Below are 72,089 nucleotides of genomic sequence, written 5' to 3' on the forward strand. Positions count from 1 at the left end.
CGATTCCATCGACTCACCCTTATTTTTTTTCTAATACGGCTTTTCTTATCTGTTATTATAACTAAATTAATTTATTTAATTTTTAGGATGAAATGCTGCCAAATTGGTCCCTTCATCCCTATTAATTGGCCTACAAAAATTAGAACAAACATAAGTTCATTTACACCAATCATAAGTAGCACAGTTAATAAATTTGTAACAACTTAAAACATCATCAAAAATAGAAAATTAAACAATAGTCCATATCCATTATGAGGAAATAACTTAGCCTAATTATCTTGTCCTAAAACTCCTAATTTTGAAAACTTTCACGATTTGTCATTTGAATAGACATAGATCTTTTTTAAAGGACACTTTTCCAAAACAAAGTTTGAGGGGCTCGAAAGTGAATTTCCTAAAAATAGGACCATTTTAGAAATGTACCGGCAATAAATGTTTCCAAACTGCTAATATATCAAAACATAATGTTTCTAAAGATAAAATTATTAAAATAATAAAAGAAGTATGAAAGTTTCATGAAATAGAAAGTTTTTTCAATAACAATTAAATTCATTTAACCAACTTCTTCTTTACATATTTTAATTTCATGAATTTCATGAATCTAACTTAAAATGTATAGAAATAAAGTGTTTGGCAAAAGGATTGAGTTTGAATTTCATTTGAACCACCTTGCTTTTAATGACTGGTCCACTAAATAAAACAACTTATTGTGAATCACTTGTTGAATTTTCATGATTTTAACATAAAAAAAATTTAATGGTTCACATCATTTTTGTTTTTGAAAAAAAAAACAAAAACTATATATGTTTTCTAAAATAAAATGAAGCTTTAGTGTTTTCAATTTTGTAGCGAATACTCTATAATCGATTATTTTATTGATTGAGAAAAAAAATTCTAAATATGCAATACCCTTTTAGAGTAGCACATGATGCTTCTTTATCTTAAGTTCTAGCAGATTATAAGTACTTAAATTATAAAATAGTCATTTTATTTGTTTTAAATTAAATTTTAGTCATTTATATTTGAAATATTATGTCTTAGTCATTTACATTATCATTTTGTTACAAAGTGGTCACTCTATCGTTAAGTTCCGTTACCTCCCTAACGGCGATCCTACGTGGCAATCTAAATGGGTTTTAAATGCCAACTTAGATGTCTTACGTGACAATCTAAATCAAATTTATTTAATTAAGAACTTATTTTCATCCCAACAACTAGACATCCAAGTTGGCATTTAAAACATATTTGAACTGTCATGTAGGACTATTGTTAGAGAAGTAACGGAGTTTAACGGTAGAGTGATCACTTCGTAATAATACGATAAAGTAAGTGACTAAAACTTAACAATTCAAACATAAGTAACTAAAATGTAATATGAGACAAACAAAAGTGATTATTTTTACAATTTACCCTTCTTTTAAATAGTTTATATAAACTATTATTAGATATAAATACGTTTATAATAATATTTTTATTTTTAAAAAATGATATTTTAGATTTTTCCCAATTAAATTGATGTATTATTGATTCACCGCTTATATATATTAAATTATCTCAAATCCTTTATGTAAGTGAAACAAAATATATATATATATAAAAACAATTTTTTTTATAATTTTATCTTTAAAATTGAAAGGAGAAATTTCTTTTAAAGTAGTGGTTAAGATTTTTGTACTTTAATTAAGGTTTAAATTATTCATATCCTTTCCATTTTTAAATATGAGAATAAATATATTTTAGTACATTTGAATTTATTTTTTATATTTATTTTTGTTAAAAATTATTTTAAATATTTTATAATTAAATTAGTGTTGATATAGTTTAATAAGAATTCATATAGAGAGTATTGATACATAAATTAGTATAAATAGTTTGGAGGGTATAGAAGACGGTGTAGGTTGGGACACTGGCGGCTTGACTCAAAAGCCCGCCAAACCCGTGCTAAAATAGCTCTGAATAAAATTTAAATGCACTTTATGAGATTATTTTAATAAAAGCTAAATTTTCAATACAACTTTTTGTCACAATAGTATTTGTTTTTCAATAATTATTATTATTTAAAAATACCAAAATTTAATTTTGACTAAGCGCAGATCAAATTTGAATTATTTATTGAATCATAATACTATAATAAAAGCTAAAGAACTTTAGTAGTCTTTCCTATGACTATACTGATTAAGACAAGTCTTTAATTATATTATTACTATTAGTAAAATAAATATGAAAGACTTTAAAGTATTATGGAAATTGGAAAATAGAATGTATTTAAATAAAATTGTTAGTGCATGTCGCATTGAAAACTTAAGATATTATTTGTCTTGATTTTGTTTTTAGGGTTGGATGAGAGTTTAAGGTATTTTTAAATAATTGAAGAATAAAATTATTATTATTGAAAAGTGTTCTATTTTTAAAATTTTATTTTTAAAACTAGATTGTATGTGAATGTATGGTTATTCACCAAAAGGTAACACGAGTGTCTCACTTTTGATGAAATTCGAACACCTGACTAATATCATAGATATTAATTATACATCTTCTTCGGATAATTAATATAATCATAGATAGATATATGTATGTTTTGGATGAAAATACATATAAAGCCCTTTACAACAGATATATACTTGATGATCATCAATTCACATCGGGTCAATCCATGAAATCATTGGAAACAAACAAAAAATCCGCTGGAAACTAGCTAGTGTTCCATTGCAGCAGCTAGAGCATATCATATGCTGATGCCTGATGCTGAATTGGCTGGGTTTTGACAAAACGAGACAGCTACAGGTTTTCAACATTTTCTTTAGAAGCTTTTGGGCTGATTTGCTTGTAACTTTGATGTTGTATGAATAAGGTTTTCAACAATATTAGTTCATCATGGTCTCTGCTTTACAAAATCTACCTCCATGTTATAACCAAACCAAAGCTAAGCAAATAGTTCAGAAGCCTGCCATCCAGTCAAAGTACCTTTTGTCATATACCCTATTACAGTCCATTTATTTTAAAGGGTGAACCATATCCAAGCTTCTGCCATCCAGTCAAAGTACCTTTTGTCATATACCCTATTACAGTAAACCATATCTTACGTTTTAATTACTTTATTTCAAAAAGTAAAATAAATTGTCATTGAACTATTTGAAAGTTTTTATTAAAGTTGATAGATTGTTAATTATTTTAAAAAAATTCGACTAATAAGTTCCAAGTGATGGTTTGATGATCAGTATAGTGGATTAGTATCTATCGACGAATAGTAGAAAATAACCTAGATTTATGTCAATCTACAGTTAGTGTCGGAGATCGAAAAAAAAAATTGTTTGGATATTTGTTTACAGATTTAAAGCTGTTCCATGAAAAAAAAGTTGAACTATAAAAGAAAAGAGGAATGAGAGTTTTCTATTCGTGCAAACGATGCAAAGAAAGAAGGCTATATAGTGATTTTAACAACTCAATGACTTTAATAAAAAATTTTAAATAAGTCAATGACTATTTTGTAACTTTTTAAAATTTAATGACCAAAACATAAACTTACTAATAATTTAATAATTTTGGTGCACTTTACCCTTTGTTTTAATTGCAGCAGTGACAAACCATGCAGGGTAGATTTCTTTGCTAAAAATATTTGCCATAACTTCAATTAGGACCAGCCCATTTCCTTTACAGTCCAGCTCCAAGCCTCAGCCCTTTGGAAGCCGAACGTAACTATGATATAAAAAGATCATTAGCTAGCCAACCGAGAGCTGCTGAGGCTCAGTACCTACAGCCTATAAGCCCACCGGGCAGCGGCTGCCGCCTTGCCTTGGGTCCTCAGGACGTACGTCCCTCACCTTTTTTTTAGATATCTATTTTACTAATCATATTTGGAACTTGTGTATGTTCTTTTTAATATTATTATTTTTGGAGTTTGAGTATATATATTTTTAAAATGTGATATATTTTATTATTACATCCAATTATTTATAGTTTTTTTATAAGTCGAAACTAATTTTAATGAGTTAGCTAAATGTATATAAATGGAGTATAAAGTAACAATAATGATTCCAAATTACCAAGTAGAAATATCTATGCAAGTCACAATAATAATGATTCCAACTTACTACATAAGAGTATAAAGTAAGCAAAAGTTTATTATACGCCGTGACATATCAATAAAAATAAAAGGAATAACGCAAATCTTTTGCTGGTGGGGGTTAGGGAATTTGTATCAATTCAGTTTCACAATCATAGCCCTTTTTCTTTCTCCATTATGAATCCCATCAAATAACCACCATCCTTGAAGGGCTTCATTTTGCCTAGGTGGACCACACCGATCCACCATAGCATTGGTCCTTAAGATTTCATTTGAATTAGGTTAAATTTGCTCTTTGTTCCTTCACTTTATAAAAGTTGTAGATTTAGTCCTTATACTTTAATTTGGTCATTTTAGTCTCTTCACTTTTCAAATTTTTAAAATTTCAATCATCACCAAATGATAATTGTTAAATTCATTAAGTTTTGTAGTTTCCAAATTTTGATGGGGCAAACATATTATCACATGTTTAATCCCATAATAGCTTTTTATTTTCACATATTACTTACTAAAAATTCAGTTAATAAATTAACTACTATCATTTGCGCCAAACCAAAATTTAAAATTCGAAAAGTACAGGGACTAATAGTAAAATTTAACCTTTAAATTATAGAGTTTAAGGTTATTTACATGTTTTCATAATATTTTATGAGAGATATTTAGTGTTTTGTTAGAGCATAAATTTCTTGCATCGTCACTTAATAATAACAAGATAAATTATAAAACCCGTAACTCAAAAAACAAAAAATAAAAAGAAAAGTAATAAATAGATACTAATAATAAGTATAAATTATACATCCGAAACTTGAAGCTTAATATAAATTTTAAATCTTAAATTTTAAACCATCAAATCGTAAACTCTAAATTTAAAACTTGAAATTAAAAAATCAAATTATGTTGTTATTAGTTGAATAATTTCTCTTTAGTCAGTTTAATATTCTATTATTTAAATTCTGTGCATATGGATAGTTATATATATCTCTCCCTAGGCATTGTCACGGATGTTCACGTCAAAATAGCAGATAAACTTCGATGCTGTATATCAGTCATGTATCGATAGCAGGAAAAAGGAATGATTGGATAAAATCCGAAGTCCACATTCAATATATAAACCAAGTGGGGGGAGCCCCACATCTATTAGTGGTCACAAGGCCAAAAGCAAAAAAGAAAGTGGGGGCAATGAGATAGCAGGTCAGACCAAGTTGCTGAATAGCTTTAGTGCTAAGTTAGTCGTTTGTATTTGTTTAGTATTAACATTATAGCCATTAAACCAACAAGCAGGCTATCAGGCACTCCACTTATTCCCACAAGAAAATAAGTACAGTTTTTTCTTTTATACTGCATGGAAACTTGGGTGTGGAACAGACAAAATGAGCCAACCCTTGTGACTTAATATCCGAGTCATGGATTCAGGCACCTCGTGATCTTTGATTTTTGTACATATATTTTTCAATTATTTTGACCTTATTTAGGAATTAGGATAGAGTTAGCTAGGTAGAGTAAAGCTCAAAAAGAGACGAATAAAACAAGAGGTTGACTGATGAACCGCCTCCAAAAATGGCCAATGAGCAATGATTTTGCCTTCGGCATTGGCTTAGAAAACATTAGATGATTATTATGTGAATGAGAAGCAAATACTTTCCGCCCATGTGAGTGTTTACCTGCCTTTTAGACTTACAGGATAACAATGGAAACATCCTACGTACCTTTTTATGCTTAAATAAAAACTAAAATATTATCTGTATAATTATGTTTTTGGTCCTTTAAATTTGATTACGTGATATTTTAATATTCAAAAATTTTTAAATTTAACATAAAAGAGAACAAAAACATCATAGTCCAAATCTTGTCCAGTCAACAAATTTATTCCATGGCTCTATTTTCTTTCTTTGTTTTTGTTTTTTTTTTTTCAAACATAACATAAACATCATAGTCGTTTTTTTTTTCCCTCATTTATTTATTATTTATTGGGAGACATGTTGATCAATGTCTGTATTTATAATTTAGTAATGCAAATAATAACATGGAATAGTTGGTATTGTCTATGTTTCGTTTCAGCTTCCGACGGTGAAAAAGGATTCAGGGTTTGGTGAGCAATGTGGGGATCTTTGATTTGGATTTTTTTTAAAAAGTGATTTGGATATTATTAACAAAAGCAAAATGGGGAGGGGTTAGTGTTAGGTGATATGTAAATAACACGTTACCTGCTGCTTATGAGCTCAGCTATGGCTCAACAGTGGTGGTGGGATTGGGGGGGCTCTGGGGTTGTCTTCATTTCAAAATTACTAATTGCTAATATTACAAAATTCTTTTCGGGTCCTTATCCCAAAACTTTTCCTAGTTAAAGCTAGGATATAATTATATAAATAATTGATGAATGTGTTTACTTCTTTTTATTCCGATAGAAATTTATTAGAGTAAACTATTAAAATAGTTATTTTTATTTATTTTAAGTTACATTAGTTACTTATGTTAAAGTGTTGTAACAATTTAGTCACTGCGTAGTTAATTGTCGTTAATGGTGTAATAGTAAGCTGACGTGGCTTATTAAATTGTCATTTCAAACAAAAATTTTAGGTTAAATTATACAATTAGTATTCTAATTTTTTTCTTTTATGTTCTTTTAATTTACTTTTTTTTTTCATTCTCTCCTGCTTCTCCCTCTATTTTTCTACCTTTTCCATCTCTTTTAACATAAAAGAAAAAATTAAATTGCTCAAAATAAAAAAAATATAGGGACCAATTGTATAATTTAACCTAAAATTTTTATTTGAAATGATGATTTAACGTGCCACATCAACTTATCGTTACACTGTTAACGATAATTAACGCTCAGTGATTAAAATGTTACAATATGATAACGCAAGTAACTTTCAAACATAAGTAATGAAAATATAACCTAAAACAAATAAAAGTAACTATTTTAATAATTTACCCAATTTATTATATATTATATGTTTATATTTAAACTAATGAGTATACCGTGCATATTATATGTAAGTTTCTACTATAGCGATTATCATTAAAAGCAAGTAACATAATGATTAAAAACGTAAAATAAGCTTGTAAAAGTAAAGAGGTAATTATAGTTATAACTTATATAAAAGAATTAAGAGTGAAGAATGAAAATTTGAGTCATATGACGCACATTTTAATGTATTGACATTTAATTTAAAAAAGTCAATTTAAAATTTTATAAGCAAATAAAGAAGGTCTGCTATACTAGAAAGTCTTGTTTTTTTAGGGTTTTGTCTTTTGTTTAAGTTTGGTATGCGGCGGTGGTCCTGGTATTGATTGGTTTATTTCTTTCAAATTTGTGGTGATAGAAATGGAAATTGATTTGGCGAGCCTTACTTTGGAAGATGAGGAGGAGGAGATTTTACAAGTTCAAAAAGGGATTGATCCTGCGAAGGATATCTATGATCTGTGATTGGTCAATTATTTTTTAATTTCAAGTGTAATCTATTTCTCGGTAATGAGAAGTACAATGGCTAATCTGTGGCATCCAATGAGAGGAGTCCAAACTTCATATCTAGGAGAAAAACATTTTCTATTTTGGTTTTTCCATAAAATGGATCTTAATCGAGTACTGAATGGTGCTCCATGGACTTTTAAGAATTATCTCTTGGTGATTCATTGCATGGAGAATGGAGAGAATCCACTTAAAGTTCTATTAACTCATGTGAGTTTTTGGGTGCAAGTCCATGAATTGTTGCCTGGTTTTTTCTTTGCCCATATAACAAAACAATTAGGCGATTTTGTGGGGGAGTTTTTGGAGTACGGCACTAAAAATCTAGAGAGGGGTTTGAATAATTATATACGAATTCAGGTTTGGCTGGATGTTAGGCATCCGCTGAGGAGGAAGAAGAGGCTAATGTTTGCTCTGGGTAAGTGTTCGTATGTAGTTTCAGATTTGAAAGGTTGACTTGTTTTGTTTTTTCTGCGGTTGTTTGGGACATAGTGATTCCTTTTGTCAGGTTAGAATGGCAAAAGGAGTAGAAATAACATAGATGGGATGGGATCTATAGATTTGTGCTCAATCTAGAAGGGTTATGACAATGAGTAACATACGGTTAAGGGGAGAAGGAGAAGGAGGGAGTAAAGACGTTGGCTTAGAATGATTTGAACCAATGTTGGGGATAAATTTGGAGGGGGGACTCAGAACATATGGGTATTATAAGAGGGAATATCGCTTCGCAAGGCTCGGAGTTTCGCACATCACGGGTGAACTCAGCAACATCGTATGTCGTATCTAATAGAAGCCCTCATTTCCCAAGTCCTAACTTCATCTAACCCACCAATAGTTTCCCCGCGACATGTATACATTACTCAAACATTTCATACAATTTATCATTATATATACATCACACCAGTTAACCAAACATTTATTAGGTACCATTAAACAATCAACAGTACACAACTAACAAGCTCACACAGTACTATACACATACATAACCTTAGGCAATCTCTGTACATAAACAACATGATACATGCAAGTCATAAGACATCATCTATCATCTAGAAGGTAAGGGACAAAGACTCATCTCGCTTCTCTATCATTGACTGCATAGCTTGTTCGAACACCAGAACCTCTTTTGTCCTGATAACTAACCAATATGACAACCATTTATTATAGTAAAATTATTAATTATTAAGAAAAAAAGAAGAAGCAAAAAGTAATATTGACAAGGACGGAGTATTAATTTACAATGTCAAAAAATATTTGTACAATATAAATGTTTTAATAAAAACTAGAAATAATTTAAAATATCAAAAAACTTATATTTTTAATTATGCTTATTAATTATTATTTTGAATAATATGTTTTATGTAATTTTCTAAAATAAAATTGTTGTGTTTAACATATAAAAAGTTTAACCAATAATTTCTTTAATTTTAAATTTTTATTTAATATGTAAAAGATATCTCATTCACAAGTGTTGTAAATATAATTATCAAAGTAAGTTCATTTATTCAAAATTTTTCAATGAAAAAGAATATGTAAAATGACAAATTTATAATATAATGAATAATATACGGTAATTTAGTCGATTCAGATTGTTTTTTTTTTCTTTAAATTTGTGCTTATATATATATTATAAGTAAAAGAAAAATATTTTATAATTCATTGTACAATTTACATATCATCACAAAAGGTCCTCCGTAATTAATTAATCAAGAAGCAAATCTTTGAGCATTGTGAAATAAGAATAGATAAATTAATTATCGTGTAAATAATTGTAAACCTATTAATTTACAACCCTGATATTCTCTTGTCGACCCACTCTTCAAATCACGTCGGTCTTCTGAGGTGGAAAGAGAAAAAGGGTCACACATCAATTTATATTTCGATTTGAGATTATAGTTATTGATGTACCTTTATAATAACTGCTTCGACATTTTTCTTACTTCAATTTATATTAAAAAAATTGGACGACTAAAATAAATCCTTATGCGTAATGATAATGGTATCCATCATATCATGGTGGTTATTATCCACGTATCACATTAGTACCGACTAATTTTAAATAAATATTACATTATTTAAATTTCGTTCTAAAATAATTTTTTATGTATTTTAATTATTTTAGTATGTATCGGCCCATTGATAAAATATTTTGATATTTTAAAAATCAATTTTGTATTTTATATTTTAATTATTTTTATATAATCATTAAATAAGTTATTTAGCATAATTAATAATTTTAAATTTTATATTCGTATATAAACATATATAAACAATAACTTAAAAACACTACATCGAAACACACCAATATTAATACAAATATCAAAACTCATTTTCACATGTTTCTCTTCTCCATTAATCTTTTCACCATCTTATAATATATATATAACCTTTTCTTCTTTGTTTTCCATAAACCTTAAGATTTTTTTAGGTTATAACAGCTAGCAGAAAATGACTATTTAATTTATTCTAAATTAGTTAAGTAAAAGACATATCCAACTGTTTTAATTTAATAAAAAGTGGTTTTGTCACATTCAAATTCCAAGTTGGTTCACTTGCGTTTTCATACCCTAAAGTGCAGTACTTTTAGACCCTTTCGACTGCTGCTTGCTTAACTCTTCCATATCTTTCATCCTAACCTTCTTTTTGGCCCTTCATTTTTTAATTGCACTTTGATAATGACCATTGTTCTGGTCCTCTTTTAAGTCCTCCATTGATGGAATTTCGACAATAATCATGTGATACATTAACAACCTCTCGTCCTAATTAATCAGTAGGTCTAACAAATTCAGACTAATCTAATTACGTCACGTAGTAATTTTTTAAGAGTTGATATTCAATAAATTTGAGAATTAAATTCCAGTCTTTCTTTCTTTAATTTTAAGCTATGAATTAAACTTTTATGATGTATATCATTTCTTCGGCTGAAATTTTATATTAATAAATTACCTTTTTTTTTTTCAAAAACTAGAAGGGTCTAATAAGGTTAGGAAAATTAGCTAAGGATTAAAATAGTGATCAAGGACCACAGCAATCACATGGGGGGGTTAAGGCCATGTTCTGCCTACCTTACCTTATTATACCCTCTAATCTTAGCTTCAAGACGGTGAAATCCATGCATGGCACCATATAGAATCATCATCCTAATGAATGTCCCATTGTCATTACATAACGTCCCTCCTACCAATCAAATCATGCAATATGATAATCTTCCATCGAATCAATTGAGTCACACACACATATAATATATATACATGCTTATCGTGATTGAAATGTAAAGAGAGATCAAATCATTATTGATATCCCAAATATTCTTAAGTTGGCCACGGAATTCCGAGAATTACATTTAAATTGTTATTTGTCTTTGGCTTTGTTTGATGATCGAGTTCGAGCAATAAAAAATTTTGGAATCTCATGTTTAAATCATTAAATTTATTTTAATTTTAAATTTTATTATGGGTCCTATCTAATCTACTATATTTTAGGTTAAATTTGGTGTGTATATATGTTATCATATGTAATAAACAAATAATAATAATACTTCTTTTTCCTTTTTCCTGTGAATTCAATAAAAATAAATGTTATATTTATATTTGAATCTTAAATTAATTTAAATTAAATTATTATATGATGTAATTAGTAGTGAAGTATAAATATAATAATTAAATTAAATTAAAATATTATATAATGTAATTAGATTAAGGGTCTGTTCGTGGTGCTTAAAAAACACTTACGGCTCTAAAAATATTTTTGAAAAAAAGTTGTGCTAAATAAGTTGTTTTTGTTGAAATTAAGCACTTCTGAAAAAAGGAAACTAAAATTTTAACTTTTCTCTCCCAAAAGCACTTTTAGTGCTTAATTACTTTTTCGCCCCTCAAATAACATAGTATTTTCTCTTCTTTTTTTGGTGCTTAATTACAAATGTATTAAAATCATTAAATAAAAAAAATATTTTAAAAATACTAATTACAAATATTTAATGGTTATATTTAAATATTTAAAATATAATTTATATATTCTAATTAAATTTTATAAATAATTAATATTTATTGCTTAAAAATATTTAAAATTTATATTTCATATATTAAAATATTAATAGCAAGTTATAATAATTTTTTATAGTTTTACTAAAATATAATAATATTAACTAATTTAAATATTATTTAAATTCATATTTGTTACTTGATAATAACATGTCTAAAATGAAAATTTTATTTCTCAAAATCATTTTTGACAACAATGCTTAAATTTTAAACTAAACTTTTCAAAAGCATTTCTCAAAAGTATTTTTCCACAACAATTTTTAAAAATATTGCCAAACTAACCCTAAGTTAACAGTGAGTCCTATAATTATAGATTAATAATTAAAGAAATATTTTGAAACTCAAACATTCCTCCTAAAATTTAATTTTTTTATATGTACTATTAATAGTTCCTCTCAACTTTTAAATAAGAAAATAATTCGCTTCAACACTCTCGAACGTATAACCTCTTGCACTTAAAATAATATCGATACAGATTAAATTAAGATTCAATCTACACTCCCTAACTTCTTTTATATAATATATATTTTTTATCACGGTATTATATTAAGGAATCAAGAACCGACACTTCTTATGGGCAAAAGGAAACAAAAAAGAATAAAAGAATAAAACAAGGATAAAAAAAAAACCAATTATAGGAATCAAATTTATAGATCTCCCACCCAAACCCAGAAATGATTAATTATTGCATATGGCAATTACTTTCTTTTTCTATGGGAAAACACATCCAAATGCCTATATTGACCAAATTAGCAAAAAAAAAAAAAAAAACTGTTTTTCACTTGTCAGTTCAATTCTGTGTAAAAGTCATCATACATATACACTATAAACCAAAATAAACACAACTGTTAAAATGTCAGAATACAAAAACAAAAGGATTAGGCTAAATCGTCTACCTAACAGTTCGGGGGCAGATTAAGCCGTTTGTGCCCAAAATATATATTAATTTAATTTAATCTGTCTTCATATATACACGCAATTTTAGCCTGGAAAATAGTCTGACAGATAATGAAAATTAAATGATTGATGATTTTTATAAGAAAAAAACATGTTGTCTACTTGTCTTCAAGTAGAAAAATGATCTGAATATTTTTTTTAATTTTTTCTAAGTACATTTGATTAAGACTTATTATCCACATAGAATGGTTACTTTAAAGTGATTTAACACTAATTAATTGAACTGAACAGCTAGTGCTTCTAAAAAAGGCTGAAGGCTTTATTCAATTAAAAAATATAAGTACCAATGATCTTTCACCATTGGAGCTACGTTATTTTTCATTTAGCTATTGTACCAAATTGAGACACATATGGAGCTAAATTAGAAAATGTTAAATAATTTTAGGGTGCAGCCCCTTTTATAGCAAGTAACCGACAATAATGGTATAGGTGATTGAATTTGAGTGTTAGATGGGAGGATCATCTTTTTCATATATTATTTTATAATTAATATTTTAATAATTAAATCATGAAATTTTTACGCGTAATTGTAATTGTGATGTATATAAATTTTTGAACCGATTTAATATATTTATTATATTAATTTAAAATAGTGTATTTAATAATATTTTATTGATCGGCTAAAAAGTTTTTATATACAACATATAGTTAGAAAATTTGAATTTATGTCAAATTTGATACGAATAATTTGTATGAATGGAATATAAAATATTAATCGTAAAAAAATACAAAAGGATGTAAGTGGATCCTTTCCTCTATATAAATATCAAGCTTTTATTGAATTGATATCATCAGCCAACCAAATAAAAATTCAGTTGTAAAATTATTAAATTACCCTCACATATACAAATTAAATTATATTTTTACAATGGTATTTTTGTTTATCCTATATAATAAATTAATAAAAATTTGAATCCAAAACACTATAGGTAAAACCAATTAATTTCACTATTGTAATCAAAGCACCGATTGATTTTTATGTAAAATTTTAATAAATATAATTTATATATATATATATATATATATTAATAAATATGCCTTGGCATAAGTATCTTAAAATGATGAATTCAGATACATAGCACTCCCCGCAGCCACTAGGATTAACCGATTAACACACAAACTTTTTATTGAATGATGAAAATATAATTTCATTACTATATTAATTTATAATTTTATAATTTTTAGAGAAATTAAACAATATTTAATTATTTATAAAATTTAAAAGAATTAATTTAATATTTCAAGGCAAGGTCCCTGCCTTGCCCTGACACCGTCATTGACTCCCACTGCTTCATTTTGCAGTAGGATAATAATAATAACACACACCAAGTTTATATATTATATATCAAAGAATGTCTAGTGTTAAGGTTTTATGAAATGCAGCAGCCTATATAGTCTTGCAAGTTGCAATATTATTATATAGTAAGGTCATTGAAGATTGGAATTTGGATATGTTGGCTTGAATTTCTGCCCCTTTTGTTAATCATGAAGCATCAGTCCATTTAAATTACTTGATGTGTTGATTTGTGCTTAATGTGACTCATTTGCAGCTAATGTAGGTTACCATGATAAGTACGTTTTGTGACGATGAATATCTGAAATTCACATAATTTCTACATATTGATGTCAATAAAGTGTTGTGCACCATTAGCGGCACCAACTTATATTTCAAGTTACGGAGAAATTTAATTTTTACAAGACATGATTGTTGACTTCATAATTCAACTGAATTTAAAATTTAGTAGAATTGTATATTTTTAAAAAGGATTAAATTTTACCGGATGTTATTTTTTTATAATTAATTTATTTTTTATTTTTTATTTAAAATTTTATCTCTTTTAATCTTTAAATTTGTAATTTTGTTAAATCATCCGAAATAAATGAAAAATTAATGTTTGTTAACTTTGTTGATATGGCATACGTGTAGATTGCTACATGAATGCCACATAAGCTAGTTACTCTTTTAAAATTTAAAATTCAAAAATTCTTAAAATATAAAATCTTTTAAAAATTAACTAATTGCTAATTTAGTATACATGTGAATTGCTATGTGAATGTCACGTTAGTAAAGTTAACAAATATTAATTTTTTATCTATTTTAATTGATTTGACAAACAATTTAAGTTTAAAATTAAAAAAATTTAAATAAAAGACTAAAATATTTTTTTTAAAAATAAAAACCCAAATAAATTATTATATTTTTATTATGAATTTTGAACTCAAAACTTTATTTAAAATACATTAAATTTCTTCCATTAAGACCCAAATGTGATTGATTCCCTTTCTTGGTGGGATTGAGGAATTTCAACTAAAATTTAATAGGCAATGTAGCTATCATAACCATTGCAAGTTGCAAGGGACTTGACTAATAACAGATAATTGTACATTTTTTATCTGATGCAAAAATTCAAAATGGAGGCACTTTTAAGGCAATATTTACTATAAAAATGTTCTGCATATTTGGTCATTTTTTTTTGTCCATGCTTGTAATTTTGGGACCTTCATGGGGGAAGTTTTTGCTTTAATTTTCAGCATGGCATGTACTTACCTAAACATGGTCCCTTCTGATTGCAACATACCATTAATCTTTTTTTTTTAATCATTTGTTGAAAAGTTACAAACAAAATTATTAATGATGTAAATAATTTTGGTTTAATTATAATTTTAATCTCTCTGTTTTAATTTGGTTCTTATATTAATCTACTTTTTAATAAATTGACTTAATTTAGTTCTTATATTACTCTACTTTTTAAGTTATTATTTGTTGGTCTATTTTTATAATATCATTAATTGTTTTCATGAAGTGATTACTACACTAAAATTAATTAATCATGTTCAATCAATAATAATGTACCTATCAACTGGATGCTTAAAGCTATTTAAAAAAGATGTTCACATCATCATTTTAGTGATAGTGGCTAGTCATTATTAATGTAGACATTTTTTTTTTTATATCTTTTATGTTTGTGTTACGGTATTTTTTTTGGTTATCGGTATAGAGCTGTTAATAAAATTATAGAAGTAGACTAATATAAGAACCAAATTGTACTTAATTAAAAACTAGAGATTAAATCCCAAATTCTAACATACAAAAAAAAAAAACTAAATCCGTTGTCGAAACCATCCCTCGATTTAAAAATTTTAAATTTTAAAAAATGGTGGAAATTGACTTTTGAAAAACAAATGCATGGAGTCGCCACCGATCTTTTGTTTTGAGTGTGATCGGATCACCTAAGAATTTGGTTATTTTAATAGAACATTTGCGATTTACTAAAACAACGACTCTGGTCTACGAAAATTTTAGAAAACGGGCTCGGGGGTCGGTTACGCATGAGGAAGGATTAGCACCCTCACTACGCCCAAAATTAGTACCAAATCAATTAAATACTGTCCTTATGTCTAAAAAAATGTTTTTTTGAAATGTGGTTCTTTTTAATAAAAGTTGAATAACCCGAGTTGATTGTCAAAAATCTTTTTGTTTCGACGTCTGAAAATTTATAATTTGAAAATCACGAAAGGATGCTCAACTATTTAGTCCAACGAAAAATCGAAACCCAGCACAGTAGGGCACGATTTTTCGAATTTTCGAACATCGAACATTGGCTCACCTTAGAAAATACGAGTGAAATTCCGAAGGGATCTTTGATTGTTTTGAGCAAATGAAAAAGCGTAACCTAGCACGATAGGGCTCGATTTTCAAATTGCCAAACATCGAACGTCGCCTTCGTTTTGAAAAATTTTAATAAACATGAGTGAAAACCTAAAGGAATATTCGATTGTTTTGAGCAAGCGAGAAATCACAACCCAGCACGATAGGGCATGATTCCCGAATTATCAAACACCGATTATCGCCTTTGTTTTAAAAGATTTTTTTTTAGAAGATATGAATGAAATTTTGAAGGGATACTCGATTATTTTGAGTAAATGCGAAATTTCAACCCAACACGTTAGGGCACGATTCCGCGAATTGCTAAATGTCGAATTTCGTCTTCGTTTTGAAGAATTTTAATGGATAATAATAAAACTAGCTTAAAACATATTAATCCGATTTGAAATAAGACGAAATAATTATTTTAGATTAACGAGTTTAAAATCCCAACGAGTCAATTGCAAGTAAAAGGCGAAGTTATAAACATGAGACGATATGCATGGATAGCGAACTCTATTAATGAATAAAAATAGTGTAAAGATGAATAAAAAAAACGTGCATAAAATAGCAGTAAGCTCACATCCAAACATTAACAATCAAAATCATGAAGGCTAAAAATATAACTAAAGAAACAAATCAAAGTAAAAACCCCAACAAGTTTTCAAACCTAGATAAATAAAATTAAGATAGCAACACTAAAAACCAATCGCAAATGTAATGTAATAACTTATAAAACGATAAAAACAACAAAACACACGTGATGTACAAAACAATATGGACAAACTACAAACATATAAATAATTATTAAAATAAAGATTACAAATGAGAAAATTTGAGTCAAATAATGTGCATAAACATTTTAGAGATGATGTATCCATTTAAAGTTAACAAATATATATATATATATATATATATATATATATATATAAATAGTATTTAAATGTGAGACTTTAAATCAAAGCAATATGTAGTAAAATATGTTCTTAAAAAAAATGACTTATGTACATAAAAATATACTAAAATAAATGTAAAAGAATTTATAAAATAAAATAGCATGGGACTAAATATATTTATATATAAATACATAATAATAGTAATAATAGTAAAATCAAGTGCATATAAAAACATAAATAAATGAACTTTAAATATAAAAAGTTAAAGGAATAAAGAAATAAGTAGATGAACAAGATAATAAATAAAACAATTTAGTTTGAAATTATAAATGAAAATAAAATAAATAAAAAAATAAGATAAAATAACAAATAATATTGAAGAAATAAAAAAGAAAATGTGATAAGGTTATTAATAATAATAATGTAATGAGAATTTGTAATAAGCCATGAATATAAAATAAAGGCAAAAGATAAAAAATTGAGAAATAATAAGATAAAAAAATCTCAATATAATTATACAAATGTAAACAAACAAAATTATTAACATGGATTAATACATATAAAATATTAAATGTATTTTAAATTAGCAAACTATACAAATGAAAGACCAAATTAAAATTGAGCCCAAAATAACAGGGATAATTTACAAATAATCATAAATAAGATCAATATACAAGGCGCATGAATGTATGGGGATTAGAATTGCAAATATCCCGAACCTAAAACGCAGGACCGTATCGCGGACTAAAATGGAAACGCGCAGGAATTAAAGAGCCAAATTAAAAAAGGCAAAACAAATAAGGCACCATTGAATATTCGCGCAAAAGGAAGGATTTAACGTGCAAATATCCCACTTCTAATGAAAAGGCGCAGACTTGTTTTAATGCTAAAATACTTATTCCCATTTATTTTCCTTTCAAAGCACAAATAACCTTGCAATTTAAAAAAGAAACAGAACCCTTCATTCTCTTTGGGTTCATTAAGCAGCCGCCCAAACCACCATCAATTTGATGGCTGACGGTGCACAAATGGGGATCAAATCTTGCTGAGGAAGGTCTCGCCCACGAAGATCTGGTAAGATTACTCTTTTTCCCTTTTTTTTAATTTTTTTTTAAAAAAAATCCTGTACTATTCTGTCAAAAACAAGATGAAATCCGACGAAAAATAAGAGAAAAACAACCCTAGCCCGAATCACCATTTTCCTGAGACATGAGGGCTTTCATCGGTGTTGTTTCAAGCATCCTTTTCGTTTTCTATGCTAAAATAATGCGAGCAAATCGACAGAAAAGAGGGAAAATTTTGAAGTCACCTTTAGATAACTTTCTTGATTTCTTTTCTACTATTTAGTATATGTATTGTAGTGTGCGTAAAAAGGAAGGAGAGTTACAATCGATTCTCCCCATGGCTTTATAGCCGAATAATCAAAAGAAGAGAAAATATAGAAATTTTTCATTGGCTGCTACTCTTGCTACTGTTTTTTGTCTTCTCTTGCATGTACAGAGCTTGTTGGCATACGTACAGGGTGCAGGCGTGGCGTACGAGGGCTGTAGAGGTATGGGACTGCTGTAGTGGAGGTATGGGGCTGTTTCTTGGTTGTGGCGCAAAACGAAAAGAGGGGGAGACCTAAGGTTTCTGGAGCTGTTAAGGGAATGAGCCTATTGGGCTTGTTTCGATTTGGGCTCATGATGGGTATCGGGCTAGGGTTAATGTATTTGGGCTGCTTTGTACCAAAGACCTGGACTGTAGTATACATATTTTTTTGTGATTTTTTTTTGTATTTTCGTTTTGGTTCTTGTCTTTATACGGGTCGGGCAAATTTGGCCCATTACAGCTGCCCTTCTTTGCTCATTTTCGTGTAACGAAAATAGAGCAAAGACTATAAATGGGTCAATTTTGCCGGGATCTGTTGAGTCTCGACTTCTTGGTACTTCTTTTATTCAAGTAGCTTCAATATGCTCCACTGCAACTTCAGGGAGACATGGTTCACTGTTTTTTATCCTGCTCTACTGCAACTTCAAAGAGACAAGGATCGTGATTTCGATCTTGCTCCACTGCAACTTCAGGGAGACGAGATCCTATAATCTTCGACCTGTTTCCCTACTACTTAGGGTGTTGAGGCTTGTTTTCTTTGATCTGCTCCACTGGAGACGAGGTTTGCAATCTTGGGTCTACTCCACTACAACTTTAGGGAGCTAGGGTGGTGACTTAAATCTACTTCGCTGCAATATCAAGAAACCTAGATCCGCCGTCTTCGATCTGCTCCACTGCAATCCCAGGGAAACAAGATCTATAATCTTCAATCTACTCCACTACAACTTTAGAGAGCTAGGATGATGGCTTAAATCTGCTTCACTGCAATATCAGGAAGCCTAGATCCGCTGTCTTCGATCTGCTCTACTGCAATCTCAGAGAAACAAGATCTACAATCTTCAGCCTACTCCATTACAACTTTAGGGAGCTAGGGTGGTGGCTTAAATCTACTTCACTGCAACATTAGGAAACCTAGATTCGCCGTCTTCGATCTGATCTACTACAATCTCAGGGAAACAAGATCTACAATCTTCAGCCTACTCCACTACAACTTTAGAGAGCTAGGATGGTGGCTTAAATCTGCTTCGCTGCAACATCAGAAAACCTAGATTCGCCGTCTTCGATCTGATCCACTAAAATCTCGGGGAAACAAGATCTACAATTTTCAGCTTGTTGCCTCACTGCTTAGGGGGTTAAGACTTGTAAATTCACCGATTCCACTGCACTATCCTTTGAGGAACATGATCTGTAAAATCAATTTCATTAATCTATGCTTATGCCAAATAATTAGGATGCTATGATTGAAATAAATCAAATGCTCCTAACTAAATGTGATGCTTTATGTCAAATAATTAGGATGTTATGATCGAAATGAATCAAATGCTCCTAACTAGATGTGTCATTATATGAATGCAGAAATGTCATAAGAATGATTTCTTTTTAAATGTTTAAGGTATCGTTGCTCATAGTTTATCCGGGTTCTATCATTGATGCACTATCGCCTCTTGCTGTTTCGCCGTTATCTTTGATAGAAGATTCGAAGAAATAGTCAAAACTTGGACTATTCTTTTTCCAATGTTTCCCACTTTTGAGTCTGGTTAGTTCTGCCTAGTGGCCCTATTTTAGGTCCTTGTACTATTTAGAAAATTTTTAGAGTAATATGCGTAACCTTTTTTTTTGTGAATGTTATAAGTCCAAAAAATCGTGATTTCAAAAAAAATGCTCGAAAGAGATTATCATAATGGACAAGATGGAATTTTATTGAGCAAAACTTGAAGTGAATACATTAAACAGGATAGCAAACCTGGTAAGGCTCAAAATAAAATGAGGAAAAAGGTGCCCCAGATATCGCAGCACGAGCTTCACTATTTTAATTTCTCAAAGGCTCCTTCAAGCTAAATGTGTGTTTCAGAGATCAAGCGCATTTTGTTGATGCCCCAAGGTGTACCGTTCTTCCCTCTTATTGATTTTGAGAGGGCAAGACTACCATATATCCCACATTTGAAATTTGAGCTACCCGTTTACGGGTTTTCAACTCAAAAACCCTTTGGTCTCAACGTGCCCTTTGTGGGTTTTCACCTTAGCCTCTCCAAAATTTTTTGGGTTTTTTTTTATTATTTTAAAAAAAGCGCCCTTTGCGAGTTTTCACCTTGACCTCTTCTTCTTTAAGTGAAATACTTCTTGACAGAATCTGAATTTACAGGATTGGGCAAGTTTCTGCCATCCATCTTGGTTAGAATCAATACTCCTCCGGAGAAAGCTTTCTTCACCATGTAAGACCCCTCCCAATTAGGCATCCATTTTCCTCGAAAATTTTTCTGTATGGGAAGGATCTTTTTCAAAACTAGGTCTCCCTTGTGGAATTTTCTAGGGTAAACCTTTTTGTCATAAGCCTGCATCATTCGTTTTTGGTACATCTGACCATGACGGATAGCTCTTAGCCTCTTTTCCTCAATCAAGTTCAATTGATCGTATCGACACTGGATCCATTCTGCTTCGTCTAACTTTAACTCCGACAACACTCGAAGAGATGGGATTTCAACTTCGATTGACAACACTGCTTCCATTCCGTAGACTAAGGAGAAAGGGGTTGCCCCAATTGAGGTTCTGACTGACGTTCGATAAGCAAAGAGGGCGAATGGTAACTTCTCATGCCAGTCTCTGTAGGTTTCGGTCATCTTCCCCACAATTTTCTTAATGCTTTTATTGGCCGCTTCTACTGCCCCATTCATCTTTGGGCGATATGGTGACGAGTTGTGATGTCTGATCTTGAATTGACTGCAGACTTTCGCTATTGTACTATTGTTCAAGTTTAATGTATTGTCAGATATAATCCTCTCCGGCATTCCATATCGACATATGATCTCCTTTTTCAGAAACTTGCTCATTGTCGACTTTGTCACACTAGCATATGAAGCGGCTTCTACCCATTTGGTGAAGTAGTCAATAACCATAAAGATGAATCGATGCCCATTGGAAGCTTTCGGCGATATTGGTCCAATCACATCCATGCCCCACATCGAGAATTGCCATGGAGCAACCATGAAATGCAACGATGAAGGAAGCACATGAATTTTGTCCCCGTAGATTTGGGACTTATGACATCTCTTGGCATAATTGACACAGTCTCTTTCCATGGTGGACCAATAGTACCTGAATCTCATAATTTGCCTGGCCATTGTAAAGCCATTAGCATGCGTCGCACAGACGCCTTCATGAACTTCTTCCAAGATTTTCTTAGCTTCTACGGTGTCTACACATCTTAGTAGTACTTGATCTTTTCTTCTTTTGTATAATATATCCCCATCTAAGACATAGTCGATGGCCAGCCTTTTTAAAGTTGTTTTGTCATTCTCGTTTGCCTGGTCCGGGTATTCACGATTCTTCACGTATTGCAATATATCATGATACCAAGGGTGATCATCTCTCTCTTTATTTTCTTCAATATTGTAACAGTGGGCCGGAATTTTATAAATGCTCATTCGGATGGGTTTGACATCTTCTTGTTTGTTTACCTTGATCATGGAAGCTAAGGTAGCCAAAGCATCAGCCATCTGATTTTCGTCTCGTGGAAGGTAGTGGAAGGTAATGTCATCAAACTCTTTAACCAATTCAAGGACTAGTTTTCGATAGTCGATCAACTTGGGGTCTCTAGTCATCCATTCTCCCTTGAGTTGATAAATCACTAGCGCGGAATCCCCATACACCTCTAGCATCTTAATCTTGCGTTCTATGGCTGTATGGACTCCCATGATGCACGCCTCATATTCTGCCATGTTATTTGTACAATCAAAATCCAATTTAATAGTGAATGGATAATGATCTCCATTTGGGGACACTAAGACGACCCCGATTCCATTGCCCACAGCGTTTGACGCCCCATCGAAATTCAATTTCCAAGGAAGTTCTTCGAGAGCACCTTTTTCAGTAGTAGCAACACACATTAGGTCTTCATTTAGGAAGTCGAAGTTCAAAGGCTCATAGTCTTCCAAAGCTCTACTGGCCAGAAAATCTGCTATTGCACTTCCTTTTACTACTTTCTGGTTCACATAGACTATGTCGAATTCAGAAAGTAGAATCTGTCATTGGGTCATCCTTCCATTCAAAGTTGTTGACTCCATCATGTACTTCAAGGGGTCCAATTTTGAGATAAGCCAAGTGGTGTGATGTAACATATACTGCCTCAGTCTTCGGGTTGTCCAAATTAGGGCACAACACAACTTCTCTATTGGTGGGTACCTTGCCTCACATTCCGTGAACTTTTTACTGAGATAGTAAATAGCTTTTTCTTTCCTCCCGACTCGTCATGCTGACCCAATACGCATCCCATGAAATTCTCGAATACTTTCAAATACAGTATCAATGGCTTATCGGGGTTAGGTGGCATCAATACCGGGGCATTGGATAAATACTGTTTGACCTTGTCGAAAGCCCTTTGGCATTCTTCATCCCATTCACCTGGGTTATGTTTCTTGAGGAGGCGAAAGATAGGGTCACATTTCTCGGTCAGTTGTGAAATGAACCGAGCAATGTAATTTAATCTTCCTAGAAAGCCTCGAACTTTTTTTTTAAGTGCGCGGCGGGGATAGCTCATGTATGGCTTTAACTTTGTCTGGATCAATCTCGATCCCGTTCTTACTAACCACGAATCCGAGCAACTTTCCAGACTTGGCTCCAAAGGTACATTTGGCGGGGTTGAGTTTTAGCTGAAACTTCCTCAACCTCAAGAATAATTTCCCTAGAACTTGTATGTGCTCCTTCTCTGTTCGAGACTTAGCTATCATGTCATCAACATAGAACTCGATTTCTTTATGCATCATGTCGTGAAAAAGGGTTACCATGGCTCTTTGATAAGTTGCCCCCGCATTCTTCAGTCCAAACGGCATCACCTTGTAGCAGAACGTGCCCCACATAGTTACAAATGTGGTTTTCTCCATATCTTCAGGATGCATCTTAATCTGATGTATCCCGAAAAACCTTCCATGAATGAAAACAGTGAGTATCCCGCCGTGTTGTCCACTAGGGTGTGGATATGAAGTAGTGGGAAATTGTCTTTTGGGCTGCCTTTATTCAAATCTCTGTAGTCCACACACATTCGCACTTTTCCATCTTTCTTAGGGACAGGGACGATGTTGGCTACCCAATCTGAGTATTTTACCACCTTCAGGAATCCAGCATCAAACAGCTTTCGAACTTCTTCCTTTATTTTTAGCAAGACGTCGGGCCTCATTCTTCGGAGTTTTTGCTGAACAGGCTTACACTCTTCTTTTATGGGGAGTCGGTGCACCACGATGTCAATGTCCAACCCGGGCATATCTTGGTATGACCATGCGAAGACATCTTTGAATTCTTGAATTAATTCAATGAGGTCTCGCTTCATCTCCGCAGTGATACATGTTCCGATCTTTACTTCTTGTCCTCCTCCCAAGCTAACAATTTCGACTGATTCTTTGTGAGGTAGGATTTGTTTCTCGTCTTGTTCTACCATTCTCAACAAATCAGGAGATAGGTTACAGTCTTGGTCATCTTCAAAATCCTGATAATCATCCATACACATATCTTGCTCGAAAGGAAATTCTAAGTCACTAGCAGTGTCACTCGTATCATTAATATCTAGGGACTTGTTATAAGGACGAAGGCAGATACAAAGAATCAAAAGAATTCGAAACATTTATTTGCGTGATATGATTATGAATGACGAATGAAAGAATATTTAAAAGAATGTTTCAAGAATAAAAGAATTCAAAAGTAATCATTTGTATGGTTATGAATGGAATTGAAAGGACGAGATAACATTTGCTCAAAAATGATAATAACCGTGCATTTTACTGAAATGTCGTTTTTAAACATCGGCCTATTTCACAAAAGATTCTTATTACTCCTAGGCCTAGAGCAATAAGTGTGTTTTGGACATTACTCTGAATTCGTTCTAAAAACTACAGGAATCTCTTCCGCAGTCCAGTTGTCCAGAATACTTCCAGGCGTGCAGAGGCAAATGCCCGACAAATTCTCTCTTTCGATCTCCTCTTCGCATATGACATTAATGTCCAAGCTTTCCAACCTTTCTTCTATAGCTCCCGTCATTGGTGTGTTTCTCTCAGGATGAATGATTCCCGGACACAAATATTTTCGATATATGGGGGAATGTCATTGGTTCCCACTTCATTTCCTCCTCCGTTAATCGAGCTCTTCTTCTTTCTTGCTTCTTTTCCAGCTCCCTTCTCCTTTGTTTCGCATCCGGCTTAAATCCTAAACCGAAGCGGTCTCTCTTGTCTTTCAACATTGGTGTTTCAACCCTTCCTTGCAGATGTCTCCCAAGTCTCCTTCCGGGTAGGGCCCCTCTTCCAATCGTCAGCTGGAGGCTCATCCTCGTGGTTTTGGACAATTTTGGCACCAGAATTTTGCTTCCCTCGGCGATGAAGGTCGCATTAACAAATTCCAAAGATCGAAATGAGCATTCAATTGCTTCGTCATCTGTCTCCAAATAGGGTGCATTATTGTTCACAGTTGCAATAATATCCTCCTCAGCCTTGATCGTTATCAATCTCCCTTCCGATATTAGCTTCAATTTCTGATGCAATGAGGAAGGCATCGCCCCAATTAATGTATCCGTGGCCTTCCCAACAAGCAATTGTATGAGGGCTTGATGTCCATTACGAGGAAATCCACCTCATATGTGTTTGGCCCAATTTGAAGAGGTACCTCAATTCTGCCCATCACCTTTCTCTCCGTGCCATCAAATGCCTTTACGATGTTCTGGCACTCCTTCATATGAGAACTGTCTATAGGTAATCTATTCAGCGTGGTCAAAGGTAGGACGTTCAAAGCAGACCCATTGTCAATTAGTACGCCTGGCAGCATATACCCTTTACAGCGCGTGGTGATATGTAGAGCTTTAGTCAACCCCATGCCCCCGGGTGGTATCTCGTCGTCATTAAAGAAGATATAATTTTCGGCACTTATGTTGTTCACCAAACGGTTTAGTTTGTTAACGGAGATGTCATTGGCAACGTATGTCTCGTTTAAGACCTTCATTAGTGCTCTACGATGAACTTCCGAGCTTAGAAGTAAGGCCAACACCGAAATACGGGCTGGTTGTTTACGTAGCTGTTCCACCATGCTGTATTCGCTATGCTTTAGGAATTTTAAAAACTCCTTGGCCTCCTATTTGTTAACTGGCTCATTAATAGGTTTGGTTGCTTTTCCCTTCATTTCCTCAAACACCCGGGCTTTTCCTTTTGTGGGCTGCACCTCCTCATTCGCTGTATCGTAACGCCTCCCACTACGTGTATAGGAACCCTTGTCTTGGTCCCCTCTTGAAGCATCAACCGGGCTCTCCTTTCCCGGCATCGTTACACTGCAATCATAATTCCATGGGACCTTTTTACTGTCTTTGTAAGGGAAACTATAGGTCTTTGGATTATGACCCTCGGTGGTATTTGTACTCTAATTTCATTATTTTTGGGTCTCGAGATAATCACCACGGGATAATTAGGTGTTCGATTTTGTGCCATCGATTCTCCCTCTGATGTACATATATCTCCCTCTACAGGGTTTTCGGTCTCTTCATAGAATTCAATTTCTTTATTGTTCATCATGTTTTGTACTAGGGTTCTGAACTCCATGCAATCTTGAATTTCATGCCCCACATTGTCGTGAAACTCACAATAGTTTCTCTCTTCTTCGTATTCTTCCCTCGAATCCAACACGATCAATTCTCTCTTGGCCATCTCCTTCCATACCCGCCTCAACGGGGTCCTGACTTCTGCCACCTCATACTTGGTCTTCTTATTCAAGCCTTCACTTATCCCATTCACTCCTTGGTCGGTATGATTAGGGAGTGGGCTTCCTGCTACATTGGGCGTGGCTGGGTCGTCAAATCTCACAATCCCCACCTTAATGAGTCTTTCGACTACTTTCTTGAACGCAGTGCAATTCTCGATTAAGTGCCCGGTAATTCTCGCGTGATATTCACATTGGGCGTTTGTGTCATACCATTTGGGATACGGGGGCTGCAATGGCTCTAGGTAGAAAGGGGATACTACATGAACGTTGAACAGGTTCTGGTACAACTCCCTATATGTCATGGGTATAAGGGTGAATTGTGGCCTTTCTGTGTTCTTCCTTGAATTGGATTCTTGTCTTACAGAGTTTTGTTGATTGGTAGTCACCGTTTTGGGTTGATTCACGGTAATTGACTTGGACTGCCCCTTGTTGAATGTGTTCGTGTTGTTCACTTCATTATCCCTTTTCCTTAAGGCCGAATTTCCGGCACTCTCTCCCGAATCTATTTTTTCGCTCCTCACAGCATTCTCGATCATTTCCCTCGTCATCACTATGTCGGAGAAGCTTTTTGTGGCGCTTCCTAACATATGGGTGATAAAAGGGGCTTTCAAGGTGTTGATAAAGAGCATTGTCGTCTCCTTTTCTAGAAGTGGCGGCTGAACTTGTATGGCCACCTCTCTCCACCTTTATGCATACTGTCTGAAGCTTTTATTTGACTTTTTTTCCATATTCTAGAGAGTGATTCTGTCAGGGGTCATGTCCGTCACATGATTGTATTGCTTCATAAAGGCCTGAGCCAGGTCCTTCCATGAGTTAATCTTAGCTCGACTCAGTTGATTATACCACTTAGACGCCGCTCCAACCAGACTATCTTGAAAGCAGTGGATTAGTAGCTAGTCATTGTTAACATATCCGGTCATTTGCCTGCAGAACATGGTGATGTGGGCTTCAGGGCAACTTGTTCCATTGTATTTTTCGAATTCAGGTATTTTGAATTTAGGGGGGGACTAAATCTGGGACCAGACTCAGATCTTTGGTATCAATCCCTTGATGATGATCCGCGTTCTCCATGGCTTTAAATTTTTCCTCGAGCCATCTACAACGTTCTTCCAATTGTTTTTGCGAATCTATCCTCGCCTTTCCTCTTCAGCAGCTTCATCCAAGTCGGGAACGGGCGGATAGTTCGGGTTGTTGACAAAGTTAGAGCCTGAGCCAACTTGGAAGTTCATCGAAATTGAAGCTCTGGCCTGAACTTGCTGGGGCATGATTGTGACCGATGGTTTTTATAAGTTAATCTCGGGCTTCATCGGTATATGCATCGGAGTAAAGCTAGGGGGTATTGGAGATCTTCATTGGTTTCCTCAACTTGGTCCATGGGGCCCTTTCCCTTATCCATTCCTCCCAGTAGTAATTTGGATAACTGGGCCATCATCTCTCTCTGAGACTCCATCATTTGCTCCTTCATCTCTCGTTGAATTTTGGCTAGCTGCTCTTCCATCTGGGATTGCATTTGTTCTTGCATATCGTTTTGCATTTGCTCCAATTTCTCGAGTCTCTTATCCATTGATTTTTTTCTCGTACCGTAGAGATGCATGGTTGGTTGGTTTTCGTTGGTTTCCAGGTTACTGAAATAATTTTTAATTAATTAATTAGAAAACTCTTATGGCCTTTAATACATAATGATATGATGTAATGCAAATGCATGAATGTAAAGGAGCCATCAATTTTGACTCAATTGCCCTTAGAAAATTTCACTCGAAAATAAAATCTTTTACATAAAGTCGAATTACAAATAAAATTTTGCTCTAACACTTAGAGTTTTAATTTTTCTAAGCAACGAGGCCAGCTCTTGTCCGCGATCCGACTCTAACTCATACTTCACGCTCAGTATGTCAGCTTGAACCGCTAAAGTTTGCAAGTAGTCTGCTACCTCCCGAATTTGGGTTATGGCTTCCCCCATAAGGTAATCTCTGTTTCTGACTTGGTTTTGTGCATGGTGAAGCTACTCTTTCCAACGATCCTCGTTTGCCTCGAAAAACTGGATCCGCATCTCACAGTTCTGCAGTGATGCCTCTAACTCTCCAATTCTTCCTTTCATCTCTTCTATCTGGCTCAAGCTTACCCTCAGCTCTATTGCGGTGTTGCGGTTTCGGTACTGATGCAGAGACTTCTCGAGTTCTGCCACTCTAGCCCTTAGTTCACCTTGCTCGTTTCTGCTCTCCGACAAATTCTTCTCCAAATCTTCGTTTCGTGCCTGAGCTTCTCGAAATTTTCTTTCCCACCGATCGGTATTGGCTTTTTCTTCTCGAATTTCGTGGCGCCATTGTTCGGAAATCTTACCTAAACCCGCAGTTCTCATAGATAGGTGCAGCTTCTTGTAGTCTGTCTTCAAGCTGTTTAGGTCTTTTTCGGCCTTAGTTTTTCCTTTTCTCTATTTCTCAGCCTCTGACCTCTGAACATCAGCGTCTAACCTTAGATGCATCTTCTCTTCTTCTAACTGTTCGATCTTCTTCCCGAGCTCCGAACTCTTCTTCTCGAAATCTTGCCTTATAGTTTCCAATTCTGATGGGCCGACTTGTAATTGTTCCTCGATAGGTTGAGCATTCTCCAAGCTTGGCCTAGGAATATTATCATTAATCCTCTTCTTAAACCACTTGCTATACTCGGGCGTTACCATGGAACCGATGGCTAACTTCTTCATCCAACAAGTTTGCTTCCAAGCATCCGATAACTCCCGAACTCTCTTCTTATAATGAGCACCTTTAAATGAGAATTCACTCTGAGCAAGCCCATAGGTCGTGGGTACAAACTACCTTGACTTATATTGCCTCAAGGCTAACAGCGGAGTATACCTAGTAGCTCCCCAAATTCTTAACAATAGCACCAATCAAAGCTACCACATCGGTACATGATCTCGTCTGGAACCATCCAATAAGCTCTCCACTTGATATCCCCCTCCTTGAGGTTCTGAAGAATGTCCATCCACTTCTCCTCTAAGATATCCTCTCTCCTCTGTATAGCTGCCTCTTCTTTCAACGGGGAATAACCTTCGGAGAAGACTCGATAGGAAATTTTATCTACCTTTCAAAAGTACCCGTGGAACCATGCCATCAATAATTGTGCACATCCAATGAATCGCCCCTCGCCTGTTTTCTGACATGAGCTCAAATATCTGAACATTTCTGCCAATATTGCCAGTACCGGTGTGATTCCCTTTTCAAAGCGATCAAACAAGTCAATGACCGCCTCGTCCACGTGCCTTAAAGCCTTAGGAAAGATCACTAATCCGTAGATGCTTAAGGCGAATATATCAACCCTCTTTCTTTCATCTGGATGTGTCAAGATCAAATCTCGCAAATTCTCCCAAGGGATACATTTGCTATCTCTTTTTTGCTGAATCCGAGCAGTGACCCAAGGTTCGCTCATCCCAGAAATGCTAATCAGTTTCTTCACGAAAGTTTGACTACTAAAAACTCGAGCATAAGTCTTCTGGACCTGAATTTTGGGACACTTGAGCAAAGTAGTGTATTCCTCAATGGTAGGTACCAAATCCACTTCTCCCAAAGTGAAACATTTGTATGCAGAATTCCAAAACTACACCAAGGCTCGGAACAAATGCTTATCCACTCTAATATCTAGTAGGTAGGATACGTCACCATAATTTTGGTAAAACAATTGCTTGATTCCTTCATTCCAACTAGCCTAAATGTCTCTCAACTCTTGCAGCTCGTTCTGTACTACATTGACGCGAGTGAAATCTTGCAGCTCCGATACATACCCTTCTGCCAAGCTATCCCCTCTCTCTGATTGTAGCCTCTCCGACCATGCACGAACGGCCGCATTATCCTCGACTTTACTAAGAAATTCATTCTCCATGTCAAATTTTCTAACTTAGTAATTGAATACGAATTAACGCCTCCTTTAGTATGTAAGGTTATGCAAAAATGACAAGACAAAACAAAACAAAACATCGGTTAGTGTCAAATAATAGCGATAGAATACAAGCACATAAACGATAACTATGACGTATATACGGGTAAGTACTAAGGCTTGACGTGGCTTCACCCAAGGAAGGTTCCTAAGGTTCACTATATGCGATTTAGTTCTAGAGATAACTGAACCAGTAGATTCCTCAATCTTCACCCATTATAGGCTCATATAGATCGAGTTTGATTTAGGGAGATACATTTCCCTATGACCATGCGGAGATGAAAATCTCACGAAATCATAGGTACGGATGTACCCCGGAAGCAATCCACTAGCCCATGCGGAGGTGAAAACCTCACGAAAGCGTAGTTTCTTACTCCCACTTAGAAGGTGTGACCACAGTGGTCATGTAATGAAATACAGTGCTATTTTACAAGACCCGCACTAAGACAATCACACAATCAAATGCAATCGAAACATACATGATTTTTAAAGTAAATTTTCGGTTTTTGATAAAAGGACAGTAAATAATTGATTTTTATGGCTCGACTCTCATTCTTCCCCAGTGGAGTCGCCAAGCTGTCGAAACCATCCCTCGATTTAAAAATTTTAAATTTTAAAAAAGGGGGGAAATTGACTTTTGAAAAACAAATGCATAGAGTCGCCACCGATCTTTTGTTTTGGGTGTGATCGGATCACCTAAAAATTTGGTTATTTTAATAGAACATTTGCGATTTACTAAAACAACGACTCTGGTCTACGAAAATTTTAGAAAACGGGCTCGGGGGTCGGTTACGCATGAGGAAGGATTAACACCCTCACTACGCCCAAAATTGGTACCAAATCAATTAAATACTGTCATTATGTCTAAAAAAATGTTTTTTTGAAATGTGGCTCTTTTTAATAAAAGTTGAATAACCCGAGTTGATTGTCAAAAATCTTTTTGTTTCGACGTCTGAAAATTTATAATTTGAAAATCACGAAAGGATGCTCAACTATTTAGTCCAACGAAAAATCGAAACCCAGCACAGTAGAGCACGATTTCTCGAATTTCCGAACATCGAACATTGCCTCACCTTAGAAAATACGAGTGAAATTCCGAAGGGATCTTTGATTGTTTTGAGCAAATGAAAAAGCACAACCCAGCACGATAGGGCTCGATTTTCAAATTGCCAAACATCGAACGTTGCCTTCTTTTTGAAAAATTTTAATAAACATGAGTGAAAACCTAAAGGAATATTCGATTGTTTTGAGCAAGCGAGAAATCACAACCCAACACGATAGGGTGTGATTCCTGAATTATCAAACACCGATTATCGCCTTTGTTTTAAAAGATTTTTTTTTAGAAAATATGAATGAAATTTTGAAGGGATACTCGATTATTTTGAGCAAATGCGAAATTGCAACCCAACACGTTAGGGCACGATTCCGCGAATTGCTAAATGTCGAATCTCGTCTTCGTTTTGAAGAATTTTAATGGATAATAATAAAACTAGCTTAAAACGTATTAATCCGATTCGAAATAAGATGAAATAATTATTTTAGATTAACGAGTTTAAAATCCCAACGAGTCAATTGCAAGTAAAAGGCGAAGTTATAAACATGAGATGATATGCATGGATAGCGAACTCTATTAATGAATAAAAATAGTGTAAAGATGAATAAAAAAAACGTGCATAAAATAGCAGTAAGCTCACATCCAAACATTAACAATCAAAATCATGAAAGCTAAAAATATAACTAAATAAACAAGTCAAAGTAAAAACCCCAACAAGTTTTCAAACCTAGATAAATAAATTAAGATAGCAACACTAAAAACCAATCGCAAATGTAATGTAATAACTTATAAAACGATAAAAACAACAAAACACACGTGATGTACAAAACAATATGGACAAACTACAAACATATAAATAATTATTAAAATAAAGATTACGAATGAGGAAATTTGAGTCAAATAATGTGCATAAACATTTTAAAGATGATGTATCCATTTAAAGTTAACAAATGTATATATATATATAAATAGTATTTAAATGTGAGACTTTAAATCAAAGCAATATGTAGTAAAATATGTTCTTAAAAAATGACTTATGTACATAAAAATATACTAAAATAAATTTAAAAGAATTTATAAAATAAACTAGCATGGGACTAAATATATTTATATATAAATACATAATAATAGTAATAATAGTAAAATCAAGGGCATATAAAAACATAAATAAATGAACTTTAAATATAAAACGTTAAAGGAATAAAGAAATAAGTAGATGAACAAGATAATAAATAAAACAATTTAGTTTGAAATTATAAACAGAAAATAAAATAAATAAAAAATAAGATAAAATAACAAATAATATTGAAGAAATAAAAAAGAAAATGTGATAAGGTTATTAATAATAATAATGTAATGAGAATTTGTAATAAGCCAAGAATATAAAATAAAGGCAAAAGAATAATACTGAAACAATAGCAAAATAAAGAAAAAACAAAATGGAAATTAATAGGATTCGATTTAAAAAAATTAAGTCTAAGGCGAAAGTATAAAAAAAAAATAATAAAATGTATAATAAAATATAATCTTTGAAACATAATGAATTTACAAATCATAGATATATATGTATATAAATAAACTTAGAAATAATTGTTTGTAGAAATATCATAGAAATGTACACAAAATTAAATTATTTTTATTATAATTACAAATATATATAATGAAACATTTGAATGAAATACTATCTAAAACATAAAAATAATATAATATAAAGAAACGCTCCAAAATAATAATTTTATAAATACAAATATGAAGTTCCTAAAATAGTTTCATATATACATAAAGAAAAATACTTGATGAATCATAAAGCAAGAAGTATTTTAAATAAAAAATCTATTAAATTAATTTATGTATCAACATGTATATGAATATTTAAACAAAACTTTATAATAAGACATTAAAATAATATAATGTAAAAGAAATTTTAAAACGATGATTTTGACAAAAAAAAATAATAATAAGATAAAAATATTGTTAACTTCAAGACGATAATTGTTATAAATTGAAATTTTAATAAGAATGATGTGTATACAAATATGTATAAAATATTTAAAGAAACGGACGCACAATGTAGAAATAATAAGATAAAAAAATCACAATATAATTGTACAAATGTAAACAAACAAAATTATTAACATGGATTAATACATATAAAAATATTAAATGCATTTTAAATTAGCAAACTATACAAATGAAAGACCAAATTAAAATTGAGCCCAAAATAACAGGGATAATTTACAAATAATCAAAAATAAGATCAATATACAAGGCGCATGAATGTATGGGGATTAGAATTGCAAATATCCCGAACCCAAAACGCAGGACCGTATCGCGGACTAAAATGGAAACGCGCACGAATTATAGAGCCAAATTAAAAAAGGCAAAACAAATAAGGCATCATTGAATATTCGCGCAAAATGAAGGATTTAACGTGCAAATACGCCACTTCTAATGAAAAGGCGCAGACTTGTTTTAATGCTAAAATACTTATTCCCATTTATTTTCCTTTCAAAGCACAAATAACCTTGCAATTTAAAAAAGAAACAGAACCCTTCATTCTCTTTGGGTTTATTAAGCAGCCGCCCAAACCACCATCAATTTGATGGCTGACGGTGCACAACTGGGGATCAAATCTTGCTGAGGAAGGTCTCGCCCACGAAGATCTGGTAAGATTACTCTTTTCCCCTTTTTTTTAAATTTTTTTTTAAAAAAAATCCTGTACTATTCTGTCAAAAACAAGATGAAATCTGACGAAAAATAAGAGAAAAATAACCCTAGCCCGAATCACCATTTTCTTGAGACATGAGGGCTTTCATCGGTGTTGTTTCAAGCATCCTTTTCGTTTACTATGCTAAAATAATGCGAGCAAATCGACAGAAAAGAGGGAAAATTTTGAAGTCACCTTCAGATAACTTTATTGATTTATTTTCTACTATTTAGTATATGTATTGTAATGTGCGTAAAAAGGAAGGAGAGTTACAATCGATTCTCCCCATGGCTTTATAGCCGAATAATCAAAAGAAGAGAAAATATAGAAATTTTTCATTGGCTGCTACTCTTGCTGTTGTTTTTTATCTTCTCTTGCATGTACAGAGCTTGTTGGCATGCGTACGGGGTGCAGGCGTGGCGTACGAGGGTTGTAGAGGTATGGGACTGCTGTAGTGGAGGTATGGGGCTGTTTCTTGGTTGTGGCGCAAAACGAAAAGAGGGGGAGACCTAAGGTTTCTGGAGCTGTTAAGGGAATGGACCTATTGGGCTTGTTTCGATTTGGGCTCATGATGGGTATCAGGTTAGGGTTAATGTATTTGGGCTGCTTTGTACCAAAGACCTGGACTGTAGTATACATATTTTTTTGTGATTTTTTTTTGTATTTTCGTTTTGGTTCTTGTCTTTATACGGGCCGGGCAAATTTGGCCCATTACATCCGTAATTAAACAAAATCATTTACATTGTTTGTTACATAGTTATTTTATCTCAACAATCATTTCTACAAAACAACATATATTAAGTTTAGGTTAAATTCTCTTTGTGAAAGTTGTAGATTTAGTCCTTATATTTTGATTTGATCAATTTTAATTATTGTATTTTTGAATTGATCAATTTTAGTCCCTATACTTTTCAAAATTTGAAATTTTAGTCCTTACCCAAACAGTAATAGTTAAATCTATTTGGTCAAATTTAATTACTAGACTTTACTATGTGTACAGTTGTAAATTTAGTCCATATTCTCCAATTGGATCATTCTAAGTCCCTATACTTTTTTGAATTTAGAGATTTCAGTTTTGATGCAAATGACAATTGTTAATCCATTAACTAAAGTTTTACTGAGTAATATGTGGAATCAGTGGAAATAACAACTTGATTTGCCATTATACATTTAATAATATATTTGTCATATTATATTTTGAAAATAGTAAAACTTAATTTAATGAATTTGGCATTTATCTTTTGGTGAGGACTAAAATTTTAAAATTTGAAAAGCAAATTAAACTACAGGGATTAAATTAACAACTTTCATAAAATACAAGGACTAATAGTAAAATTTAACCTTAAATTTAACTCAAAAAAAATTCATTTCACCAGGAAATGAGACCGCACTTTCCAACATTGAGGGATAGTTTAGTATTGCTTTTGAGAAGTATTTTGAAAAAAATTGGTTTAAGATTTAAGTCTTTAGTATTCTTTGTTAAAAATGTTTTAAAAATAAAATGTCCATTTTAGACATGGTGTTATAAAATAACAAATAAACATTTAAATAATATTCAAATCAGTTAATATTATGATATTTTAATAAGAATATAGAAAATAATTTATTGTAATTTATTGTTAATATTTTAATATATGAGAAACAAATTTTAAATATTTTTAAATAATTAACCGAGAAGAGAAAGTACCATGTGTTGGAGGGATGAAAACGTAATTAAATAATTAAAACTGCTTTTAAGAGAAAATAGCTAAAATTTTGAACTTCTCCTGAAAAAATGTACTTTTAAAAAGTCAAAAAATTCATTCAAAAATTACTTGATTAACATTCCTTTTACTTCAAAAATATTTTTCATATTTCTAAAAAGTACTAATGAACACAACCTGAATACTATACCAACAGGCCCAACACCTAAAACTACTACTACTACTATTATTATTACAAGCCTATATCTCTATCTCCCCTTTACATAGGTTATTCATTTTAGATAATCAGTTTACGTTTTGATAATGTCCACAAAATTGTATTGCGTTGGTATTTTTAAATAGTAAAAATAAGTAAACTTTTAATTATTTATTTTCCTTTTGATATTATCAGAATTTGACGCTTAACAGTGAACAGACCACAAAGTTACTTGGCAACTTTTTAATAAAAAATTAATTATATATTTTTGGTACGAATTATTTATATTTTTATTATGTATATAGTATTCGCCAACCATATATCTCACAGATAAAGTATAGCTATTATCAGATTCATAAGGATTTTATTTTTACCTTTTCTTTTTGTTGTATTAGGTGAATGATTAAAATTTGCCGGCCAAGTTGGAGAATGTTGACAACTTCAAGTACCGTACTGCACCACAGCTTCCTTTTTAATTATATAGAATTGGAATAATAATCCAATTTTTTTCCAAGTTTAATATAAAATATGATTAATTGTGTATAAAGAGTGTTAGAATTAAGTGACCCAAATTTTATTTAAATAAAATACGATGGAAAATAAAATAAAAGTAAAATCCATATAGAACTAGACTTCTTTTATTTTATTTTAGAATAAGGTTTTAAACCTTATTAAACTCCATCTATTTTATATTGATTAGGATAAGGTGTTTCAATCCTACTAGAATATGGCTTTGCAAGCCTATAAATAGACATAGTCTATTCCTCTTGTATTTGAGTAAAAATTTTTCGACATAGTGAATTTTCTTCTCCTCTGCCGTGGTTTTTTTCCGAAAGGGTTTCACGTAAAATTTATGTGTTCTTTATTTTTATTTATTTTATTCTATTTTATTTTTCACAAATTGGTATCGAGCTTCCGGTTATTCATCTCGATCACGGTAATGGCGTCTTTGAAGTATGAAATTTCATTGTTGATCGCAACACCGATTTGCGTTGTGGCAAATTAAGATGCAAGCGCTTCTTGCACAGATGGATCTAGAGGATGCCCCGCTAGGATAGATAAGATGCCTTCGACATTAACAGATGAAGAGAAGAAGCGTAAGGATCGAAAGGCATTAACACAATTACATCCGCATTTGTCCAACGAAATTTTGCAGGATGTGATGAAAGAGAAAACCGCCATTGCATTATGGAAGAGGCTAGAACAAATATGTATGTCGAAAACTCTAACAAGCAAGTTGCATATGAAGCGGCGTCTTTATGCTCATCGCTTGGAGGAAGGTGCGTCAGACACGAACACTTAATGTTGTTTAAAGAAATTCTCTCAAACTTGGAGGCCATGGAGGTTCAAGATGATAAGGAAGATCTAGGGTTGATTCTACTTTGTTCGTTGCCCGCCTTATTCAACCTTTAGAGACACGATTTTATATAGCCGCGAGTCTCTCACAGCTTGATGAGGTTTATGATTCTTTAACCTCGTATGATAAGATGAAGCATCTTGTGGTTAAACCCAACTCTCGTGGAGAGGGTCTCATTGTTCGTGGGAGACAAGACCTAATGTTGATGATGATCGTGGTAGAACACAGGAACGGAATCCTCGTGGTAAATCTAAGGGTAGATCGAAATCTTCAAACAGAGGTAAAACTTGCAACTTCTGCAAGAAGAAAGGGCACATTAAATCTGAGTGCTATAAGCTACAAAATAAGATTAAAAGGAGGTCGAATCAAAAGGAAAAAATGGAAAATTCTTGAAGTCGATGTTGTAGAAGACTACAGCGATGGTGAACTTCTAGTTGCTTCTATCAATGATTCTAAAGTAAGCGAGGAGTGGATACTTGATTCAGGCTGCACCTTCCACATGAGTCCCAATCGGGATTGGTTTACAACTTATGAAACAAAGATTCAAGGTGTTGTTTTGATGGGAAATAATGCTTCATGTAAAATCGCAGTGTTGGAACAATTAAAGTTAAGATGTTTGATGGAGTTGTCGAACACTTAGTGACGCGCGGCATGTTCCGAATTGAAAAGAAATTTAATTTCGTTGAGTACTCTTGATTCAAAAGGGCATGATACACAATTGAAAGTGGGGTTTTAAAGATTTCAAAGGGTCCTTGTTGTGATGAAAGGGCAAAGAAAGATTGCCAAGTTATATGTTTTCTGTGGTTCTATCATATCTTGGTGATGCAATTGCCGCTTCCTCTTCCTTGTCGATGATGATATTACTAAACTTTGGCATATGCGCCTAGGGCATATGAGTGAGAATGGCATGGCGTAATTAAGCAAAAGAGGACTTCTTAATGGGCAAGGAATTTGCAAACCGAATTTCGTGAGCACCGTGTGTTTTGGGAAGCAAAGAGAGTTCGATTCACTAGAGGAATCCATAACACGAAGGAAACGTTGGAGTATATCCATTCGATCCGTGGGGCCGTCCAGAGTGCCTTCGAGAGGTGGAGCTAATTATATGCTAACCTTTATTGATGATTTTTCCAGAAAAGTTTGGGCGTTCTTCCTGAAGCAGAAAAGTGATGTGTTTTCCACATTTAAGTCTTGGAAAATTATGATTGAAAAACAGACGGGAAAACAGATAAAATACCTCCGCATGCACAATGGTTTAGAGTTCGCTCGATGAGTTTAATAGATTGTGCAAGTCGGAAGGGATCATGAGACACTTGACGATTCGTCATACTCCACAAACAAAACGGCGTTGCGAACGAATGAACGAACGATCATGGAGAAGGTTCGATGTATGTTGTCAAATGCCAACTTACAAGTCATTTTGGGCGTATGCACTTTCATCGTGCATGTTTTTGATCAACCGATCTCCATCCGCTGCCATTGAGAAAAAGACTCACAAGAGGTATGGTCCGTAATCCGCTAATTATTCGATTTAAAGATTTTTGGGTGTCTGCGATGCTCATGTTGATAATGGAAAATTGGAACCGAGATCCATTAAATGCGTTTTCTTGGTTATAAAGTGGTGTAAAAGGCTATAAGTTATGGTGTCCTGAAAATAGAAAAGTTGTGATTAGCAGAGATATTGTTTTGATGAAACCGCTATGCTACCTAACTTATCTCTTAAAGACTCTTCCAATAAAGAAAACCAAAAGCGGTGGAGCATCGATTAATACTGAATCAACTCCTCAAGCCAAGACAAAATTGAGAATAGAGTTGCTTCTTCACCGCAATACTCTATCGCCAAAAACAGGACAAGAAGAGAAATTAAACCTCCAAAGAAGTATGCCGAGGTTGATCTAGTTGCTTATGCTTTAAATGTGGTGAAGATATAGATGCTAATCAAGAGCCATTTAATTATTCGAGGCGATTAGTGTGAAGACTCGTAAAAGTGGATGTTTGCTATGCAAGAGGAGATGGAATCACTCCACAAAAAGTAACATGGGATCTTGTAAAACTTTCTAAAGGTAAAAAGGCTGTTCGTTGTAAATGAGTGTTTAAAAGAAAGAAGGACTCAGGAGTTGAAGAACCCGGATATAAAGCAAGGCTTGTTGCAAAGGGTTACATCAAATTCCGTGAGTAGACTTCACAGATGTGTTCTCTCCAGTTGTTAAGCATAGTTCGATTCGAGCTTTGCTTGGTATTGTTGCCATGCATGATTTGGAGCTTGAGCAGTTAGATGTAAAACGCATTTTGCATGGAGAACTTGAGGAAGATATTTACATGCAACAACCAGAGGGTTTTATAGTCTCGAAAAAGAGGACTATGTTTGCTTGTGAAAAAGTCCCTTTACGGTTTGAAACAAATCACCAAGACAAGGGTACAAGAGGTTTGATTCCTTTATGACTTCTCATGATTTCAAAAGAAGTAGTTTTGACAGTTGTGTCTACTTTAAAAAAAAGTGATGGTTCTTTTGTGTATCTACTTTATGTTGATGACATGTTGATAGCAAGAAAAGATAAAGAGAGATAAGAAAGGTTAAAGCCCAACTAAGTGAAGAATTTGAGATGAAAGATTTAGGACCAGCAAAGAAGATACTTGGTATGGAGATTCTCGAGATAGAAAAGCAAGTAAATTGTACCTAAGTCGGAAGGGTACATTGAGAAAGTTCTTTTTGTGTTCAATATGCAGAGTGCTAAGCTTGTTAGTACTCCTTTAGCAGCCCATTTCAGACTTTCATCGGCCTTATCTCCTCAATCAGATAATGAGATTGAGTACATGTCACATGTTCCATACTCTAGTGCAGTAGGATCTCTCATGTATGCTATGGTTTGTTCACGTCCAGATTTATCATATGCAGTCAGTGCAGTTAGCAGATACATGGCGAATCCTGGTAAAGAACACTGGAAAGCAGTTCAGTGGATTTTAAGATACTTACGAGGCACTACTAATGTTTGCTTACAGTTTGGAAGAACTAAAGATGGAGTTATAGGGTATGTTGATGCTGATTTTCTTGGAGACCTTGATAGAAGAAGATCTCTCACGAGTTACGTCTTTACAATCGGAGGTTGTGCAATTAGTTGGAAAGCCACTTTGCAAACTACGATCGCTTTGTCTACCAATCAAGTCGAGTACATGGCGATTCATCGAGGCTTGTAAAGAAGCTATTTGGTTGAAGGGACTATTTAGTGAACTCAATGAAGACCTTCAAATCAAAGATGATTTTGTGACAGTCAGAGTGCCATCTTTCTTACAAAAGATCAAATGTTTCATGAGAGAACAAAACACATTGATATTCGGTATCATTTTGTTCGTGATATTATTGCTCGTGGTGATATTGTTGTGAGCAAAATTAGCACTCATGAAAATCCTGCAGATATGATGACTAAGTCACTTCCTATAACCAAGTTTGAGCATTGCTTAGACTTGGTTGGTGTTCATTGTTGAAGTTAAACCCTTAAGGGGTTTTTTGGAAGAGGTGAAGAACTTGTTTATTGAAAGTTCGCGATGAAGAACTTGTTCATTGAGAATTTGTGTCAAGGTGGAGATTGTTAGAATTAATGACCCAAATTCTTATTTAAATAAAATACGATGGAAAATAAAATAAAAGTAAAATCCATATAGAACTAGACTTCTTTTATTTTATTTTAGAATAAGGTTTTAAACCTTATTAAACTCCATCTATTTTATATTGATTAGGATAAGGTGTTTCAATCCTACTAGAATATGGCTTTGCAAGCCTATAAATAGACATAGTCTATTCCTCTTGTATTTGAGTAAAAATTTTTCGACATAGTGAATTTTCTTCTCCTCTGCCGTGGTTTTTTTCCGAAAGGGTTTCCACGTAAAATTTATGTGTTCTTTATTTTTATTTATTTTATTCTATTTTATTTTTCACAAAGAGAAAATATATAATTACAATTTTTCAATATTTTATAGATAACTGATAATATCATACGAAAAGCTTGTACACAATGTGAGGTAAAAATAAAACTAAATAATGTATTTTTTAACATAAACAAATTAATATACTTGTAATAAAATAAACTTGCAATAATATGTTTCTTCTCTACTAATAAATGTTGGGTGCAAATGTAAAAATTGTATATTAAAAAAATTGTAAGTTCAAATTTTAAAGATAATAGTTTACAAGAGCCAACCCGAACATAAATTATAAAACAAATATGGATTGTACCTAAAAATTATTAGTCGACTAAACACTCACTCTGTGAGTAAATTTAATAAATGCTTAATTATTTATATATTTATATAATAATAAAATGAAATAATTAGAATAGAAAAAGTTAAAAGTTAAGTAATGATGTATAGTTTTCTTATGTTTAAGAGATATAGATTAATGAGAGATGTTTTTTTTAAATAAAATTATTAATACAATCTATAAATATATTATTTTTATTTTTATATTTTGTTTTTTATGTAATGTTTTAATTAATTTTATGTAACCGTTGATTAAGTCTTAATTTAATTGGCATTATTATTGTTGTAATAATTAGTAGGACATAGATTTAAGTGCGTTTTCCTTTAACTTAAAAGTTAGATATGAATTATGAGTAAAATAGACATTATATAAAAATGACATGTTAAATTACTCTCACTAAATTGAGTGATGCTAAACTCAATTAAGATTTTTGTGATGGTATAAATTTTATAATTTAGTTTTTACTTCTTTGTTTTTTTAACTTAGTTGGTGCCACTAAGTTAAGTGACATTAGATTCGATTAAAGCTTTTATCATAGTACTAGATTTACTAGCACTCACTTCGTGAGTGAAAAATAACTTTTTAAATAATACTAAATTTATATGTAACAAATATATTTATTAAAGTTTCATATGAAAATCAATTGATGCTTTGATAATAATGTTAAAATCAAATGTTTATTATATATAGTGTTTCAGGTTTCAAATTTAATTGTAATTAAATTTTATTGATTTATTATATAAAAACAAAAATACTTTTATAAAATATAACTTAATTTGTATATGAGAATATATTTTAGTAATTTCACAATTAAATTGTTACGCCATTAACACGTGACACAACTCAACAAAAGACTCTTATAACTATTCAATATTTATAGATATTTAATTTTATAACTATCCATTGGATTCCATTAAAAAATTACCCACTCTATATATAATTTTTATACTTATTTTAAATATTTTCTTGAGTTGATGTCATGAGTTAATCGATATCACCTTAATTATGAAATTATTAAAATATTCTCATATATATAAATTAAGTTATATTTTTATGATGGTGTTTTATCATTTTAAATAATAAATCAATAAAAGTTTGATGATAATAAAATTTGAACCCGAGACACTATGTATAATAAACAATTAACTTTATTATTGTAGTCAAAATATGAAATGAATTTTATGTGAATTTTAGGCATGTTTGATGGAGTATTGAAATGATATAATCCATTGAAAATTAATATTTTCAGAAACCTAATTTTTGGACACCTTTGATAACACATAATAAAATTACTAGATAAAATTTTTCTATAAAAAATATAAAATGATAAGTAAATAAGGACGATTTATCACTTAATAGAGAACAAATCCAATTGTTTTATTTTATTTTATTTCATTTAAGATTACATTATCCTTTATCGAACAATATAGTTATATTAATATTTAATTTTAAGTAATATACAAAACAAATATTATAACTTAAATTTGTACTTAATTTTTAGTTTATCAAACATAATCTTAATAAATATATTTGTTAATGTAGGTTACAGTGTCATAGTTGAGTTAAAATCTGTTTTGTATTAGGAGTTAAATTATATTTTGTCCCTCGACTAAAAATATATATAAATTAGTATCTATACATTAGGTTAAAGAACAAATTGTTTCTTCCGTTAAAATTGATCTCTATACTTCAAAATATACCCTTTTGTTTATTCCTATCAATTATATCAATTTTAATAATAAAAATAAATAAAAATTACAACAAAATGACTAATTTTCTTTATAATCAAATATACATACATACATTGATTTATTCTTTTGGATTAATAAAATTAAATCTCCACAATAATTTTAGCGGTGGTTTAAATACATAATACTGCATTCGGGTCTGACGCATTTACTTTTTTGCTTACGTTGAGAGGTTAAGAAACTTAGGAATATTTTACTATTTATTTTCCAGGATTGGTTCACAGACCAATCACGACGTAGTTTCTGATATCGCCATCTTACCCCAAACGAGGGGTCAATTTGGAAGTCGGGCTTCGGTTTTACTTTTTTTCACTTTTTGTCTTGCCATTTTCTCTTTCCAATTATCAAATTTTATTCATATAAAATAATTATGACATGAATTACTAAATATAAGTTGTTAAATTTACCTAAAACTCTTCTACTCCCTCTTTCCAAGCATAAGCTGTAATAAATAGTAGAAATCTCAACCTTTAATATAAACTCCAATTTAGTAAAAAGTTAAACTTGATCTATTTTAATAGGAGGCTTCATAGATTTTTATCTAAAACTTGAAAAGAAGATAGATTAATCTCGTGTTGATCTGATGATCAAAGTATTTATAACTTCAAATATAATTTAGAGTTAATTATTGTTTTAGAATAGCCAGAGTAAATAAAACTTTTAAACTTGAGCTTATTGTAAAACATGACGGTGAAACAAAATCCCTCACGTGAGTTACAGAAATGCAGAAAAACAGGCCCAGGAATCTAAATTTACGATATTCTAACCTTACTCTACAGTACTACAAAATACATATTTATACATAAAAAAAAGCTTCGAAGCTACTGCTATACGAAGACACTCATCAAAAAGTAACATCCCATGCATTCAGTACTTCCAAATAATAATAAAAAAAACACCCTTGATTAAGTTAGAAAAAAGATGAATCCATCACGGACTCGACCATGGCCTCTTTTATTTTTCTTTCTTTTTAATTATTTTTTCAAAGAATAGTCTCTTGGATTCCCTAGAAAAAATTTGGGTTCATTTCTCTTTTGCCAAGAAAAAACAACCCTAAAGGGAAATTTAATGCATTTACACCAAGTTCCCATCACGGGCTACTACAAAACAACGTGTGAGTGTCTATTTAACAACTCTCCCCCACTATATAAAATACACACCTAGCTGAACCAGTTTTTCATACCCTTTTTTTTTCACTAATTCTTGAGGAAGATTAGGTTCCTCAAGATATTTGCTCTTTGTTTTTTTTTTTTTAAGTTGCAAAAGAGGATCAAAGGGAAGGTCAAAATGACCACCTTGTTCTCCTCTGTTTTACAAAACAGAGCACCTAAGGTCTCTGTTTTCATATTCTTCTTGATTTCTTTGCATTGTTTGTCATTGATCTCGGTTCGGGTTTTGGCCCAAACATCACCTGTTTTCGCCTGTGACGCTACTAAAGACCCAAAAGTTGCGAGCTATGGTTTTTGTGACACAAAGTTGGGAACCGATGCTAGGGTGGCTGACTTGGTTCACAGGCTGACATTACAGGAGAAAATCCTCTTCATTGTGAATAGTGCTGGGAGTGTTAGCCGGCTCGGGATACCAAAATACGAATGGTGGTCCGAGGCACTTCATGGAGTCTCCAACGTCGGTCCAGGGACCAAGTTTACTAGCTTGGTTCCTGGAGCCACGAGCTTCCCTCAGGTCATCTTGACGGCAGCTTCTTTCAACACTTCTCTCTATGAAGCCATTGGCAAGGTAAAACTTGTGCCTTGTTCCTTTATTTTTTATTCTTTGTTTTGGCTTGTTCTTCATCAGGTTCATGTCGTTTTGCCTTTTGTTTTAACGTTCTTTTTCAGTGGTTTTCCTTTTTCTTTTGTGTATACGTTTTAGAATATGATGCTAACTTGTTGGGGATTGGACATTTTCATTGTTCTTTAGATTTTGGTTTTTCTATATTTTTCATAACTATTTTCAAATGTTGCCTTTATCGGATATTAATGACAATGAAGTTGGCTGTATAGTGAAAAGTTCAATGTTGATATTGGGAAAGTAGTTAAGTAGATGGAGACCAGAGAAAAATTTAAAATAATGAACTGTCTTTTGCTTCATATTGAAGAAAGGGGAAGATATTAATGCAATTATATGGTTGAATTATTTTATGTTTGTTGTAGAAAGTGGTTGATTTATTAATGTCTCTGATTACCAAATGCTGAAGAATATAGACTTTTTTTGATCACTCAAGAAGACTTTGCAACCTTTTACTGATCTCCAGCTTGCAATGCCGTAAATCAAACTCCATACTTATTAGATATCGCGTCTTACAAATAAACCGGATTAAACCCGAGGTCCGAATTGAGCCATTAATCAATCATTAAAGAACAAGTTGATATCTAATGTATATCCATATCCATTTTTAATAAAATGCAGGTGGTTTCAACTGAAGCTAGGGCAATGTACAATGTTGGATTGGCAGGGCTAACATATTGGTCACCAAACATTAACATATTCCGAGACCCGAGATGGGGAAGGGGGCAAGAAACACCAGGAGAGGACCCATTGCTGGCCAGCAAATACGGATCAAGTTACGTCAAAGGTTTGCAGCAGACCGACGGAGGTGACCCTTCTCGGCTCAAGGTCGCCGCATGTTGTAAACACTATACGGCCTATGATGTGGATAACTGGAAAGGGATCGAACGCTACACTTTCGATGCTGTGGTAGTTTAAGTTACAATGCAATTTGAGTTTTTTATTTTTTTTCTCAAAAGTTGTTTCTTTGGGATCCAAAAGTCATTTGATTGGCTTTGGGGTATGGTTAGGTAACAAAACAAGATCTGGATGATACATTTCAACCACCATTCAAGAGTTGTGTAATTGATGGGAACGTGGCTAGTGTTATGTGTTCTTACAACAAGGTTAATGGTAAGCCAACTTGTGCAGACCCTGATCTTCTTGCTGGGGTTATTCGAGGCCAATGGAAACTAAATGGGTATATATATTCATTCATCCCTTCCATTTTCTGGACCCATATATATTTAGTAAGCAGTGTTTTTGTTTACCAGGCTTTTTGGGGTTGGTGCAGGTATATAGTTTCAGATTGTGACTCGGTAGACGTGTTGTTCAAGAACCAGCACTATACCAAGACACCAGAGGAAGCAGCAGCCAAAGTAATTTTGGCAGGTGAAACTTCTTAATAAGCAATAAAATGAAGAGATTGTGCATTTGATATCATATTTCTGCAAAATAACATCTTAATTAGTAAACTAGAATGCTGTGATAATTGCAAAATGTTAATGATATTCTAGGGTTGGATTTGAACTGTGGGTCATTTCTTGGGCAACACACTGAGGCTGCAGTAAAAGCAGGGCTTTTGAATGAATCGGCCATTGACAAGGCCGTGACGAACAACTTCGCCACTTTAATGCGACTAGGATTCTTCGATGGTGATCCCAGCAAGCAACCTTACGGTAAACTTGGCCCCAAAGATGTATGTACACCAGAGCACCAAGAATTGGCCCGTGAAGCTGCAAGAGAAGGGATTGTGTTGCTCAAAAACAGCCCCGGGTCGTTGCCTCTATCTCCCACTGCAATCAAAACCTTGGCCGTAATTGGACCCAATGCCAATGTCACAAAAACCATGATCGGCAACTATGAAGGTAAATCAAACCCATTGCTTGGAATAAAAAATGACATGTTTTAATTCACAAAATTTGACATTTTATTTTGTTTGCAGGCATTCCATGCAAATATACGACGCCATTGCAGGGTTTAACGACCTCGGTGGCAACAAACTACGTGCCTGGCTGCACCAATGTGGCTTGTGGCACTGCCCAAGTAGACGATGCTAAAAAAGCAGCTGCCTCAGCTGATGCAACTGTACTTGTTATGGGCATAGATCAGAGTCAAGAAAGGGAAAGCTTTGACAGAGTTAGCCTTCTTTTACCAGGAGAACAACCACTTTTAATAACTGAAGTTGCAAAAGCTGCAAAGGGACCCGTGATTCTCGTCATAATGTCGGGTGGAGGCTTTGACATATCGTTTGCGAAAAACGATGATAAAATCACAAGCATCCTTTGGGTTGGTTACCCCGGCGAAGCCGGTGGAGCCGCCATTGCCGATGTGATATTTGGGTATTATAATCCAAGTGGAAGGCTACCAATGACATGGTACCCACAATCGTATGTCGATAAGGTCCCGATGACAAACATGAACATGAGACCCGATCCTTCTAATGGTTACCCAGGCAGAACCTACAGGTTCTACACAGGGGAAACCATTTATACATTTGGAGATGGGCTAAGCTACTCCAAAATCACCCACGAATTAGCCAAAGCACCTCGATTAGTATCAATCCCATTGGAGGAAGACCATGTTTGCCGCTCATCTGAATGTAAATCAGTTGAAGCCGTCGAACAAAGTTGTAAAAACCTAGCATTCGACATTCATGTGAGAGTTCAAAACAGAGGGAAATACGGCGGAAGCCACACGGTGTTCTTGTTTTCGAGTCCCCCATCAGTGCACAACTCACCCCAAAAGCATTTGTTGGGATTTGAGAAAGTTTCATTAACAGGGAAATCAGAGACATTGGTGAGGTTTAAGGTGGATGTTTGTAAGGATTTGAGTGTGGTTGATGAACTTGGAAGCCGAAAAGTAGCATTGGGACAACATTTGCTGCATGTGGGGAGCTTGAAACACTCATTAACTGTGAGGATTTGAAAAGAAGGTTTTTCAAAATCCTCTGTGATTTTTATTTATTTTTATCTTTTTAATTATCCTTTTGTGATATTTGCCCAAGGCAAGTAAGGGAATGGCAAATAGAGCCTGGAATAATTGTGAGAGAGTTATAGTGATTTTCTCTGGTTTTTAATTTTTTACCCAATTGTTGAAATTTGAACATTTCGAAATTGCAAAAGGAAAAAAAGAAAGCATTCACTTCCTTGTTTTTGTATACTAATGCCTGGGTGAGACTCGCGTCTCCCTCGTTTGGTCGTATTGATATTCGCCTATTGTATTATTTAAGGTATAAATAATTATGTGTGGTTCCGGAGCAGCATGCATGCAAAAAATAAGTTTTAGCTTAATACAAATGATTAAAATATCTTTTGTTTTATATTATTATCAATTAAATGACTTTAATTATTTTACGTATCAATTTGGTAGAGTGATGGTAAGTTTTGACATGATGAGGGATGTCATTGTTGTTGAACTCAATGTCTATATTGCATTTGCAAGTAAATGAATAATTAAGCAAACATTGAATAAAACAATATCGAAAGGTTCATAGGTAATTGAATTTTATTTTATAAGAGTTTATTCGATCTAATCATATCACATAATCCTTTAAAAGATGTTCTAAGTGTATTAATTCAGCCCCACAATTTTTTTCCTTTGAAATTTCAATTAAATTAATACATTAATTTTTTTATACACAAGTTGAATGATATTTATCATAATATTTATTTAATTTAAGATATGGTTCTAAATTTTTCCCAATTATACTCCCATACAATTAAATACATTACAACTATAATCTTTACTTCAGAATTTCTCAAATTAAACAAAAATTTAGTTTATACCAATACTAAGATTTCTCACAGAAGTGTAAGAAATTTTGATTAATTAGAGAAATTTGGCAAATTAAAGAAATTTTGGAATAAACTTTGAATAATCATAGAATCCTTACAATTTTTCGGCTATTCTTCTCTACCTAATCCACGACAAGGTAAACGATTTATTTATTTTGATGAGATAAATTATTTTTTGAAAAAACCCATTTATTACTTTGTTTCGGCATGAAGGTTTGCTATGTGTAAGTAGGAAGTCGCCACTTCCATTGACCCCGCGACAGTTCAATAAACTTGTGGTATTTGAAGTTAATAGTTTATTAAAATAAAATTTTCGAGTTTAATAATATTGATATTGTGGATTTGGGATTAGTCTAGGCAGGATATTAATAAACTTTATTAATATCTAAGTTCAATTCAAAAATTTTGTCCAAATTTGATCATATTTATAATTAACTAATCTGAGCTTATTTTAAGTCTATCTATATTATTTTTAAAAAATTTAAAATATATATTTATATTATTTTTAATTTAATATATTTTCCATTTATTAAAATTTTATATATAATCTTCTTTAACATTTTATAATGGTTACATTTTAATATAGATTTAATTTTATATATTATAAATTATAAAATATAAAATATTACAAACTTAAAATTAATCAAACCAAACTCAAATTATAAATATTCAAAATTAAACTTAACCCATATTTTAAATATATTTTAAACTGATTTAATTTTTATCTAAATTTATTTTTAAAACCTTAATTTTTCATCTAATCTCATCTAATCTCTCTTAAATTTGAATTGGGTAGCACCACTCATGATAAGTCTAGGCATGTACATGCGCGCACTTGAATTGCGGCAAAGCAGTGGATCCTAAAGGACCGCATCGAATCCTCAATAGTTGTCACATGAACCAATAACTGGAAGTCATGTGTATCAGTTCGGGAATCCAGCCAATTAACTGTCGAGTTTCGTGCCCAGCCGAGAGCAACAGCCGGCTACTTGTACCTGGCTTTGGTAGCTGATGTGGCCCTGGCTATTTTTGTCACTTTATTTATGCAATTGTTTAATTTGGTACACTTAAATCCATTGACTAGAAACTTTCAGACTTTCATGGATTAATGACATTTATTTTTTGAAAAGAAAATAAGATAAAAATATTAAAATTATCAAAAAATTTCTGAACTCGGCCAACTCAAGCGGAGGCTGGGCAGCTGTTGAATAGAGCAGCGAAGCCGATTCATAGTGAACATTTTGGCAGTTTATGGAACTTTCTTTGATAAGGGCACACCACGTCACTGGCCGAGGGGGGAGACAATTCCCATGAAAAAAATAAATAAAATAAATTCACACTTTCACTTGACGTTTTTGCACTCCACAATCTTTTGAGGACGGTCCCATAATAAGCGTACCTAGAGACTTTCAAAACGACGGAAAAACATGCATTGTCCACTAGGAAGCGTTTCGATCCTGCAAGGCTGTTATCAGTCGCTTCCTTACTGTCAATTGAGGCTATTTTGGCATTAAACTGTTTTCCAACAATTTTTTTTTTGTTTAAAAATCAAAATGTAATAATTTAAAAAGAAAATCGTTACAACCGGCCAATTTATATAAAAGGTTAAAATATATTATAAGTCCCTGTACGGTTAGTAAATTTAAAATTTAATTTATGTATTTTTATTTTTAAAAATTTAATTCTTTTATTTTTCTATTTCAAAATTTATATTTAATTATTATCGGTGTTAAAATTATTTTGTTAAACTTAAGTTCATTACAGCGTTAATAATTGAATCTAAATTTATCTAATTATTATCGGTGTTAAAACTATTTTGTTAAACTTAAATTTATTACAACATTAACAATTGAATCTAAATTTCAAATCTAAAAAATAGAGGATTAAATTTTAAATTTGTGAAAAATATAGGGACTGATGACATATTTTAACCTATATAAACAACCCACTTTTTCTTTTCGTCTTTTATTTAAAAAAAAAAATCATTTATCGGTTTCTCCTCTTCCTATATTTCTTTTAATCTTCTTCCTCCTTCACGCTTTGTTAAAATTCTCTTCTTTTATTTTTGATACGATCTTTTTTTTCCCCTATTTTAAAGATTCTTTAGCTCTGTTTAACATGTCTTTAGCCACTTCTCAGATCCTTCAGTTTTCTCCATATTTTCTCTAAATTTGGATTCTTCACGGTATATCTACGAATTTTCTTTTCATATCCATCAAGTTTAATATTTTTACTAGTTATTAGTTCACAGTTCCATATTTTATTTCAATATTTTTTTTGCTGTCAATTCTGTTTGTCTAATTTTCTTTTTGAGGATAAGTTTGCTTATGTATTTCATATGACTTTGTTGTTTACATGGTTTCATAAAACTTCGTTAAGGTTTAGGTTTTTTGCGCTATGTATGCATGGTTTTGAGCTGATATGTTTTCGTAGTTTTGTTGTTTGGGTGGTATATTAAAAAATTTAAGAAGGAATTTAGCTATCTGTTAATGATATTTGTTATCTTTTCATGTTAGATTGATAAAGAGAGTAAAAAGAGTTCGTTCTGTTTTTTCTTTTACTAAATAGTTAATCCCACAGCTGTATTATTTCAGTTAATTGTGTGGAAATTCAAGTTTAGAGGAATATTTTATAGCTTAGAATCCACTTTAATGGCTTTTTATTAATATCTGAATGTGTTACCTTGATTGTTTATTCTTGTTAGGGTTAATGAATCCAAAGTATTTGTTGTTAAGGAGCACAAGACGCTCCAGATACCTCTTTGCATCCACTTTGAATGTTCTAATAAAAGGATTTTATCCTAGAGATGTTGTCAGATACGCTGGCAACTAAGCTTTCACAAAGTTGAGGTTTGTGTTGTTGTGTTGATGCTTTATAAGATGGACCGAGAAGATACATCAGGGTTTGTAAGTGGAGGGGGAGCGTCATCGGAATTTCTTATTTTCCTAATTTGTTTTTGATATATATACCATACCAGTCATGTATTAAAGATTTTTCATTAAGGTGGGCCTCTTGTTCCTTAGTCTTATAGTTTGCAGCTTTTAGAAATTAAGCTTATGGATTTGAATAAGAATGTGCAGTTTTCTCATGTATCAGAACTCTCAAAAAATGAAAAATTTGGTGATACCACCCTGTGCCTGAACTTTCTTGGTCACGGAGGAAGCAATAAGGCCAGATTTGGAACTACTCAAAACGATCTACATGCTGATCTTTCTAATGCACCTGATGATGGCTGCATGTTGGTTTTGGGGTTGGGCCCAACTCCAAGTGTATACTTGGATAATGATTACATTGTTGGTCTTAATAAGAATAAATCAACAGTTGCTTTATCCACCCAGGGTTTGTTACTTGAGGATGACTCAATCCTAAAACTTGGCCTTTCTGGTGGGACAAAGGGAAGTATGAGCCTGTTGGAATGCCCTCTGTCAACAGAAACTGATGTTAGTATGCCTCACCAGGTTCTTGCTGAGGATTGTAGACTTTCAATTCCTGTTGTTGATGAGGGTTCTACTTCGGCCAAGAAATCTGGTGGTTTTATGCCAGCACTCCTTTTTGCTCCGAAAATGGATAGTGGCAAAGGTTTGGTTCATGCACAAAAACTTTTTCAGTTTGGGGATAAATCACTTCGTTATCAATTTCATCAAAGTTGTGAGCCCTCTTCTCACACTGACTTCTCAGTAGACACGCTCTCCGAGCAAACCACCACTATAACATCCTCAGATAATCAAGCAAGCAATTCGAAGAAATGTAGGTTTGTTGGCTGTTCAAAAGGAGCAAGAGGGGCTTCTGGTCTTTGTATTGGTCATGGGGGCGGCCAAAGATGCCAAAAACCAGGGTGTAACAAAGGTGCTGAGAGCCGCACTGCCTACTGTAAGGCTCATGGTGGAGGGAGGAGGTGCCAACACTTGGGCTGCACTAAAAGTGCTGATGGGAAGACAGATTTTTGCATAGCACATGGTGGAGGCAGACGATGTGGGTTTCCTAGAGGGTGCAAAAAGGCTGCACGAGGTAAAACAGGGCTTTGCATCAGACATGGTGGGGGAAAGAGGTGTAAGGTGGAAGGTTGCACGCACAGTGCAGAAGGACAAGCTGGTTTGTGCATCTCTCATGGTGGTGGACGTCGTTGCCAGTTCCAGGGATGTACTAAGGGTGCTCAGGGAAGTACTATGTTTTACAAGGCTCATGGTGGTGGAAAACGTTGTATATTTGCAGGGTGTACCAAAGCTGCCGAAGGGAGCACACCATTATGCAAAGGACACGGTGGGGGCAAACGTTGCCTCTACAATGGAGGTGGCATTTGTCCCAAGAGTGTGCATGGAGGCACCAACTTTTGTGTTGCGCATGGTGGTGGGAAGAGGTGTGTTGTGCCAGGCTGTACAAAGAGTGCACGAGGTTGTACCGATTGTTGTGTCAAACATGGTGGTGGAAAGCGATGCAAGGTTGAGAATTGTGGCAAGAGTGCCCAAGGAAGCACAGACTTCTGCAAGGCACATGGTGGAGGTAAAAAATGCTCCTGGGGGGAGAGCAAATGTGAGAAATTTGCAAGGGGCCGTAATGGGCTATGTGCTGCTCATAGCAATATGGTACAAGAGCGACAGGCGAACATGGGAGGGCTTATCGCACCCGAAGTCTTCCATGGGCTTGTAGCAGCAACATTCACAAGAAGCTGTTGGGACAACAATCACTCATCCTCAGGCACTAGTGTTATTTCTGATGGTATTGATTCCCTCGACAAACCAGCGAAAAGGCAACAACTAATACCACCTCAGGTATTGGTTCCTTTATCTATGAAATCCTCATCCTCTTACTCAAGTTTCTTGAGTGCTGAGAAGCAAGAACGAAGAAATGGGGACCGCAAGGACATCGGTGGCGTTGTCAATAAGAAGAGCTTTGACTTCATAATTCCGGAGGGTAGGGTCCATGGTGGTGGTCTCATGTCCTTGCTTGGTGGAAATCTAAAGAACCCCTTTGATGGAATTTAAAGTCAAATCATGTAGAAATCTAGTTTGGTTTTTTTAGGTTGTTGTTGTTCCTTGAAATTATTCTTAAAATTTGGTTGCCGTCAAAAGACTTGATACACATATACACGGTTTGTGTTGATTGATGAAACCCAGCATAGAACCAGTTACGCATGGATTTTGTAATCTGTTGTGTTCTAATAACGTCGTAATAGTCATAGACCGATGGCTATATATCTGGTTATATTATTATTTGCCCGCATTGCAAAGGCTTCAGCCAAACTTAAATCTCTTTTTATTTTGCTCACTCGGTGCCGCCCTTCTTTGTCTATCTTTCCCTCTCCTAACACTAACAGTATATATACACACACGTAGAGAGAAACAGGTTCGTTTTTTTGACTTTCACTTCTGAAGATTCAACCATCGCCTTTCACCTTTTGAATTCTCTAACGCCACTCTTTTTTAGGTAAATTTTCACTTCGAATTTCTATCTCCATTTTCTTTTTTCGATTCTCATGCTTTTTATTAGGTTATATATTTAATATAATGACTTCCAACTTTTAGATTTGAATTGAATGCGCAATTCTTTGATATATTGTTTTCCTGCAACTTTTTAGTTTACGATCGAATTGGTTGAATTGCAATGACTTTTTCTGCTTTGAATCCTTTTCCTCACCTTCAGTTTGATCTGTTTCTCCTTTTCTATTTTATAATGCAATGTTCGTCAAAATTTTCTCCTCTGTTATTATTTTCCTTCAAAATATTTTTTTTTCTCTTTTCAGAAATTTGAATTTCGAGCGAAAAGTATGATTCACTTTAACCATTGATTCGAGTGTGTTGCTTAAAAAAACTGATCATTAACCTTTTTTGGCGGGAATTAAAACTTTTAAAATAAAAGAGACAAATTACCAGAAAAATAACTCCGTTCTTAATTTAAAATCCTTAAACCTTGCATCTAAATTTCAAGTGTAATTCACATTTTCTTTTGCTGGTAATTGATGATTAATACGAAATGCAGAAATTCGAACTCAATGGACTCGTTCTACAATGAAAACAACAAACTCAACGTCCTAAAAAACAGCAACATTCCGAAGCTGATGACTCCTGCAAGAAGCCGTGGCAGCTACTATTCATCACCAGAGAACCTCATAAAGTACCTACGCTCCAATTCTCTCTCCAGTTGTGGCAACAGCAGCTCCTCCAGGAAAAGCAGCTTCAGATCATCGGTTTCACCACAGTCGGAGAAGACGCCACTGAAGGTGGTGGAGAAAGATGTGCTTGTCATGGACGAAGTTCTTGTTGCTTCTGATAGTAACATTGTAGGATCTGGTTCTTCGTCGTCTTCGGGAAGTGTTGGTTACTACAAATCAGAGATTTGCAGGGCTTGGGAAGAGTTTGGCCATTGCCGATACGGATCCAAGTGTCAGGTATATTTCTCTGCTGCATTGTCTAATATGATTGAAATTTCATGATTACGTAAATGTTATAATAAAACTCCGCCTATGCTATTTCTTGGATACTAAAATGATGATATTTTGCATTAATTCTTTGTTTAGTTTTCTGAACCTTTTGCAAAATGAAGGAGGTTCAGTTGATTGCTTGTTGGCAAGCATCAGGGTTCTAGTTTCGCTAATAATTCCATTAGGTAGATGATTTAAGTAGCATCTTCGACTTAAAAAGTTCGAGCATCGACACTTTAAACCAATTTTAAGAAAAAGAATAAGAGGGAGATTTTATTTTGGTCTGATTTGTCTTAGCTCTTCTATTTTGGTGTCATTGTCTATTTAACTTGATGATTTAGTGGACTTGAGCTGTAAGAATCTGTTTTTGGCACCTGTTTCGGAGAGATATTGTGAATGACCAATCAATATGTCTTTTTGTATTTGTTGACTTTGGGTTAATGGGTCTCTTTCTCCAGTTTTCTTTTGACAAGAAAATTGGAAATGGATTGAGAAAAAACCAAAAAGTCAATATTTGACTAGTTGAAAAACGATTCAATTGTTTTAGATAGTAAATGTGAATGTTAGCTTGTAGGCATGAACTAGGAACTTTTAATTTTAGCTTGTAGGCATGAACTAGGAACTTTTAATTTCATTAGATGCCAACTGAATATGAGGCGCATTTTTCTAGCACGAGGTGTGGCAAATTTCAATTGCCATGTTCTTGCCGTACAATTTACATTGCTTCCCAACCTCTTCCAGTGAAGATGTTATAGTCCAGTGATTTTATTTTATTTAACCAAAACTGCCTTTTCATAATCTGATCCAACTTTAACCACCCTGTTTTATGCTTGTTTGAACCCTTTTGAAATGTGTCAATTTCACTAATCTACTGAAGAAGCCTTGACTATTTTTGCAGTTTGCACATGGAAAGGAGGAGGTACGCCCCGCTTGTTTGCCTTTCAGGACCAAATCTGAGGTTAGCATCCAAGAAATTGTATCTGATGATATATTCCCATACCAAAACATTGGTGTACTTAAATGCTAGAAGGTCATTGCCCGTTTCTCTCTGAGTTGCTTAGGCACAGATATACAAGTCATACGCGAGCACCGTGTCGGACTCATACAGCTCAAAACCTCGCCTTTTGCATCCAGTCACTGAAACGGCTGCTTTTATAACCCAAAAGGACTCATTTGCCAATCCTGGTTACACAGGCCCAAGCTTCAGCACTCCTATCAAGCCTGAAGAGACAATCATCAACTCCCTCTCCACTGTCCAACCTGATATTACCCGCTTGAATACAAACTTCACGATGAAACGTAACACTAAAACCAGCAAGATCAACCCCACCTCCACCTCCACCATCAGACATGATACGAGTGCCACCACTTTCACCAATGGGTCCAACTGGTCACCTCAAGATGATCGCATTGATGTTACCTTGCCATCCTTTCCTGGCCAAACACCATCAAAGGGGGACATCGATGCATACATCGACAATGTTCTCCATGCTCCTGCTACAAAGAAGAGGTTGCCAGTGTTTTCTGCCATTTGTCCAGAGTAATGATCTCTTTTTGATTCTCAGCTTTGGATCAAGGTATAATCAATATTTTCTTTCTATTAGTACCAAACTGTAGAAATTTTGGTCATCTACTCAACATTGAGGAGTAAACATAAACAGCTTTCCATAACCATTACAGTAGAACTTACAAACCAAGACCATAATGTTTTTTTTGTTCTAATTTTCGGTCAGATTTGTTAGATTCTTGATAAATGAGTCAAGGATTATGTTTGGATACTGAGAAAATAAAGGAAAACTAAAAGGAATTTTCAGAGAAAGATTGATTTCTCGTGAGTTACTGTCTAACTGGTTAACAGCAACAGTAACAGAAACATTAATCAACTTTCTTTCCAGGTTCTACTGTATTAGTTTAAGTACTATTTTTTCCGGCACCCTGGCTTATTTTTAGCTCTACATCTTGGTTACTGCTGTTTGTACTTTCATTTTAGAGCTCACTTAGCGGCTCATGACTTGAAGATCTTCCACTTAACTTTTGTTCTGACAACTAAGATAGTAGCCTTTTAAGGGGTGTTTGGGTTATAGAAATGTTTGATTATGTTTGGTAATATGATTACTCTTTGTTTAGATTACGTAACTGCCAAGTTATCTTATTTGATTTATGCACTTGAAATCACGTTTTTTTCACGGATAACAATATCAATATCAATCGAGCTAAGACTCGATCAGTAATTTTATTATTTAGTTAATAGAATATAAGATAATATAAAAACATTTATTGATATGTTAGCAATTTGACTATCATATTTTATATATTTATGTAGATTATGTAGGTTAAACTTTGATTAAATTAATTTTGACTTGTATGAAGCGATGTTTGAAGCTCTTGTTAGATACTCGTTTGGCATGGGTTCAAATCGTGTTTTACCCTATTCTCTATCCCAAATATTGTATCAATTTTTTTGGGGTAAATTAAAACGCTCTATCTACATATTTAATTTTAAATTTTCAATCATTAAATATATATTAATAAAGGTAATATTTTGAATCTATATAATAGAGATATCAAATCAAGATAAAGTTTTACACGCATGACAAATTCAACTATGTTAGTAAATTTAACGATTGAATTGTTACAATATTAATTATAAAAAAACTACAAAAATAAATAAAATTACTTGAATTTTATACTAATGTAAATGAATCATTTTCAATTTTGTAAAAATTAAAATACTATAATCGATGGAATGTAATTATATAATAGATAAATATTACACTTTGTCAACTAATGATGATAGTAGTAGACAAATCTCATTTATAATAAATAAATAAATAAAGTTGAAACGTTAATTAAAAGAAAATATTAGAAAAATAGAATTTGATTCATTAATATTTAGTATTTTTGTTTTTATGAAAATGGATTAAACTCACAATTACCTAATAAATAATATAAAATTATCGAAAACCTTAAATGTAAGAAAATTATTTGATACATTATTAATAGAGTTTTTAAATTTTACAAACGGATCAAAGGTCTAACAAGTATTATATTTATTTAGGTAATTATTATTTTTATATTTTTACCGATGGAGTCTGAAAAACTCTCCACTAGTGGTGTATCAAATAATTATCCATAAACATATGGTATTAAGATTATCCCTATATTATTAAAATTTGGCATTGCTAATAATATTATATTATCAACTAAAGGTAATATTGTTGAACCAAACACGATCATGTGATTAAAGAATATAAGATTTCATCGATAATATAATATTTTGTAATCTAAATGACCCTAATTGTTTTATGCCAAAGTTGATGCGAGAATTTTCTTTTTATGATTAGAGGTGCTTATGAGTCGAGTCAAAATATTATTAAAATTAGAAATTAAGTAGATATTATTAAAATTTGTCAAAATATTTTATTTTAATTCATATTTTTATTGTAATTTGAAATTAAGGACAAATTTGATACTCTTCCTTTTGATGTGTTTGAATTTTGCAATTAAACTTTAAATTTGATTGAATTTTGCCAATGATTTCTATTGAAATTTGTCATTCAATATTGATTTTAGGATTTGAAGATTGAAAAGATCAATCGAACATTCATTTTAATAATTAACAATAAAGTAATTTATAAAAGCATTAAAAATTAAAAGAAAAAAATTCAACGCAAAATTGTTATTCTAGGAAAGAAGACTAGTATAAATATCAAGAAAATTAAGTTTATTCTTTTATAAATGAAATATTTATTGTTAATGTTTAATTTAAATATTCGTATTAATTAATTTATTATCAATTTTATTATAATAAATATTTTGATATTAAATTTTTGTCAAATCATTTAAATTTACATTTAAGTAGGAAATTTACATCTCACTGAAAAACGTCCGGTTGGGGCGCTTTCGATCAAGTTACTCAAAATGTGCCTTGCTGGGAGCGTTTTCACTCTCCCATTATCAACCCACCCTGAAACATTTCCTCACGCTAGAATCCTTTAGATATCCTAGGATTCTTGGGATAATATTTTTGCAGGCCATGCTATTGAGGCAAAAGTTGTATAAATGGAATAGTAGTTTAGCTAGTGTCGCCATAAGGAAAATTTGAGCATACAAAAACACAAGAAGGTGAAATTCGTAAGACGTTCCATAAGACAAAAATTTTAGCAAAGATGTGATTATATCAAGTAAGTTTCGATTTTTGTTGTTAATGGATAATTACTACTCTTTTTTTCTTTTTTCATAATGTTTGGTTTTAAACATGTGAAACAAACTATTTGGTTAGAAATTAGTAGACGAGTTAATTCTATTGTTTATTACAACGGTGCAGTTCGTGACATCGAAGTTGAAGGCATTTTTTCATCAGTGTACATAGCACGGTTGGCTTTCAACTCAAACATACAATTGTCAAAACTCCGTAGAAGAATTAGGCAGAAAGTCATTGGATCCACCTGGATAAGACTATCGTCCTTGAAATATAGATTTTTTAGCGTTGACAGACCCCGTTAAATATGAAGTTTTTGATGTCAAAAGCGCAATACTCAAGTTATATGCGGAGTTTGGCAACACAGGTGAAGGCAAACAGAGGTTGATATCTGTTCCAATTCGAAAGGTTGGAACAAAAGAGGAAGCTGGGAGTCCAATGACATGGTTGTGTGGTGGGTTTACGACTTTGTTAGAAAGCTCTCATTATGATATCCCGGAATCATCAATGGGAAAACATTAATCGGTTTCATCCCTAAATTTCTATCGCGACAGAAAAAATGTCCAACAGTCGGGGTATGGCAGTAACCCAGACTTTTACACCCCAGCACGACACTCTGTTAGTGGTTATGTCATCAAGTTTCACCGATTGGCAATCCGCAGGTGATTTTGGTTGTACCGACAACTATACAAGAAAGGATGATGTACTCCCTACAACCTCCACCTGTGAAGGGACATTCAACCCTGAACTTGCTAAGGGGTTGTACACTCAAGTTGTAATTGCACGTCCTCCAATATGATTGTACATTTTTCGCATGAAAGATGAAATATGTGTGTCCCGGGTCTCCATTTATTCACTAACGCGCTGACAAGTGTGGGATTCAATTTACACCCCTAAGCATACGAGCCACGTGAAAGAATCCTGCATCTCCCAAGTATGGTACGATTAAAGTCGATGAAGGGAGCAGATAGATTGCGAATATATGTCTCCAAAATCTGATCTTCCACCTAATTATAAAAAAAAAATACAAAATTTTAAATTTCAATATAACAACTTAATAATGTAATTAAATTAGATTAAAAATAATATAAATATTTTCTTACCATTTGCAATTGGAAGGTCGAAATGTGGTTGTCATTAAACGAATAAGAGAATTGATCATTTCATAATACAAAATTAAATAATAAAAAACTTAAGACAATTTTAATAAAAATTGAGAGAATTGAGAGTGAATTGAGAAAGAACTTAGAGAGAATTGAAAGAGAATTGAGAGTGAATTGGAAAAAAAAACAGGAATAGAGGGGCTTTAAATAGGTCTTTTTTTTTATTATCATGGGGTGGGGGAAGTAGTTGTTGGAATTTGCCCGTTGTTGGTAGCCATTAGGAAAAAAATTGTCCAGCTAGAAGTGTTTTGCTGATAAAGCAGCAAAACGCGTCAAAATGGAAACGTTTTCTTGCAACTTATGTAAAAAATGCATCCAACTCAGTGCATTTTCCTACAAAGCACGCTAAAAACAAATTTAACTCAGCGCATTTTCAAAAATTAGCCTAATCCTAGAAATATTAAAAAAAATGGCTTAATTCCACAAATATTAAAAAAAAAAGAGAGACATTTTCTATTAATTCATCCACGCATGTATATGAACAAAAGGTTAGATTAGACTTGTGAATTATTTGTCTAGTATTGGTTTTGTGAAAAATAAAATAGAATAAAATAAATAAAAATAAAGAACACATAAATTTTACGTGGAAACCCTTTCGGAAAAAACCACGGAAGAGGAGAAGAAAATTCACTATGTCGAAAAATTTTTACTCAAATACAAGAGGAATAGACTATGTCTATTTATAGGCTTGCAAAGCCATATTCTAGTAGGATTGAAACACCTTATCCTAATCAATATAAAATAGATGGAGTTTAATAAGGTTTAAAACCTTATTCTAAAATAAAATAAAAGAAGTCTAGTTCTATATGGATTTTACTTTTATTTTATTTTCCATCGTATTTTATTTAAATAAGAATTTGGGTCACTTAATTCTAACAATCTCCACCTTGACACAAATTCTCAATGAACAAGTTCTTCATCGCGAACTTTCAATAAACAAGTTCTTCACCTCTTCCAAAAACCCCTTAAGGGTTTAACTTCAACAATGAACACCAACCAAGTCTAAGCAATGCTCAAACTTGGTTATAGGAAGTGACTTAGTCATCATATCTGCAGGATTTTCATGAGTGCTAATTTTGCTCACAACAATATCACCACGAGCAATAATATCACGAACAAAATGATCTTGAATATCAATGTGTTTTGTTCTCTCATGAAACATTTGATCTTTTGTAAGAAAGATGGCACTGATTGTCACAAAAATCTTGTCTTGATTTGAAGGTCTTCATTGAGTTCACTAAATAGTCCCTTCAACCAAATAGCTTCTTTACAAGCCTCAAGAATCGCCATGTACTCAGCTTCCGTTGGTAGACAAAGCGATCGTAGTTTGCAAAGTGGCTTTCCAACTAATTGCACAACCTCCGATTGTAAAGACGTAACTCGTGAGAGATCTTCTTCTATCAAGGTCTCCAAGCAAAATCAGCATCAACATACCCTATAACTCCATCTTTAGTTCTTCCAAACTGTAAGCAAACATTAGTAGTGCCTCGTAAGTATCTTAAAATCCATCGAATCGCTTTTAGTGTTCTTTACCAGATTCGCCATGTATCCGCTAATCGCACCGATCGCATATGATAAATCGGACGTGAACAAACCATAGCATACATGAGAGATCCCATCTGCACTAGAGTATGGAACATGTGACATGTACTCAATCTCATTATCGATTCAGAGATAAGGCCGATGAAAGTCCGAAATGGTCGCTAAAGGAGTACTAACAGGCTTAGCACTCTGCATATTGAACTCGCAAAGAACTTTCTCAATGTACCCTTCCGACTTAGGTACAATTTACTTGCTTTTCTATCTCGAGAATCTCCATACCAAGTATCTTCTTTCTGGTCCTAAATCTTTCATCTCAAATTCTTCACTTAGTTGGGCTTTAACCTTTCTTATCTCTCTTTATCTTTTGTCGCTATCAACATGTCATCAACATAAAGAAGTAGATACACAAATGAACCATCACTGTTTTTCTTAAAGTAGACACAATGTCAAAACTACTTCTTTTGAAATCATGAGAAGTCATAAAGGAATCAAACCTCTTGTACCATTGTCTTGGTGATTGTTTCAAACCGTAAAGGGACTTTTTCAGCAAGCAAACATAGTCCTCTTTTTCGAGACTATAAAACCCTCGGTTGTTGCATGTAAATATCTTCCTCAAGTTCTCCATGCAAAATGCGCTTTTACATCTAACGCTCAAGCTCCAAATCATGCATAGCCACAATACCAAGCAAAGCTCGAATCGAACTATGCTTAACAACCGGAGAGAACACATCTGTGAAGTCCACTCGGAATTTGATCAGAACCCTTTGCAACAAGCCTTGCTTTATATCCGGGTTCTTCAACTCCTGAGTCCCTTCTTTCTTTTAAACACCCATTTACAACGAATGACCTTTTTACCTTTAGGAAGTTTTACAAGATCCCATGTTCTGCTTTTTGTGGAGTGATTCCATCTCCTCTTGCATAGCAAACATCCACTTTTCTCGAGTCTTCACACTAATCGCCTCGGAATAATTAAATGGCTCTTGATTCGCATCTATATCTTCACCACATTTAAAGCATAAGCAACTAGATCAACCTCGGCATACTTCTTTGGAGGTTTAATTTCTCTTCTTGTCCTGTTTTTGGTGATAGAGTATTGCGGTGAAGAAGCAACTCTATTCTCAATTTTTGTCTTGGCTTGAGGAGTTGATTCGTATTAATCGATGCTCCACCGCTTTTGGTTTTCTTTATTGGAAGAGTCTTTAAGAGATAAGTTAGGTAGCATAGCGTTTCATCAAAACAACATCTCGCTAATCACAACTTTTCTATTTTCAGACACCATAACTTATAGCCTTTTACACCACTTTATAACCAAGAAAACGCATTTAATGGATCTCGGTTCCAATTTTCCATTATCAACATGAGCATACGCAGGACACCCAAAAATCTTTAAATCGTAATAATTAGCGAGGATTACGGACCATACCTCTTGTGGAGTCTTTTTCTCAATGGCAGCGGATGGAGATCGGTTGATCAAAAACATGCAAGAGAGGTCGTCGCCCAAAATGACTTGGTAAGTTGGCATTTGACAACATACATCGAACCTTCTCCATGATCATTCTGTTCATTCGCTCGCAACGCCGCTTTTTTGTGGAGTATGACGAATCGTCAAGTGTCTCATGATCCTTCGACTTGCACAATCTATTAAACTCATCGTAATGTAACTCTAAGCCATTTATGCATGCGGAGGTATTTTATCTGCTTTTCCGTCTGCTTTTCAATCATAATTTTCCAAGACTTAAATGTGGAAAACACATCGCTTTTCGCTTGGGAAGAACGCCCAAACTTTTCGGAAAAATCATCAATAAATGTTAGCATATAATTAGCTCCACCTCTCGAAGGCACTGGACGCCCCACGATCGAATGGATATACTCCAACGTTTCCTTCGTGTTATGGATTCCTCTAGTGAATCGAACTCTCTTTTGCTTCCCAAAACACAAGGTGCTCACGAAATTCGGTTTGCAAATTCCTTGCCCATTAAGAAGTCCTCTTTGCTTAATTCGCCATGCCATTCTCACTCATATGCCCTAGGCGATATGCCAAAGTTTAGTAATATCATCATCGACAAGGAAGAGGAAGCGACAATGCATCACCAAGAATATGAGAGAACCTCAGAAACATATAACTTGGCAATCTTTCTTTGCCCTTTCATCACAACAAGGACCCTTTGAAATCTTTAAAACCCCACTTTCATTGTGTATCTGCACTTTTGAATCAAGAGTACTCAACGAAATTAAATTTCTTTTCAATTCGAACATGCCGACGTCACTAAGTGTTCGACAACTCCATCAAACATCTTAACTTTAATTGTTCCAACACCGCGATTTTACATGAAGCATTATTTCCCATCAAAACAACACCTTCAGACATTGTTTCATAAGTTGTAAACCAATCCCGATTGGGACTCATGTGGAAGGTGCAGACTGAATCAAGTATCCACTCGCTCACTTTAGAATCATTGATGAAGCAACTAGAAGTTCACCATCGCTGTAGTCTTCTACAACATCACTTCACCGGAATTTTCGTTTGTTTTCCCTTTTGATTCGCAGCCTCCTTTTAATCTTATTTTGTAGCTTATAGCACTCAGATTTAATGTGCCCTTTCTTCTTGCGAAGTTGCAAGTTTTACCTCTGTTGAAGATTTCGATCTACCCTTAGATTTACCACGAGGATTCCGTTCTCGTGTTCTACCACGATCATCATCAACATTCCGGTCTTGTCTCCCACGAACAATGAGACCCTCTCCCGAGAGTTGGGTTTAACCACAAGATGCTTCATCTTATCATACGAGGTTAAAGAATCATAAACCTCATCAACTGTGAGAGACTCGCGGCTATATAAAATCGTGTCTCTAAAGGTTGAATAAGACGGGGCAACGAACAAAGTAGAATCAACCCTAGATCTTCCTTATCATCTTGAACCTCCATGGCCTCCAAGTTTGAGAGAATTTCTTTAAACACCTTTGTTAAGTGTTCGTGTACTGACGCACCTTCCTCCAAACGATGAGCATAAAGACGCCGCTTCATATGCAACTTGCTTGTTAGAGTTTTCGACATACATATTTGTTCTAGCCTCTTCCATAATGCGTGGCGGTTTTCTCTTTCATCACATCCCGCAAAATTTCGTTGGACAAATGCAGATGTAATTGTGTTAATGCCTTCGATCCTTACGCTTCTTCTCTTCATCTGTTAATGTCGAAGGCATCTTATCTATCCTAGCAGGGCATCCTCTAGATCCATCTGCAAGAACGCTTGCATCTTAATTTGCCACAACGCAAATCGGTGTTGCGATCCAACAATGAATTTCATACTTCAAAGACGCCATTACCGTGATCGAGATGAATAACCCTAAGCTCGATACCAATTTGTGAAAAATAAAATAGAATAAAATAAATAAAATAAAGAACACATAAATTTTACGTGGAAACCCTTTCGGAAAAAAACCACCAAGGAGGAGAAGAAAATTCACTATGTCGAAAAATTTTTACTCAAATACAAGAGGAATAGACTATGTCTATTTATAGGCTTGCAAAGCCATATTCTAGTAGGATTGAAACACCTTATCTAATCAATATAAAATAGATGGAGTTTAATAAGGTTTAAAACCTTATTCTAAAATAAAATAAAAGAAGTCTAGTTCTATATGGATTTTACTTTTATTTTATTTTCCATCGTATTTTATTTAAATAAGAATTTGGGTCACTTAATTCTAACAGGTTTATTTAAATTCTTCTCCCTTCGATAGTTCAAACTATGAGCTACTCCTATAAATAAATTCAATTTTTTTTTTCTAAATCCAACTCAAAGTAATTTATAAATTCAAATGTTCAGTTAACAAGTTCTTTCCTTAAAACTTTATAAAGGAGTGAAAAGTGACTTAAAGTTTGCTTGAATAAAAGATTACTTTTGTAGTTTTTCACCTGTTAGGTTTCAGTGTCGCAACATCTTTGACAGTTGGTGGTTATGGGGGCTTTTCGGTGTCGTGGCATTACTGGCTTTGACCACACTTTCTTCACTTCCATCAATTTCAGGGATCTCATGACTTTGAAGGCTTGGTGTCTCGACTTTTTTGACAATTGGCTCTAGGTTAATTTCTCGTTGAAGTTTTGCACCCTCGTAAAGGAACACGACTTTCATAGCATCAGTGTTGCGATACACACATTGAATATTGTTTTCCTCGTGGTCAGACCATTGTCGTTTCCCTACATCAATTCAAACATATTGTTAAGTTTGCCATGGTTAAAGCAAAAAATTAACAAAAATATAGAAAAAAATATTTAAATTGCTTAAGAATAAGTTCGTAAAGTGTTTTAAAGAGCTTAATTTGACGTATTAAATTACGAAATATTAACGAACAACTTTACAAAATTGACATGTATTTTTTTTATATTTTACTACACCTTATAAGATATTTGTTAAACTCTTAATCTTACTCGTGAAGTCTATAAATTTTACAAAATTATACTAAATACTTTCCCAAATCTATGGATTTATCGTATAAAAAAAAAAGAAAAAAACACAGAAGACGATGATAACTTACTGTATATAAAAATATGGTTTAATAATTTAATAACCAAATGAAGGGCGAATTGATGCCTAATGGTAAAACAATTAAAATAAATTGAAATATCAGTCATAAACCCCAATTAGCTGGAAAAAGAAAAAAACACAACAATAAAATTCTGCCGTGTGGCACATCATCCAGGGGGATTGCGGTGAAGATTTGACGAATAGCGCATTCAGGTCATCCATTTCCGCTAAGCTGAAAGCCAAAAAAAGGTAGTTTCGCTTTCATTCACCCTACAGTGACTACTATGAAGCAGAGCAGTGGCTAAGCCTAAGGCTTAGGACTAAGCAAGTAAAATAGAAACTGAAATGGAGGAAGAAACACTGAACCCACACTCAACTCTCTACGAGGCCTACAACGAGCTTCACGGTCTAGCTCAAGAGCTAGAAGCTCCCTTCGACGCGCCGGCTGTGTTAGTCGTTGGACACCAAACGGACGGCAAAAGTGCGTTGGTCGAAGCACTCATGGGCTTCCAATTCAACCACGTCGGCGGCGGAACAAAGACTCGCCGACCCATCACTCTTCATATGTCTTACGACCCTCTTTGCGACGTCCCATTGTGTTATCTCGTCTCTGACGATGACCCCACTCTCGCCCACGAAAAATCTCTCGCCGATATTCAGGTTTTCTTATACAATTTCTTTTCCCATTATTTTCTCTCTCTTTCTAGCTGCAATTCGAGTTTAAATTTTTTAAATGAACCCATCAATATGATTTTCCATTTTAGGCCTACATCGAAGCTGAAAATATGAGGTTGGAACGTGAGCCATGTCAATTCTCAGCTAAAGAAATCATCATTAAAGTGAAATACAAACACTGTCCCAATTTGACTATTATTGATACTCCTGGGCTTATTGCTCCTGCTCCGGCTCGAAAGAATCGTGCTTTGCAGGTGTTTTCTCAACCCACCAAGCGTTTCTACTTAATTTTGTTTCTTACATTTCTGTAATGTGACGGTTGTACTGGTGACGAGCGGTGATATTCAAGCAGAGCCAAGCGCGCGCTGTGGAGTCCATAGTGAGAAAAAAAATGCAGCATAAGGAGTTCATTATATTATGTCTCGAAGATTGTAGTGACTGGAGTAATGCAATGACAAGAAGAGTTGTAATGCAAGTATGTAATTTTCCTGCCAACTGCTTATATGTGTTAACTTTTTAGCTCAAAGAATGCAGGGTTGAGAATGTGAGACAGGTTACTAGTTCTTAAGTGGATCAAAGCCAACGCACTTTTGAATTGTTTGGTTGATGCAATGCTTTTAAGTAATCTAGCCAGCTAAAATAATCTATGACATTCCTATTTACAGATACTGTTAGCTTTAGCTGTTTAGTTTTCTGGTGTTATAAACTACCTCTTGTAGTTGCAAAGAAAGTATTTGATTCATTTAAATTTTTGTATTTCGGTTCTTACAATGTTGCATAGCTTAACATTTTGTTGGTTGATAATTGGTTAGATTGATCCAGAGCTTTCAAGAACTGTTGTTGTCTCTACCAAGCTTGATACCAAGATTCCTCAGTTTGCACGGTCTTCAGATGTGGAAGTTTTTCTCTCTCCACCTGCATGTACGCTTGATGGCTTCATATTGGGTGACTCTCCGTTCTTTACATCAGTGCCTTCTGGAAGAGTTGGTTCCGAGCATGACTCTGTTTACAGATCAAATGATGAGTTTAAACAGGTTTGCTTTTGCTTGCAGTAAAGTCATGGAGTTGGTTATGATACTGAGAAGTTTCTGCTTCTTTTGTAACTTGTGCTTGTTAATACTTGTTTCCTTCCTTTTATGGTGGGTAGTCTAGTTTTCTGTGGCAAGTCTTTAAAGCATCATCCCTAAAACGGGCATAACGCAAAGAGCTTAACGATTTTTTTTTTGATGTAGTCAATAAATCTAAAATATTAACTATCTTGATGCTGTACACTATGGTTTATTGGGATTTAAACCTGGTTGATCCATTCATTCCCCACTCTTTGATTTCTAATGTAGGCAATAATATCTAGAGAGGTGCAAGACATAGCATCTTTGGAGGAGAAATTAGGTCGACAATTGTCAAAGCAAGAAAGAAGTAGAATAGGTGTAAGCAAACTTAGGCATTTTCTAGAAGAATTGTTACAGAAAAGGTATGCACGCTGCTTTTTCCCATTCAGATAAACTTAAAACAAGGATATACAGACTGTACTGTGCAAATTAAATTTGGAAATATATAATTGCAAGGTATATGGATAGCGTTCCTTCGATCATTCCACTTCTTGAGAAGGAGTACCACAGCACCACAAGAAAGTTGACAGAAATAAATAAAGAACTCAGGTTCTTGCTGAGCTTTTTCCTTTTAGCAATTTTGATGGATTTTATTAAAGCTGTTTGACTACTTAAATAAGATGATGATTTGCAGTGTGCAGAATCAAATATATATTATTGGTTTTACTGTTATTATTATTGTTTTATAGAGCTTGGTTCAATCCTATATATCTGGTTGTGTTGCTTTCAGTTTCTTCTTCACCATAATCTTTTCATTCTTTTCTTTACATGCAGCACTTTGGATGAAGTGAAATTGAGGGAAAAAGGAAGAGCTTTTCATGATCTATTCCTAACTAAGGTTTTTATGTATTATCATGTCTTTCTGTCTGTTGCATGCATATCTTATTTCAGCTTGCTTTGCAAATAAGGTGGGACACTTTAAAGGTCATATCAGGATTTAAATACCGTTACTTTGAATCAGTGAAATTTTACATACAAATTCAAATGGATATAGAAGACATTGACATTAAGTTCAAAATTGTCATTCCAGTTCATGTTATGCATTCTGACTTAAATACACTTTATTTCTCAGTTGTCGTTGCTACTGAAAGGGACAGTTGTTGCACCTCCAGATAAATTTGGTACTTGAAATATTTCTGTTGAAGATATCACTTGTTTTTATAAATTAAGTTGCTCTCAGTTGTGATGTTGGATCACTAACAGTAATGCGATGTGACTTATTACAGGGGAAACACTAGTAGATGAGAGAACTAATGGAGGAGCATTTGTGGGTGCTGATGGTCTTCAATTGCCACATAAGATAATACCTGTAAGCTAAAGAGATGGTTAACTTTAGATATTCTTGAAACCTGGATTTTTAATGTGTTTCTTGTCTTAGTTGTACTAATGACCACGATGTAATCAAGCAAGTCTGTTTTTCACTTCAATCTCTATCATATCGTTTGGCCAGACCTTATTATCTCTAATTTAAGTAAATATAATACCTGTAAGCTAAAGAGATGGTTGACTTCAAATATTCTTGAAAACTGGAATTTTCAGTGTATTTCTTGTTTTAGTTATACTAATGTACCAGTCAAGTTTGCTTTTCTCTTCAATCTCAATCCTTTTCTTTTGGCCAGAGCTTTAATCTCTAGATTAAGTTGATTTTTCTATAGAATTCATAGATCTCTTGGTTTAGAAAAGATATTTTCCTTTCTTCCTTAATCCTCCCATACATAAAATCGATGGAAATTTGTGAGTTAGAAAATTTTTCCAGATTCTGCTCATGTGGGTTTCATTGTATTTTAGAATTCTGGAATGCGTCTTTATGGAGGTGCACAATATCATCGTGCCATGGCTGAATTCCGCTTTATTGTGGGAGGGATAAAATGCCCACCAATTACAAGGGAAGAAATTGTCAATGCTTGTGGAGTCGAAGATATTCATGATGGAACAAATTACTCAAGGTAGGATCTACTTATGGCTTATCGTCTTTCTGTTGCTAATTGTTCGTTTTCATTTCATGTGCAATGAACAGTTCTAATTATTTCTTTTCCACCTTTTGTTTTGGAAATCAGGACAGCTTGTGTTATAGCGGTTTCAAAGGCTCGTGACACTTTTGAACCTTTCCTCCATCAGGTGAAAACTGATATTAACTATCTGTACCTTTTCAGTTATTATTTTTCTTTTCATGTTTCTCTGTTGCTTTCTTGTTGTTAACTCAATTAATGGTTGTGAAATACTTTAAAACCTGAAAATTAAGTTTTTGAGATGATGGAAACTTCTTAGTTAGATTCTCGATCCATTTAGTTCTTGCACCAAGAATTACTGGTTGATAACATTTAGGAGAGGAATGTGTTTGCTTGGGGTCTTTGATAAGCAGATAAAGGATAGGTTTTTCAACCGGGTGCCATTGGCTTTGTAATAATGTATCCTTTTGTTCCAGTTTCTTACTTCTCAACCAAACTTGTAATAAGGCAAAAAAAGGTGGACATTATGTGATTGTCCTTGACTTGATATATGAGTTATTACTTTCTAGGCATATGAGTGGGGAGGATGTATCATGGTCAAAAGGTGCAAGGCATCATATCATACAACCAACTTGACAATGAAAGTTTGATTTTGTCTGCTTGATTTTGTAACTAGTGTCCTAAATGAGATATTTGTTTTCCTTGTATAGTTGGGTTGTAGGCTCTTGTACATTCTGAAGAGATTACTTCCTATATCCATATATCTTATGCAGGTTTGTGAGCTTTTTTTCCTTCTCCAGAGTCTAGGACTCTCATGCAATTAAGTATTGTTCTTCTTTTATTATGGTTTATTCTTTTGAATGTTCCTGATTTCCAACAGAAAGATGGAGAGTTTTTAAGTGGCCATGAGGTGTTTCTCAGGCGTGTTGCTACTGCTTTCAACAACTTTGCTGAATCTACTGAAAGAGCATGCCGTGAGAAGTAGGTCACTTTCCTTTATTGCAACCCAATTATGTTCGTTAATGCTAATTTGCAATGCATGGTTTGATAATTTATTCCAGTTGCTATTATTTGTATAAATTTTTTGTTAGTAGAGGTACTGAGCAAAGAATGATTTTGCTTGGAGGTGTTTTTTGGTTGACTCATATTAAGTTGTTGGTCGTTTTAAGCCATAAAAATACATTCTAATAATTAATAAAGTACAGATGATGGAGCCTCTTAATCACCAAATATTACCCAGTGTTTGATATTTGCTGCAGATGCTTGGAGGATTTAGTAAGCACAACCCGTTACGTATCCTGGTCCCTCCACAACAAGGTCAGTTATTTATGAGCACATATTATTTCATGAAAGTGAAGCCCCTAAAGTTAATCTTAAAATTTACCATAAAGAAGTCTAATATCTCTGGACTTGGATGGTGGAATTGGCCATGGCTGATTCACATGTCCAATATAAGAATTATGTGTCTACTGTTACTGCTTGCTAAAGAAAAACAATTCTTGCAATTCTTCCACGGTTTTTATGGTTTATTTTCTTTCTGGTTGTTCTATGTTGCTTTAGGATTTTTCATAAACTCTTGAATTTAGAATGACATGCATATGTTCTGATC

At 33.4% G+C, this 72,089-nt stretch overlaps 4 protein-coding genes and 1 long non-coding RNA gene across 9 annotated transcripts in view; all 5 read left to right on the plus strand.

Moving 5' to 3' along the window:
* The first annotated feature begins 33,878 nt into the window (after positions 1–33,878).
* LOC128290687 (uncharacterized) lies at positions 33,879–34,868 on the plus strand. Its single transcript, XR_008280475.1, has 2 exons — positions 33,879–34,036; positions 34,464–34,868. It is a non-coding gene; the product is annotated as an uncharacterized LOC128290687 (long non-coding RNA).
* Positions 34,869–44,156: 9,288 nt separating this feature from the next.
* LOC108476039 (beta-xylosidase/alpha-L-arabinofuranosidase 2) lies at positions 44,157–48,260 on the plus strand. Its single transcript, XM_017778096.2, has 6 exons — positions 44,157–45,070; positions 45,743–46,030; positions 46,132–46,301; positions 46,395–46,492; positions 46,618–46,968; positions 47,046–48,260. Exons 1-6 carry the CDS (start codon positions 44,621–44,623, stop codon positions 48,026–48,028), a joined length of 2,340 nt encoding a protein of 779 aa, XP_017633585.1. The 5' UTR covers positions 44,157–44,620; the 3' UTR covers positions 48,029–48,260.
* Positions 48,261–50,864: 2,604 nt separating this feature from the next.
* LOC108476281 (uncharacterized) lies at positions 50,865–54,137 on the plus strand. Of its 2 annotated transcripts, XM_017778447.2 has the most exons (3): positions 50,872–51,082; positions 51,602–51,900; positions 51,994–54,137. In XM_017778447.2, exon 3 carries the CDS (start codon positions 52,134–52,136, stop codon positions 53,877–53,879), a length of 1,746 nt encoding a protein of 581 aa, XP_017633936.1. In that variant the 5' UTR covers positions 50,872–51,082; positions 51,602–51,900; positions 51,994–52,133; the 3' UTR covers positions 53,880–54,137. The 2 variants fall into 2 exon arrangements, with proteins under 2 accessions (XP_017633935.1, XP_017633936.1); XM_017778446.2 differs by having other exon boundaries at positions 50,865–51,082; positions 51,602–54,137.
* An 87-nt stretch (positions 54,138–54,224) lies between these two features.
* On the plus strand, positions 54,225–57,134 carry LOC108475042 (uncharacterized). The gene is made up of 4 exons (XM_053025432.1): positions 54,225–54,321; positions 54,874–55,282; positions 56,214–56,273; positions 56,377–57,134. Exons 2-4 carry the CDS (start codon positions 54,887–54,889, stop codon positions 56,857–56,859), a joined length of 939 nt encoding a protein of 312 aa, XP_052881392.1. The 5' UTR covers positions 54,225–54,321; positions 54,874–54,886; the 3' UTR covers positions 56,860–57,134.
* A 9,660-nt stretch (positions 57,135–66,794) lies between these two features.
* LOC108476320 (dynamin-like protein ARC5) overlaps positions 66,795–72,089 on the plus strand; it is a 6,426-nt gene continuing 1,131 nt past the window's right edge. Inside the window, exons 1-14 of one of the 4 annotated variants that reach the window (XM_053025433.1) lie at positions 66,795–67,407; positions 67,512–67,676; positions 67,772–67,897; positions 68,235–68,456; positions 68,760–68,893; positions 68,988–69,080; positions 69,306–69,369; positions 69,604–69,652; positions 69,758–69,840; positions 70,320–70,477; positions 70,589–70,649; positions 71,191–71,253; positions 71,361–71,461; positions 71,740–71,797. In XM_053025433.1, coding sequence (XP_052881393.1) covers positions 67,093–67,407; positions 67,512–67,676; positions 67,772–67,897; positions 68,235–68,456; positions 68,760–68,893; positions 68,988–69,080; positions 69,306–69,369; positions 69,604–69,652; positions 69,758–69,840; positions 70,320–70,477; positions 70,589–70,649; positions 71,191–71,253; positions 71,361–71,461; positions 71,740–71,797 — 1,692 coding nt within the window. In that variant the 5' untranslated portion in view covers positions 66,795–67,092. The remainder of the gene's footprint in view (positions 67,408–67,511; positions 67,677–67,771; positions 67,898–68,234; positions 68,457–68,759; positions 68,894–68,987; positions 69,081–69,305; positions 69,370–69,603; positions 69,653–69,757; positions 69,841–70,319; positions 70,478–70,588; positions 70,650–71,190; positions 71,254–71,360; positions 71,462–71,739; positions 71,798–72,089) is intronic. The other 3 variants (XM_017778502.2, XM_053025434.1, XM_017778503.2) reach the window with 3 other exon arrangements.

Source organism: Gossypium arboreum, chromosome 3, assembly GCF_025698485.1.
Source record: "Gossypium arboreum isolate Shixiya-1 chromosome 3, ASM2569848v2, whole genome shotgun sequence".
NCBI classification, from domain to species: Eukaryota; Viridiplantae; Streptophyta; class Magnoliopsida; order Malvales; family Malvaceae; genus Gossypium; species Gossypium arboreum.

What these genes read in the sequence shown, in the direction of transcription:
- LOC108476281 (XM_017778446.2), top strand. Translation starts at nt 51,954, where the DNA reads ATGGATTTGAATAAGAATGTGCAGTTTTCTCATGTATCAGAACTCTCA.
- LOC108475042 (XM_053025432.1), top strand. Translation starts at nt 54,887, where the DNA reads ATGGACTCGTTCTACAATGAAAACAACAAACTCAACGTCCTAAAAAAC. An exon ending in GATACGGATCCAAGTGTCAG is followed by an intron (nt 55,283 to 56,213) that starts GTATATTTCTCT and finishes CTATTTTTGCAG; the next exon opens with TTTGCACATGGAAAGGAGGA. An exon ending in CTTTCAGGACCAAATCTGAG is followed by an intron (nt 56,274 to 56,376) that starts GTTAGCATCCAA and finishes TGAGTTGCTTAG; the next exon opens with GCACAGATATACAAGTCATA.
- LOC108476039 (XM_017778096.2), top strand. Translation starts at nt 44,621, where the DNA reads ATGACCACCTTGTTCTCCTCTGTTTTACAAAACAGAGCACCTAAGGTC. An exon ending in GCTACACTTTCGATGCTGTG is followed by an intron (nt 46,031 to 46,131) that starts GTAGTTTAAGTT and finishes GGGTATGGTTAG; the next exon opens with GTAACAAAACAAGATCTGGA. An exon ending in CATGATCGGCAACTATGAAG is followed by an intron (nt 46,969 to 47,045) that starts GTAAATCAAACC and finishes TTTTGTTTGCAG; the next exon opens with GCATTCCATGCAAATATACG.